This window comes from Amaranthus tricolor, chromosome 1, assembly GCF_026212465.1.
Source record: "Amaranthus tricolor cultivar Red isolate AtriRed21 chromosome 1, ASM2621246v1, whole genome shotgun sequence".
NCBI lineage: Eukaryota > Viridiplantae > Streptophyta > Magnoliopsida > Caryophyllales > Amaranthaceae > Amaranthus > Amaranthus tricolor.
The window spans coordinates 29,601,181-29,672,942 of record NC_080047.1 but is presented as its reverse complement, the minus strand read 5'-3'; the positions used below and the strand labels follow the sequence as shown (position 1 = coordinate 29,672,942).

The 71,762-nt window shown below is 34.1% G+C and overlaps 5 protein-coding genes across 9 annotated transcripts in view; 3 read left to right on the top strand and 2 right to left on the bottom strand.

Moving 5' to 3' along the window:
• The first annotated feature begins 2,774 nt into the window (after positions 1-2,774).
• LOC130821215 (uncharacterized) lies at positions 2,775-11,473 on the top strand. Its single transcript, XM_057686897.1, has 3 exons — positions 2,775-3,450; positions 4,651-5,642; positions 9,303-11,473. The coding sequence occupies exons 1-3, from the start codon at positions 3,266-3,268 to the stop codon at positions 10,472-10,474; spliced, it is 2,349 nt and encodes a 782-aa protein (XP_057542880.1). The 5' UTR covers positions 2,775-3,265; the 3' UTR covers positions 10,475-11,473.
• Positions 11,474-28,340: 16,867 nt separating this feature from the next.
• On the top strand, positions 28,341-49,141 carry LOC130819723 (DNA (cytosine-5)-methyltransferase CMT3-like). Of its 3 annotated transcripts, XM_057685358.1 has the most exons (22): positions 28,341-28,849; positions 33,391-33,425; positions 33,565-33,667; positions 34,550-34,657; positions 35,053-35,172; positions 35,375-35,468; positions 35,816-36,009; positions 36,109-36,174; positions 36,261-36,524; positions 36,710-36,768; positions 36,887-36,953; positions 37,066-37,395; positions 39,270-39,338; positions 39,448-39,534; positions 39,614-39,701; positions 41,819-41,937; positions 42,027-42,128; positions 46,382-46,425; positions 46,524-46,593; positions 46,685-46,788; positions 47,218-48,637; positions 48,830-49,141. In XM_057685358.1, exons 1-22 carry the CDS (start codon positions 28,580-28,582, stop codon positions 49,139-49,141), a joined length of 4,125 nt encoding a protein of 1,374 aa, XP_057541341.1. In that variant the 5' UTR covers positions 28,341-28,579. The 3 variants fall into 3 exon arrangements, with proteins under 3 accessions (XP_057541341.1, XP_057541333.1, XP_057541324.1); XM_057685341.1 differs by having other exon boundaries at positions 28,342-28,849; positions 47,218-49,141; XM_057685350.1 differs by lacking the exon at positions 39,614-39,701 and having other exon boundaries at positions 39,448-39,562; positions 47,218-49,141.
• A 3,642-nt stretch (positions 49,142-52,783) lies between these two features.
• On the top strand, positions 52,784-58,228 carry LOC130823920 (gluconokinase). 3 transcript variants are annotated; one of them, XM_057688765.1, is made up of 6 exons: positions 52,819-52,944; positions 55,887-56,088; positions 56,208-56,257; positions 56,334-56,376; positions 56,794-56,873; positions 56,990-58,225. In XM_057688765.1, exons 3-6 carry the CDS (start codon positions 56,239-56,241, stop codon positions 57,406-57,408), a joined length of 561 nt encoding a protein of 186 aa, XP_057544748.1. In that variant the 5' UTR covers positions 52,819-52,944; positions 55,887-56,088; positions 56,208-56,238; the 3' UTR covers positions 57,409-58,225. The 3 variants fall into 3 exon arrangements, with proteins under 3 accessions (XP_057544733.1, XP_057544748.1, XP_057544742.1); XM_057688750.1 differs by lacking the exon at positions 55,887-56,088 and having other exon boundaries at positions 52,784-52,944; positions 56,208-56,247; positions 56,990-58,228; XM_057688759.1 differs by lacking the exon at positions 55,887-56,088 and having other exon boundaries at positions 52,836-52,944; positions 56,990-58,224.
• A 1,289-nt stretch (positions 58,229-59,517) lies between these two features.
• LOC130826656 (serine/threonine-protein kinase BLUS1) lies at positions 59,518-61,429 on the bottom strand. Its single transcript, XM_057692228.1, has one exon. It carries the CDS (start codon positions 61,265-61,267, stop codon positions 59,618-59,620), a length of 1,650 nt encoding a protein of 549 aa, XP_057548211.1. The 5' UTR covers positions 61,268-61,429; the 3' UTR covers positions 59,518-59,617.
• A 9,041-nt stretch (positions 61,430-70,470) lies between these two features.
• Positions 70,471-71,762, bottom strand: part of LOC130827142 (GDSL esterase/lipase At1g71691) — a 7,567-nt gene continuing 6,275 nt past the window's right edge. Inside the window, exons 3-5 of the mRNA XM_057692786.1 lie at positions 71,550-71,762; positions 71,198-71,447; positions 70,471-70,868 (exon numbers count right to left, since the gene is read on the bottom strand). The exon at positions 71,550-71,762 is cut by the window's right edge and continues 27 nt beyond it. Coding sequence (XP_057548769.1) covers positions 70,630-70,868; positions 71,198-71,447; positions 71,550-71,762 — 702 coding nt within the window. The 3' untranslated portion in view covers positions 70,471-70,629. The remainder of the gene's footprint in view (positions 70,869-71,197; positions 71,448-71,549) is intronic.

The following is a 71,762-nucleotide window of genomic DNA, read 5'->3' as shown; positions in this document are numbered from 1 at the left end:
AAATGATGAAGTGTGATGGAGTTAGGAATGTGAATTAGGAGGAATTTTGAAAGGAAGTCAATATGAAAATAATTTAGGAATTAAGAAGGGTTAATTATATGGGATTAATGCCTTGATCCTTCATTACCCTAAGGGAGTTACAAGCTCCACCAAGAGTCCCTCTTATTTTCTTTTTTTTTTTTTTTGAAAAGAAAAGATGGGTTAAGGAAAAGTTTGGGGCCCAAATAATTCTAATTGCCAAAAAGGATTGCAAATCTCATGACCAAGCCCAATAATAAATAAAATATATATAGAAATAATATTACTAGTGAATTATTAAATATATCGGGAAGAAAATATCGGGAAAATATCGGGGTGTTACAGATCTGTTCTCTTGCTCGGTGGATCTGTTCTCTTGCTCGGTGGTTCGAATGTGTTCTGATGGCTCTTGCTCGAGTGTTCTGTCTTGCTCGATGGTTCGGATGCATGCTGAAGGCTTTTGCTCGGATGTTCTGTCTTGCTCGATGGCTCGGATGCATTCTGCTGTCTTTTGCTCGAGTGATGTTCTGGCTTGCTTGATGACTCAAATGCCTCTAGTTCCATCATTCCTTGTTCTTGGTCAGGAAGTGTACCCATAGGAACATCAAGATGAAGATTTGAGTTGCTTGAACCATGTTTTGACCTTGATGTACATGGTTCAAAAGTATCACATTACATTACTCGAGAATAAGTTGGCTCAGTATGAGTTCAAAAAGTACTTGCACATTTTTTTAAAAGCAAGAATCACATATATATTAAGACAACATCGCATTTGATCAGAATTTTCTTCATAGATTGTTGTTTATGTTGCGTAATATTTAAATCTCATAGTATCCTTTTTTTTTATTAAACAGTGACTAAAACTCCGAGAATTGTAGCACATGTTAGTCCTAACGGTTCTACTGAGTGGTTTCCTTATTGTGAAGATGATAAGTTGCCATTTGTTGGTTTGGTTTTTGAAAATTTAGAAAATGCATTTTATTTTTATATGGGACCGAATGTTGGCCTGTAAAGAAGATTTTCGAACATAAGATGGTAGTTACAGAAATGCGTATGCTGAAGTGGATGTGTGGGCACACATTGATGGATCGAATTAAGGATCAAGAGTTTAGGGACAAACTAGGGGTAACCCCTATATCTTGAAAAATGCGCGAAAATAGATTGAGGTGGTTTGGTCATGTGCAGAGAAAGACTTTTGATGCCCCTGTGAGGAGGGTAGAAAGCATTATAGTAGAGGGTAAGAGGAGTCGAGAAAGACCCAGGAGAACTTGGGATGAGCAAATAAGAGTTGACTTGCATGAGTTAAACCTCTCTGCAGACCTGACTAGGGATACAATCAGTAGGAGACGTCATATCCATGTCTTAGATTACTGATGTCCTCTTAGTCTACCTTTTAGTGTCCTTAACCTCTTACTGTTATCGTTTCCTTTCTATTAGTTCTTTGTTTTCTTTTGTAGTGGTTCTAATTTTTATAGGCCTTTAAGTTATCTTGCACGTGTAATCACGTCTTTTTATCTTCCTCAAGCCAGGGAACTCCTTTGGTCGTGCTCTCCTTTTTGGGTATGAGTTGCCGCCGTCTTTCCCTCCCCAGACCCTGGCCTTAGTTTTCCTATGAGTGAGATATGCTGGGTAGGATGACGATGATGATTTGATTTTTATACTAGGTATGCAAAAATTTGTGGTTTTGATATACGTTCGACTACTACTTGTAAATGCAAAGGTGTTATTGTTTTGAAGTACTTTGTTTGTAGTAGGGAGGGATTTATGGTATCTAGAGTTAAGAAAAATAAGGGTGATGTTGTACGGTATAAGAGATCAACCAAAAGAGTTGGTTGCAAGGCGAAGTTGATATTGAAAATTGATAAAAAGAAAGGAACGTATTTTGTTTTCAAGTTTGTTAAGGGGCATAGTCATTGTCTTATTAGCCCTACATCACGACACTATTTAAGGGGTAATAGGAAATTGACTATTTTACACAAGAATTTCATATCAAAAAATGCACGAATTAATGTAGGACTAGTCAAATCATTTAGACTTTTCAAGGAAAATGTAGGGAGTTATGAAAATGTGGGAGCTAATATGCAAGATTTCAAAATTTTTCATAGAGATTTCAAAAATTACATCAAAGGTGATGACGGAAAGATGTTGATTGAGAATTTCATTAAGAAAAGAGATATTTTCTCGGGGTTTTTATTTTGACTATGCACTAGATAAGGATAACCACATTTCATGTCTTTTTTGGGCAGATGCAATAAGCAAGAAGAATTACGCCCTATTTGGAGAGATGGTCATTTTTGATTGTACTTATGATACTAATAAATATAGTATGGTTTTAGCTCCTTTTACCGGTGTAGATCATCATAGGTCTTGCATTACTGATTTTCGATTTCTAGCACGTCGTTAATAACAACAATGGTGTTTGAGAGAGAAAGATGGAGATTGAAAACCACAAATAGAGTTTGAGAGAGGACCATGAGTGGTTTATATTAGGAAAGAGTGAAATGAAAACTGAAAATGGAAGTTGAAAAGTTAAGAGCAGCGCGTGTAACAGTTTAGTCATTTTATTTTAATTTAAAAATTGGATTAGCCCAAACTTAAGACGTCTCTTGCAATAGGCGGTCTCAAGTAAGAATTTGGGAAAATTAAAAGTTTATGAAAAATGGTAAAAACAGAGTGGAAAAGGTTGAACAAATAGTAAATGGAAAAATAAGTTTATAAGCGCACGTGTAAAAATCGTCCGAATCAAAGTGAGTTAAGTCAGTGAGTGAGAACTGAGAAAGTCTTTCTTCCATTCCCACCACCATTCCAACACCAAAAAACCTTCAAGAAGAGGGAGAAACAACAAACATTACAATTTCTAATTTTCCCTACAATTATCGATCAAACAACTCAATTCACTCCAACTACAAAATTCCATAATTTAAATTTCTATGAAATAATTTTAAAAAATCTTCCTTTTCCATCAGAATGACATTCCCCCTATTTTGAATGGAACCCTAACTATTATCTTCTTTCAACATTAATGGCGTCTTCTTCTATTGGCCTTACTGCTTTTTGCTTCTCTCTTTTCTTTGCTGCTGATTGATCGTCCTTTGATCAACTACTTCGTTTATTTTTTCTCAATTAAAACTGTAAAAAAATATTGTAAAATCCGCCACTATTTATTTCCTGCTGTTATTTTCTCTGTAAAGTTCAATTATCAAACCCTGTTTTTCTTTTATTGATTGTCTATGTGATTGAAAGAGAAATGGGAACTTCAGAGAGTGTAGGGGTGAGAGAATCCGGGGCGGGTTCAATTGTTTGGGTTCGGAGACGAAACGGGTCGTGGTGGCCGGGTAAAATATTGGGTCAAATTGACCTTTCTACTTCTCATCTTATGTCTCCTCGATCTGGTACTCCTGTTAAGCTTCTGGGTAGAGAAGATGCTAGTGTGTAAGTTTTTTTTTTTTTTCTTTTTCTTCCTTTAATTGTTATTTTGTGTTAATTTGTATGAATTTCAGCTTGAATGAATGGAAGTTGTGGGATTTTTGTTTGTGTGTTGAGTTTTGATTAAGTTTTGTTTTAAGAAAAGTTTTGGAATGTCAATGACGAGCTGGATTAATTTGTTTACTGTCTATTATAGTTTGTTGGATCATGAGTGTGGGTGCTTTGAATAACTATGGTTACAAGTTTTTCTGTAAGAATTCTTTATCACCAATATAGGCAAAGCCGGGACTTAAAGTGTCAGATATAATAAGATATTTAGGTGAGAGGGTCGAATTAGGTAGGAGTATAAGGTATTTGAGCAGCTTCATTACGTTGACAGCAAGGCCAACGAGTTCTATGACTTAAGCCGGCCTTTGGCCTTCGCCGTTCGCCCTCCGCCGTTCGCCCTCCGCCATTTATTTGTAAGGATCATCAGTCACTTAATGCTAGTTTGATTTGATCATCTGTAGCCCTGATGTCAACTATTTGAGAGTGATCAAACTCTCACAATTCTTATTCACATCTTACTGGAGCCTGATTTTTGCTAGTCTCTTTAAAATTATGCAGACGAGTTCTTTGTAGTTAACCACTTATGAGTTGCAAGTGGTATTGGAGCAGATGTTGCATTTGTTGGACTGTGTTAATATGCACTTATCTGCATCCGTTAATGCTTATGTTTTTGAAAAGTGTTCACTTCAAATTTTTTTTTTACCATGTTTGATGAAATGGTTAATGTTTTATGTTCCTTGTATGCATCATTATATTTTCCCATCAGTGTCTTACAGATCTTGCTAGCTCTATGCATTTACTACTTGATGCCCTGTTTTTTGTTGCTATTTAATTGATTACTTGAGTGTTTTGGGTTTAGTTTGGTGTGTGGTGAAAAACTGATATTGCCATTAGCTGATAGACTGATACTTGAATATGTAGTCAGTTTTTTGCTTTTATTTATATCTTTTTCTGCTCTTTTTTTTTTTTTTTAAAATTCAGGCATGCATCTTATCAGATAAATGCGAAGATCTGTTGTTTGAACACACATGGTCTCTCTTTCATTCATCATGTATTTTATGTGGTCTATAAGAATGGAATAACTGTGTTGAACAAGAATCACCGCCATGCAATTATTTATCTTGTTTTTTTCAGTTAACTTTTCTGTATATTTTTCAGGGATTGGTACAATCTTGAAAAATCAAAGCGTGTGAAAGCATTTCGGTGTGGTGAGTTTGATGATTGTATTGAGAGAGCTGAAGCCTCCTTGGGGCTTCCCGCTAAAAAACGTGATAAGTATGCACGTCGAGAAGATGCAATCCTTCATGCTCTTGAACTTGAAAAACAATTTTCCGAAAGGAAATATGGAAAGTTGGTTGGGGGTAACTCTGCGAGAGAAAATTCATCAGACTCAGATATAAACAACTTAGTTGAAGCATCTGGGGTTTTGGAAAATAGAAATGAGAAAATTGAAAATCTTGATTTATGTCAACTTGACAAAACAATCACTATTTCTGATTTGATTGATCGAAAAAGCATTCCACAGCACATACATGAAGTGAAAGTTGGAGCTCAACCTAGTGTAAAAGGATGTGGAACTGATTTGAGTTGTCCGATACAAGAGTTAACTGCAGTTGGGCTTAAGGCGGTACCTATAAATGGAAGATTTTCTGCTTCCGCTGCTTTCGAAGATTCTAAAAAACTTATCGTGGATGGTCATACATGGGTTTCAACTGCAGAATCTTGCTTTGAGAATTCCAGTGATTCTGATTCTGGGGTTTCCCTTGGCAAACGGAAGCGGTCACTTGAAGGGTTTGTTGAGGAGTCTCTTTCTAAAAGATGTGATAGTTTTCATTCTTTTGTTAACATCAAGCAAAATAATGCTGAATTACATGATAGTTCTTTGCGTCCTGGTGTTCACAGAAAGTGGCATCCCATAGATGGTGTTCATCATTCCATGTATTTGCCATCTGATTTGCAGGAGACATTTGTTACCACGCAAGATGGCTTAATGGAAGTTTCAGCTTCCCATCTTGAGGAGTGCACTGATCGTTCTCAGCATGGTACTTTTGAGGAAGAGACTACTTCTAGATCATCCGAAGAAACTGAATCTGATTCATCTGAGACTCATTCTCTAGAAGCACATGTGGAGGCAAGGGAAATGCTTTCAGGTATTTGAACAGTCCGATTCTTCTAGAGTACTTCTTGCAATGTGCTATGATGAATTGGGTTAAAGGGTCCAAGGGCTATATCGGCATCTCACATTTAATTAGTCTTGTGTTTTGTTAGCTAGATTAGTTGTTATTTTGTAGTTGTCTCTTGGGGCTTAGGCTATATATAGAGCCACCCTTGTAATAAATAATTAGCTTTAAAATAGTGAATAATAAAGGAAAAGTTCTTTTAGGAGTCATTGGGCCATAGTGTAAAAATGCGGTAATGGAACGCTGTCCGTTATTGTGTGTTTCGGTAACGGGTCGGGGTCGATCTATTTCAAAATAACAACTAATCTAGCTAACAAAACATAAGACTAATTAAATGTGAAATGCCAATAATGCCCTTAGACCCTTTGACCCAATTCATCACATGTGCTTGCTACATTTTTGCATATTTGATTTGTAATTGGGATTTACTTGTTACAATTGTGTGATAATCAGCGTTTATGTTATCTGCATCTTTGACTCATAAAGAGATGTATGCCTATAGATTTACTTGTCAAAGATCCTTCATTTTGCGTGACTACCCGACCTAAATTTGTTTCTTTACAGGCCAGATTCTTGTTCAAATCCATGTAATAAAATGAGGTTATTTGGGTACATAATGCCTGTTTTATTACAAATTTAGAGCTTACTATTCCACAAAACCACATTACCTAACCTGTGATTTTGAAATTAAAGAGTTATAGGCATTAAAAGCCGTTATTCTAACATATCACTATGATCCCTTTTTACCATGTATTAGATTTTGATAATCTAGGGAGTGAAACTTGGTGAGTGCAAGCCAATTGATTCAAAAATCATTAGATCTTTAGGTGAGTGGAACCAGAGCAATGTTGTTCAAGTACTTATGTCCGAGTAGTCAATTGGAAGTGAGTTGAAGATAGCTCAAGTAAGGAAAGTAAATCTTACAAAAGCAAATTGTTATCCTTTGAATTTAGTAAAAATTCCTCACCAGTCGTCAATGAAACCTTGGTTTCATATATTTAGAGTTAATAATCATTGGTCAATGTTTATTTAACTACTTTTAATCAAATTAGATGAAAATTGATAAAACTTTATAATTTTAATTTCCGGTCAAACAAGTAAAAGTAACAATGTAATAATGATCATTGATTGATTTGTATTTTAACTATTTTGCTTTAAGTAAATTGAACCTTATCATCAATTAAAAAATGACTAACTACTTAATCTGATACTGACTCGATCGATAGTAATTAGTAGTTCGTAGTTGAATTCTACTTGAAAAATACCCGAACTTGATCTGTACGCGGTAAAACCGAACTAATTATTAACCAATGACAACCCGAGACTGATTGAAACTCGACACGAACTTCAAACAACACCGAACTTATTCTAACCCGATAGCTCGAATAAACCGATCTTCAAGCGAACCGTGACTAACCGACCCGACATAAGTGTGACCTGTTGTAACATGCATCCGAAATATAAACGATCCGAAATACAACTGAACCGAATGACACCCATCCGAAACCGACCCGATCTCCCGAATGAACACCTCTAGTCGAGTGTTCCTTAAAGGTTTAGACTTCAATTCCACTTCCTTTAAACTTCTTCATTTACTCTAGTCCTAAATCCCAAACTTATGTAATTATTTATCCTACCATTAAATTTGAATGAATATTTTCAATTTTTCTCAAAAGCTTTAACATTTAGCAATTGTAATCTACATTTTTAATTTCATCAAAAATGAACATTTACCTCAAAGGATCGCCAATCCATTGAATCACTTTTCCTTAAAAGAATGCATTAATAAACTTTATTCTTCTAGTCAAAGAGTTTCACAAATTTAATTGGAAAAAATTCATCTACTTCACGCTTCAAATACTACGCTCATTGGTAATGTTTTTCATTATACTCAACATGATGATTCATTTGGGTATGACTGGTTTTTTTTTTGTTTTTTTTTTTTAACATATCATAATTGCTTCTGATTAGCTATATAATCCCTTTATTTGTTTTTGTTTTATCGTTTAGAATATTTAAATATAAGAGCCAAACTGTGACCATGAATTCTTCCTAATCTATATGAAAAGAAATATAATCACGTGGAATCTTGTTAAATTCATCTTATTATAAAATTTCTAAATATCAACATTTTATAATTTTTATGAACACACGACTAAAGTTATTTGAATTATTTCCTCCGGTTTTTAATAGTTGCTACACTTCTGTTTTTCACGCTATCCAATGCACAATTTTAATCTTTAATATCTTTAATTTCATATGATATGATAAAAAATTCTAAAAAGTTAATATTATAAAAATACGCATTAAGACGAATCAAACAAGATCCCACTTAACTTTGTTTTACATTATACATGGAGAAATATATACCAAATAAGATCGGTAGATGAATAGTAGTTGCTACAAAAACTGTAGCAACTATTTAAATCTAGAGGAAGTATATTTTTGCATTGGGATTTGCAAAAAAACAAATAGGAAGAACTAAAAGAAACACAGGTAGAGTAGTTAAAAAGCTCATAGAAGCCACTTTTTATGATTTTTTGTTTTTTTGTAAGTTTTTCATATTTTTCCGAATGCCTTAGTTTGTTGTATCTTTTTACTCCCTGAATATTTGTTGGGTACGATATTTTATTTTTGTTTACATCGTAATTTGCCTAAATCAAATTTTAAATTATAAGATGCTCATAGAAGCTAATTTTTATGATGTTATTTTGGTTTATTCCATAAATGATAAAGGGCCTTATAAAAGGAAGAGGTTTTTAGATGTTTGTAATTGTGATGGGTTTTGAAGAAAAAAGTATTTTTTGTCTGTATGAATTCCTATTTCTGTAGATGTTATTGACGTAATATATAATAAAAATACTAAGAAGTTTTTTTTTTTCTTTATGAAATTTATTTTAGAAATTTTTGTATCTAGGGCTTCATTTTTTTATTTCCCCTGGGCCTCTGAAATGTCTGTTATATACATGATAGAGATGGCTTTAAATATTGGAACATATATCATTCCACAAGAAACATAGAAATATATAATAACTATTTGCTGCTTCTGGCAAGTAAATGCTTCTGTTGAGTTTAAACAGGTAGTGTGAAGAACAACTACTGGACCTGACGCCATCGTACTGATGTCCTTTGGTCCTGATTTTTTGGAGGACACATAAAAAGTCATATTTTTGTTTTTTTTCCTTGTATGGTTTTTCGGGGTGGGGGTTATAATAGCTTGAAATAGGATACTTTTCTCTGATTGGGGTCCTTGCCTGCAGTTTGGCTCCCCAATAAGTAATGTTTTGTGTGACTTGATTTCCGCCAGTGTAATGAATAGTGTTGACTGCAATTTGGCTCCGCCACAAGTAATGAATGTATGAACTGTGCATGGCTAAATTATGTCTTAGGTATAGATTATGACACAATGTGTTGCTTGTTTAAATAATCTGTTAATACTCTGCTTTGTCTTAGTTTTGTGCATTTTTTGACATGCATGTGGAATTATATTTGTTGAACAAATTGTTGCAGGGTGAGCTCAAGAATATGAGAACTTGGGGACACTTATTTTTCGTCGTATTCACAATTATCCACAAACTTTGTGTTCATACGGTATATCATGATTCAACTTAGTTTTGCTGCTTTTTTCAGATGCTGAGACATGCACTAGAGCACATCCAAGAATACATGATAGCATAATACAAATGCAAGTGAGTCATGAAAGTACAAGCAGTGATGAGTTTGATGAACGGTCACTTGATGATCGATCTCAATGTTATTTGCATGATCCAAGTCCTGCTGCGGCAGTCTCCAAGTGGCAGTTGAAAGGTAAAAGAAATGTTCGCAATATCAACAGGACACCTATAGACAGATTTGCAAACAGAACTCATCTTCAAATAAGGGGTAGGTCAATGTCCATGAGGGTACCAAGCTCTAGCTTGAGTTACTATCATGACAATGGCTACCCCAATGATGGTGATTTTAAGGAGGACAAGTTTGACCCTCAATCACCGGGATTTTACTTGCCATCACTAGACATAACCAGAAAACAAAATTTCATTGGCCAGAATATGGTTTATTTGGAAGAGTTTACGGGGAGGCCATTGAGAGCATACTGGGATGACAGAGGTTCCTACTTCAATCCCATATTTGATGGCCAAGATGGGTATGATTTATTGATAGATGTTGACCTGAATGTCCAAGCAAATCACCGAGGTAACAAGCATGTGCCTTGGGTATCTCTAATGAGCTGGTTAAATGGGAAGGCAATAATAGGCCATCCTATCCAAATAGAAACCCTTGTTGATGGGTCTACAGATATTTTTGTAACCACAAGTTATGCATGTTGTAATGTAAGATACGACTTCGATAGAAGAAAAGTTCCCCAAGTTTGGAGGACTGCCAAGAGGACAGCCAATTTTCGAGTGCCCCGTCCTCACTCGTCTTCATCTCAATTGGACGACGCTGAAGATGATCAGAATACTAGTCAATCTGGAAAAGTACGTTGTAAGAAGTCACTTGTTTCAAATTCTGTTAGCAAAGGCAAACTGATGAAAAGGAATACCCATTCCTCTAAGCCGTGGTTGAAAGTGAATCTATCTTACAACCAGAAGACGAAAACTCTGTCTTCCATAGGCTTTAATCAGAAGTTCCCTATAAAGAGGAAAGGGGAGGATACTAGCAATCACATAAATGGTGTGATGAAATCTGTGGTTTCAAGGCCTCCAACAGTGGCCTGTATTCCTGTCAAGCTTGTTTTCAGTAGATTGCTCGAGGCCGTGGGTAGGTCGCCTTCTGCACCCAGTAAGCATGGGTTTCAGTGAACAGCAAGAAGCAGAAAAGTCCCTTCAGGTATCATGTAAAATGTAATGTGGGGATGAAATAGTCTTTATACCATTAATCGGTCGATATCTTGCTAATTCTTTTATGATAGAAAATGCATCCAAATACATCTTGTGCATCTGAAGCCTAAAGGAGTCTTCCCTGTCTTTTAGAAAAATGGGATGGAATTGATCACTTATTGGTATATGTATGCTTGAGATGCTTGTCTGATAATGATAGTTTAATAGAGATTTAACCAGTTTGGCTTCTTTGTTCAGTAGGAAGAAGATATACTAACACTCAGTAATCAGTGTTTAAAGTAGATCTTTTATATTGAAATAAATGTAAAGTTTAATGTAATAGATTTCATGTTTTGAAGCATGCATACCTGCTTTTTATAGGGTGGTAGCTATTTGTTTGTGTAACATTTTGTTGATATTGATTGATTGATAATCACAGATTTTTTGCGTCATAATCACCTATCTTGCCCTTTTTTCTATTTTTGTGTGTCAATGGTACCACCAAGCCCTGAACTTTCGGTGGTCCAGGGGTAAAATTAGAAATAGGGGCCCTTATCAACATCGTTAAAAATTTTTCATTACTATCCTCGTGATATTTTTCATCGGATCCACGAAAAGCTAAATTACTTTGTGATTCTTTTATTTATTGAATTCTTTTTTTTTTCTTTTTTCACTACAAGATGTATATTTTCGTGGCAACATTATTATAATATGTTTATCACAAATTCTTAAATGAGACGATTTCACCGAGAGACATGCCTCATAATTGGGTTAAATAGTCCAATAATAGAAAATTTTAGCTTATAGGCTTTTAGTTTTGAGGTCGTCTCACCGTGAGACGGTCTCATACTAGACAGATTGGTATTAATATAAGTAAAATTAAGATGGAGCAATATAACCTGATTCTTAAATACTGAATACCATGATCTCCCAAATTGTAATCCCTCTAATTCAATGAATTGTGAATATTACATGTTAATAATATTCCACCATCACTCTTAATTCTTTAATTTTTTTTTATTTTTTAATATTTAAATATAAATTTAAACCTATCGAATTTTTGAAATATGGGGCCTTGGGCCTTTGCCCCACGTGCCCCGGGTCAAATACAGCTCTAGTTACCACACAACCTTTAAAATTTTAAAATGTTGATTTTAGCCCAAATTCCAAAGATTTAAACAAATAAGACAGAGGCCTAAATTTGAAAATAAGAGTCTAAGAGTTGTCATTTGAAAATACAAAACACAAAAAATCAGTTCATATTCTGAAATATCAAATTTCTTCCCATCTTCGAAACCCTAATTTTTGCAAGTTTTCCGAACATTGAATTTGAATTTGAAAGTCATAGTTTAAAAACTCAAATTTGAAATTTCAATATTCAATTGAAATCATTATTGCCAACACTACTTTAATTCATCCACTTGTTCCATTGATTGGGCCATAAGAGTGAAACATGCTTCAAGCAACTTTGAAATCATTTTCTTTATTGTCTCCATTTTCTTACTCAATGCTTTCACTTGGGTAACTTCTTCTTTGATCTTACTTTTATTCTCCCCTCTTGATATCCATGAAAGGTTGTTCATATAAACTGCTTCACTTTGGTTCTCACAAGATTTTTATTTTTGAAGCATTATATACATACGTCCTCCAACACTTGAGTTCAAGTATTTTTGGTTTGCTCATTGAGTCCATTGTGTAAAAAAGTAAAACTATTGAGGTGATTCTCTCAACCTCATGAATCATGATAGAGACATAACCTAAAATTTTCTTAAATAGACTTCATGCCTCCTGTAGACTTTCCGTCATCAAGCTTGGTAAAAATGGCTATGTCCTTCGTAAACTCTTAGGTTCTCATAAAGAGGTGAAATATATATCTCAAGAAAATCTCTTTTAACTTCGTCCCAAGTAACTTAAAGACTTCGGCTTAAGGCACTTGTACCAACCTCTAGGCTACTGGAACAAGTGAAGATAAGGTCACAAGTTTTCTTGAACCTCTCAAGATGTTTAAGTGGACACTTATTTTCTAATCCTCCAAACACATCTTCCTTCTCCATCCTCATGTGATCAAGATCAATTTGAAAATTGGTCTCCGTATGAAAAATTTTACCCGTCACGTGCTTTGTAGGAGCTTGGTGAACAAAATCTCCAAAATGAAGCGACCCATGATTTTCCACGATGAGAACGATATGAAAAACAACACAACTAAAGTGAATGTATCAAATGTGACTAGACTAAAAAAACAAGCAAGATATGAACAAACTATACAATCCATACAAATATCACAAGAACTAATTCAAATAGACAAACATCCCCGGCAACGAGTCCATTTTGATAGATGGTTGCTAAGTCGTTATATGGGTATCTAGGTTCATTCCATGCAAACAAATTTATGAACACCTTACTTCATAATTGGTAGCATTATTGGTAATGAGATAGTATCCCCAGCCACATGGATGATATTCTTGATATTTTTCAATGGTGCATAGGTATGAATACTTATGAGTTAAAGCAAAAGAAGACAATCAAAAAGGAAGAAACAACAAAATCAAGAAGAGAAAACATAGGGTCTTATTAAAAAGGCATATCTCTTGAAGGATTTCTCTGAAAATTCAATTGATGATTATTATTCAGGATCTTACGATCAAACGGTATATTACACGCCAAAAAATGATAACCGAGCAAAGAGATATGGTCCTTTAAATTTCAGTGCGATGTGCAAGTTTACACGTGTGCTCATCCATACGGTTGCGAGGGCGCGCATCAGCTAGGCCCAATTTCTCCCACACACCTCAAATAGTGCGACCACACACCATTTCAGCCCATAGTTGAATCATTCTTTGCCACGTTCTCAATCCATACACTGTATGCCACTACAAAAATATATCAATTTGGAGACAAAACCTAAATCTAAGGAAAGAGGTATAGCTATAAAGGAGGCGACAAAAGGCTTTGCCACAGGCTGGCGACATAACAGTTGTGTTGCTATTTTTGTCCCCAAAATACTCTTTGTTGCTAAATGTGTCTCTAACATCCATGGGCAGGAAAAAAAAAGTTCAAATTCTAGATATGTTATTTGTGTCACCTAATATGTCGCTATAATGATGAAATGCGGGAATTTTCATTTTTAAATATAGATGAATGTTTAGTTTGTAACCAATTGAGCAAAAATACTTTCTTTCATTCTAGTATATTCTGAAAATTTAGTTCTCAGAAGGTATTTATTTGCTAAAGGAGATTAACTGTGTGTGAGAGATATTTGTATGATTATTATAATTAATTTATTTTTTTATGTAATATTTGTATGGTTATTATTTGATTGTGTTTTAAAATTTAATATAGGTTTGCGCAATGACTGATGATGGTAGTTATTATTTGTATAATAGAAATTGCATGTACCAAAAAGAATTTGATGACGGGGCATTTAATATAGAATTCATAAGGGGGTTAGAAGAATTTTTAAAATTCACAATTTCAAAAAGTCGTTCATTGAAAATTAGATGTCCTTGTACAAAGTGCAAAATTGTTGTTTTTAAAAAAACCAAATGATGTGAGGGATCATATCATTTACTACGGAAAAGATTTGTGGAAGATTTTTACGATTGGAGGTATCATTATGATATCATCGCTGGTGAAAGTAGCAGCGCTAGTTATGCGTTTCTCTGGGAAGAAGTATATATTCCTTCTCAAACACACAACCCTGAGGAAAATAATTACATTCGTATGGTTCATAATGCTGCTGCGGATACATTTTGGACACGTACCAAAACTTCTTTCCACAAAATGAGTACGGTAACGTGGAGGAATAGTCACTTGATGATTTAATACCTGAAGAGCCAAATCCTGAGGCCAAAAAATTTATCGAAGTGCTAACAATTCGTTGTATGATGGGGCTGAAAATTACTCTCAGATGTCGGTTATAGGGAGAATGACGAATCTAAAGACATATTATAAATGTTCAGAGAGGATGTATGACGATATGTGCACTTTGATGCGAGAGGCTTTACCCTAACCGAACTCGATGACATCTAGGTTTTACGACGCAAAGAAGCAATTAGCAGGGCTTGGGTTGCTATCGAAGAGGATTGATTGTTGCATTAATGGGTGTATGATCTACAAGGGTCGTACTACGAATGTCAGACACTGTCGTACATGCTCGACAACAAGGTGGGTTAGAGACGATGTTGCAAATAGATGCATCCTGAAGAAACAATTTATATATCTTCTGATAGGTCCATGATTACAACGGTTGTATGCGTCTCAAGTTACTTCCGGTGAAATAAGATGGCACCGTGCCCATCACATAAAATAGGGGGAAATGTGTCACCTGTCAGACTCAGAGACCTGGTTACATTTTAACGCAACACATCCAGATTTTGCCGCTGAGATTAGAAATGTTAGGCTTTGTTTGTGTACAAACGGATTCAACCCTTTTGGAAGCTCGAGAAGACAATATTCATCATGGCCATTGATTCTGACACCTTACAATCTCCCTCCATGAATGTGCATAAAGACACTATATGTGATACCTCTAGTTTAGTTTTAGAAAAGGATTGATAGATTACTTATATCAACAAGGTTCATCTTCTTTTCTAAGAAGCTCATTTGTTAAGAACTCCACAGTTAAGTGTGCTTGGTGGGGAGCAATCTTAGGATGAGAGCAATCTGGGAAGTTTTTTGGGCGCGCACGAGTGAGGCCAAAGTGCGCTGAAATGTCTTGTGTTGTTCTGTGAGTCCAGTCTACAGTCTCCATGGGTAAACACCGGCGGTTTGAGGGGCGGGGGTGTTACAAATAGTATCAGATCAACCCTGTGACTGTGGCTGATCATATGTTCAGTGCATCTAGCAGGGGGAAAGATCCTGAAACTATGGTCCAACAAGGACATTGTATTCTTAAGTGGGGGTGAGTGTGATACTCATATAAACAAGTTGCATCTTCTTTTCTAGGGAGCTCATCTGCTAAAAACTCCACAGTTAAGCATGGTTGGTGGGGAGCAATCTACAGTCTCCATGGGTAGACACTGGAGGTCCTAGAGGCCTGGGTGTTACACCATACATGTTCTTGATAGTTATTGAGCTAGGGCCTAACAATCCAAAGCAAAACATCGAAATTTACCTGCAATCTTTAATTAAAGAACTTAAGATGTTGTGGAACGACGACTTCTTGACCTATGATGTGTACACAGGACATAACTTTTGTCTTAGAGCAACATTGATGTGGATAATTAGTGATTTTTCAGTATATTTGATGTTATCTGGATGGAGTACCCATGGTAAAAATGCATGTCCTCATTGCATGTCTGATTCAAAGGCTTTTTATCTGAGAAATTGTCGAAAGATGTGTTGGTTTGACTGTCATCGAATGTTTTTGCATGATCGTCATCCGTTCAGAAGGGGTAGGCTTAATTTTATGGTGAGGGTTCAAGAGGAGGATCATGCCCGACATACTCACATCGGTGTTGAGTTACTTGCGGAGCTTAACATGTATGGATGAAGAAAGTGTATGAGGATGGTGTACGCGAATATAACGACTATTACGCTCAGTGGACTAAAGGGTGGAAAAAGAGAAGTGTGTTTTAGGACCTACTATACTGGGAAACTAATATGATTAGACACTGTCTTGATGTGATGCCAGTGAAAAGAACTTTTTCAATAATATATTTAATACAGTGATGCGTGTTGAAAAGGAAACCAATGATCATATTGGTGCACGTAGAGACTTGCTAGACCTTGGCATTAGAAGCTTCACATTTTGTATCTCATTACTTCGAGCAGAGGTACGTTGTAGATATAGAGACCTCCCTATGCATGATGACGACAGTGAGTCAGTGACAATAATGTTAGATCATGTGTTCTTTCAATTTTCACTCACCTTTCAGATTTCATGGGAGGGGTAAAACTAAATTGTTAGATCCCAATGATCTTAAAATTGCACACCAGTATGTTTTAATGAATTGCTCTGAAGTTGACACTATCTGAGAAGGTTCACAAGCCAACTCAATTCAAATGTTCCTTCAATGCCACATCAACAGTTTGATGCTTTACTCGAAGAGCAATTTCCATTATTCTTCAAAGAATATGTAAGTTTAATTTGTTTTAAATAATCACATTATTGCATTAATTTCATCTAACTCAGTTATCTTTTTTACAGGCTACAGTCGGTCATCTTGATTATGCTCCGAATGGTCAAATACTGAACGACATGGCACAAGGACTTTTGACATATGCTAAAAGTTTTAATATATGTTATGTTAATGGATATAAGTTTCACATTAACAAACGTGCTACGAGAAAAACTGCAGACATTAGCGGAGTGTGCGTCAAAGCAGGTGATGGCAGTCAAGACGGAGATGACTTTTATGGTCGGCTTGAAGAGATTATAGAGCTTGAATATTCTGTAATGCCAATCAAGATAGTGACCTTATCCAAATGCCACTGGTATGATCCGACTCGTCGTGGACATGGAAACGACACACGTATTCACGAATGCTTTCAGATAGTAGACATTCACATTAATCGGTTGTATGGAAAGTATAATCCATTTGTACTTGCTAGTCAAGTTACTCAAGTATATTACATGTCGCATCCAATTTTAAGATGAGATTTACGAGATTGGCGAGCTGTGTGCAAATTCAAGCTAAAGAAATATCAAGTTAGTGTTGCACAAGCCAATGACATTGATGATAGCGTGTTTCAAAAGGAACAAAGCATACAATTTCAGGTCTCTTAAGAAGACAATATTGAGTCATTACTCCGCGATCCTTCTGGACAATTTATTGAGTGTGATGACGAACTAGAACCATCTACAACAATTCCCGAGGAGATCATGATGTTGATCTGATATTGTCTGGTGATGAGCAAAACGATGAAGTCGAATATTTTATTTTTTTTATGTTTTGTGAAATTATTGTATATCTACTGATCGATGTCCAATTCTTGTATGAATATATATTTTCATATATGGAGTATTTTCTTTTTGGACACCAAAAATGTTTCATTTAATTTCGTAATATTAGTTTTTTGAATTTTGCATATATATTTAAATTGAATAATATTTTTAAATATATTAAATAGTTTTGTTAATTAAATTCTTAGAATAATCATAAAAGAATGGGCTTTAAATATCATGCTAATTTAATGTTAAACTAATTTTATTAATATTTAAATAATTTTATTATCAGGATTTATAAGATTTAAATATTATTGCTAATTTTATAAATATTTAGATTAAAATCAAAAAAAGAAACCGGCTAATAAATGTGATGAACAGGAATTCCACTTGACGGACAAAACCCATTGTTGCTATCTTTATCGCTAAATGTTACATCATAAATGCATCGTACAATTTACTGAAAACTCTACATAGTAGGATGTGACGTTACACTGAAAAGCCTTCAAAAAATCAGCCCCCTCTGAAAAAGCACACTAACAAGGACGTACGTACACATTTTAGCGACAAAGTTGGCGACAATGTCTTTGTCGCTAAAGCTGATTTATTGTTTAGTTTTATTGAACGTACACGTTTTGTCAGATTAGGGTGAAAAGTAATTTTGACCAGTCCTTTAGTGACGAAATAGGCGATAAAGGGCTTTGTCTCTAAGCAATTTAACTGGGCTTTTTAATTTCGTGGCTTATTTTAAACATTTTCAAATTCATTCAATCCTTTTAAATTCCTCTTTAATTCAACTAGTTGGGGGGCTGCGTTTAGACAACACTAATGAGTTTGCAATGTTGAAGAAGCTACCTGAAAATTAGAAATTAGATATTTGGTGTTATTTTGTTTAGAGTTGGTAGAGGTGTTCATTCGGGTAATCAGGTCGGTTTCAGATGGGTGTCATTCGATTCGGTTGTATTTCGAATCGGTTATATTTCGGATGCGTGTTGCGACGGGTCATACTCGGGTCGGGTCGGTTAGTCACGGTTCGGTTGAAGATCAGTTATTCGAGCTATCAGGTTAGCATAAGTTCAGTGTCGGTTGAAGTATGTGTCGAGTTTCAATAGGTCTCGGGTTGTCATCTGTTAATAATTGGTTCGGTTTTACCGGGTACAGATCGGGTTCGGGTATTTTTCAAGTAGAATTCGGCTACGAATTGCGAATTACTAATTACTATTGATCGAGTCAGTATCAGATTAAGTTGTTAGTCATTTTTTAATTGATGATAAGGTTCCTTTACTTAAAGCAAAACAGTGAAAATGCAAATCAATTAGTATCATTATTATATTGTTACTTTTACTTGTTTGACCGGAAATTAAAATTATAAAGTTCTATCAATTTTCATATAATTCGATTAAAAGTAGTTAAATAAACATCGACCATTGATTATTAACTCTAAATATATGAAACCATGTATTTATAAAATTTATTTTATTAAAATATTTATGACTTTATTAGAATAACTAATAAGATGATTGAATATGAGTCAATCATACTTCTATGTAAAAAATTGGTTCAGGTTTACAGCAATTCGATATAAATTTCGTTCGGGTTAAGTCGATTTTAACCGGATTGAGTTCGGTTTTGGGCATGATTCGGGTTGGATATGACTCGGGTCGGTCATTATTAAGTTCGGGTAATTTCGGTTAACAGTTACGTGTCAGTTAGAATAATCGGTTACAACTCGGGTTCAGTTTTTCCATTTTCGGTTGTCAACTGGTTCGGGTAATGTCGATTCAATAAACCTAAAAAGAAACACATTTTCGGGTCGGGTCACTTTTGAACAGCTCTAAGAGTTAGCAACGGGTCGGATCTGAATCGGGTCCAGGTGGACCCGGATCCAGATCCGTTTTCAAGAACATGATCCAGATCCGGATCCGCGAGTTCAGTTTTGCAAGACCCATATCTGGATCCGTGGATACTGCGGATCCAGTACCGGATCCGGGTCCAAAACGGGTCTGACTTGTTTTTGCTTTTCTTTTTGTATTTTTGAATGGTGTTGAGATTGCAAATTTGCAATAAAGCTATATTTATAATCTAATGATAATAAATTATTATCATTAGTCTATAAATATAGCTTTTATTGCAAATTAGAATTAGAAAATTAGAATTAGAATCAGAAAATATAGCAAGTGCACTTCATTCGCGAGTGTCTGGGCTTACAGGGGAGTATTGGGGTCTGGGAGGAAAAATTAGAATTAGAAAATTATATATATATAATAAAATTAATATATAAAAAAATAAAACGGGCCCTCTAGATCCGTGGGTCCGGGTCTGGGTATTTTTCTTAGATCCGGATCCGAGCCCGTGAAATTTAAACGTATTCAGATCCGATGGGTTCATTTTTTAGGATTTAGATCCATGAAAACGGATACGAATCCACGGATCCGAGTCGGGTCCATTATCCATTGCTATCCCTAGGAAATCCGGGTACCTGCTTTTTCGGGTACTTAAAATAGTGACCCGAATCCGACTCGATTAAATCGGGTATCCGGATACCCGATTTAAACCGGGTCGGAAACCGGATACGCGGTTTTGATTGTTTCCTAAAAATTGTATTTTTCTCCTTATTTCTTTTAAAAAATTTTTTATATAAAATTCAAATTCTAAATCTTTAGAAATACTTAACTATTAAAATACAAATTTAAAATACAACACACATCAAAGATCTGAATATTTGAAATACTGAAACTGAAAGATGTTTGAATTTTGTTTAGAAATGAAATTGAGCAATTGAACCGTTTTAGTGTGATGGAGAACATCTAGGTTTGATCGATTCGTTTGGAATTGTTGTGATTAGATGCTGAAATAGATCTGTTAAGCTTGCATTTGGGCATTTTAGCAACATCATGTTCATGGGCTGTTTGTTTTGTAAAAATTGAATAGATGCATTTCAGTTTGGTGGGCTTTTTGAAATTTGATTCATTGAATCGTCCTAAATTATGCAATGGGAATTGAAGAATGTGAAAACGGGGTCTTCATTTGGATTGTATGAATCCCGAGAATCCAATTGATTTTACTGTTTATACACCTTTTTATATGAATTTGGCGTGAAGAAGAAGATGGGAGTCATGGGACACAGTTGACGGCTGCACCGTGAAGAAGAAGCTGAAGAATGAAGTCTGGACAAATTGAAGATAATGAAGATGCAAGATGGGAGAAAAAACGGGTTTTCAAAAGGCCCAAGGTAGATTTAGAGTTTTGAAAACAAATTTTAAAAAATAATAATAATAATAATAATAATCGGATATCGGGTATCTAGTTCCCCAAAATTTTCGATCCGTATCCGACCTGAATACCCGGTTTTAAAACCGGGTACCCGACCTGGATTATCCGAATTTAGTAAACCGGGTAATTTACGCGGTTTAAAAAATCGAATACCGGGTAATTCGGATCGGGTTTTTCAAACCGGATATTTTTGAACACCTCTACTAGTCTTAGTAATGCTCTTTAGTATTTATTATTTCATCTAAAATGCACTAGTAACTAGTTTAAATAACTTGTGTGGTTGCATGTTTTCCTCAAACATATAGGTAGATAATTTTTGTATGTTGGATATGTGGTTTTATTTCTTCATCAATTTCTCCTTCTAGCCTTGTACATTCTATATGCTCAGTTTCACTATTATCAACAATTACTCCTTGTAAACTAAAAAATACATGTTTAGAGGCGAATACAAAGTGCAGTTAAGAATGTCAATTGACATCACTTAGATTTCGATGAGATGGTAGTGCCATTAGAATTTCACGGTTTAATATAGAAGTATGGAGACGATTAATAAAGTAAACCATAGTGGTAAAAGCAAGAGGCCAAAAAAAATATGTGGTACGTTGGCATTAGAAAGAATAGTGAGTCCTATTTCAACCGTATGTCGATGTTGACACCCTACATATCCATTATGTTGGGAATGCAATGGTAGGAAATTAAGACATTGACAGAGATCAGAATGACAATGGTGTGGTAAGAAGGTGTTGGGTGTTACCTTGATGAAGTTTATAGAGCTGGTGCCTGGTGGGATAAGATAAGGTAACATGAACCCTCACTCCATGGCTTAAACCAATATCTATAGGAAGTAATCTTAAAAAAGAAAATATAATCAAAATATACAGGATTTTATACAAATGATAATGATATGCTTATATTTACTTAACAACCTAAACTTCAAATTTTGATTTAATAAAGCATATTCTGAATAAAAATTCCATAAATCTGAAACTTTGGTTACAATTTTTACATTATTTACAATAAATTTTCATAAATAGAGAATTTTGGTCAAATTTTAGTTATTAGTTTGAGCTTAATTTCTAAATGTTAAAAGAATATAATCATACTCTTAAGTCAGGATTAGATAAATGTCTTTTAACAAGGAGCCTACATTCTTATTTTCCCGTGTATTGATTGGGCTATTTAGCCCATATATATAGTACGTCTTTCGGAAAGACCGTCTCTCACAACAATCTGTGTTAAATTTAATATGAGCTTTACTAATTGATGTAAATGCTAACTCAAGACTTCCTAAATGATTAAGGAAGGAGAAGGACAAAAGAAAAGAAAGAAGAAGTAATTTGGGCAGAATGTATATTTGAATGAAAATAGGACAACCAAAGCACAAGAACAAACTCAATGCAATAGTATTTAGGCTAGAGACAAGACAAACTCAATCTCCCCTAGTTTAATACTCAAGAACACACTCAAAGTATTAAAGAACTCTTGTTAACCTTGGACAAACACAAAGATAGGCAAGAAGAAAACACAAAGGTTGATTCATAAAACAAGTCTGAACTTTCATTCATGAATAGCTCTCTTTAAATAGAGTTACAACAGCAAAAGGAAGCTAAAAAAAGCAAGAGAAATTAAGGTGGGACGTCCAAGCATGGGGAACAAGCATTGGAACTCACAAAACAGCATTAAATAGCCTCCAAAGCATGCATTAGGCTGATTTAAGTTGTTCCCCAAGCATGCAGTAGCTAATTAATCAGATTTAAGTGGTAAAAGACTTTAAAAAAAACATAACTAAACTTGGACCTATCAAAGTGACGTCCAACCAATATATAGGTAGCTTTACTTAATCTTCAACCCAAGTTAGACATGTAACAAATTCAGATTTAAAAGGATTAAAACCAAGTACTTCAAGAACTAAAGCAATCGGCTCATGAGATAACGTATTTGATCTTGGATCATTCTCTCCTTCTTTTGAAGAGTTTGTCCTCAAACTTGAATCATCCAAGTACGGTGACAAATCGCCCACATTAAAAGTAGCACTAACACCCATCAACTCATCAGGAAGTTCAATCTTGTATGCATTATCATTTACCCTCTCAAGTACTTTAAACGGACCATCAGAACGAGGCATGAGCTTGTTTTTGCGAAGCTTCGGAAATCTCTCTTTTCTCAAATGAAGCCAAACCAAATCCCCAGGGTTAAATATGGGTTGTTTCCTTTTTTTGTTTGCTCTCTCTTGGTATTTTTTATTCATCTCCTCAATTCTTTTCTTTACTTGCTCACAGGTTTTTTGAAAGGTTTCCACCCTCTTTTTTGCATCTTTTTCTACCATATTAGTTTTCAGCAAGGGAATCAAATCAACAGGCACAAATGGATTCACTCCATACACTACTTCAAAAGGAGAACGAGAAGTAGTTAAAGAATGAGCCCTATTGTAAGCAAACTCCGCATGGGCTAGTTTCATGTCCCAATCTTTCTGCGTTTTGCTCACAAGACCACGTAACAAAGCACCCAAAGTTCTATTTGTCACCTCTGTTTGTCCATCAGTTTGGGGATGATGAGAGGTGCTAAATAGTAACTTGGTACCAACCAACTTCCATAGGGTCCTCCAAAAGTGACTTAAAAACTTGGAGTCCCTATCCGAAACTATACTTCGAGGAATGCCATGTAGTTTGACAATTTCCTTGAAGTACAATTCAGCCACTTTTACTGCATCATCTGTTTTATTACAAGCTACAAAATGAGCCATTTTGGAAAATCTATCTACCACCACCATAATGCTATCTCTACCCCTTTGAGTCCGTGGTAGCCCAACAATGAAATCCATGCTAACACTTTCCCAAGGAGAATCTGGAACAGGTAATGGAGTATAAAGCCCTTTTGTGAAATGCCCTTTTGACTTTTGACATGTAGCACATCTCTCCACAACTAAAGTAACATCCCTGATCATCCTTGGCCAATAGAAATGCTCACCAAGAATATCAAGAGTCTTTTGAATGCCAAAATGACCAGCCAATCCACCACTATGAACTTCTCTTACCAATAATTCACGAATGCCACTTTTAGGAACACACAACTTGTTACCTTTAAAAAGATAACCATCTTGATCAACGTAATCTTTCGATGGCTTTGGAAATTCATTAGCAAAATCAGGATCATCTTTGTAATACTCCTTGAGTTGTTCAAAACCCAAAACCTTAGCATCCACCATAGAAAGCAAGTATGCTCTTCGAGATAAAGCATCAGCTACAATATTACTTTTTCCATCTTTATATTTGGAGCTAAAGGTAAATGATTGAAGAAATTCTACCCACTTTGCATGTCTTTTATTAAGTTTTTGTTGCCCATTTATGAATTTTAAAGCTTCATGATCAGAATGAAGAACAAAGGGTTTTGGTCTAAGGTAATGAGACCAATGATCAAGAGCTCTAACGATGGCATAAAATTCACGATCATAAGTAGAGTAATTCAATTTAGCCTCACTTAACTTCTCACTAAAGAAACTTACTGGCTTCTTTTCTTGAATAAGGACAGCCCCTATTCCAACTCCACTTGCATCACACTCTACTTCAAACACGTTGTTAAAATCAGGGAGAACAAGTATAGGTGCATTGCAAAGCATGTATTTGACTTTATCAAAAGCCCTTTGAGCATTTTCAGTCCATTCAAATTCACCCTTTTTTGTTAACTCGGTAATGGGAGCCATAATAGAAGAGAAGTTTCTAATGAACCGCCTATAGAAAGAAGCAAGCCCATGAAAACTCCTTACCTCATGCACATTGGTTGGAGCCAACCAAGACTTAACTGCCTTAACCTTTTCTGGATCTACTTGCACTCCTTCTCTAGTCACAATGTATCCCAAAAATGACACACTAGGGGTCATAAAAAAACACTTCTCAAGCTTTCCATACAACTTTACTTCCCTCAATTTTTCAAACAACCTCTTCAAATGCACCATATGGTCTTCATTGTTTTTACTATACACTAGAATATCATCCAAGTAAACAACAACAAAATTATTAAGAAAAGGACGGAGAACCTCATTCATTAACCTCATGAAAGAACTTGGAGCATTGCAAAGCCCAAATGGCATCACTAACCACTCATATAACCCTTGTTTTGTTTTAAAAGCAGTTTTCCATTCATCCCCTTCCCTTATTCTCATTTGATGATAACCACTCCTTAAATCTATTTTTGAAAAGACTAAGGCTCCACTTAATTCATCAAGCATATCTTGCAACCTAGGCATAGGAAAACGGTATTTGATGGTTATGTTATTTATGGATCTACTATCTACACACATTCTCCAAGTGCCATCTTTCTTAGGCACTAAAAGGGCAGGGACAGCACAAGGACTAAGACTTTCTCTCACGTAGCCCCTTTCAATCAACTCACTCACTTGCCTCTCAAGCTCTTTACTTTCCTCGGGGTTACATCTATAAGCAGCTTTATTTGGCAAAGGTGCTCCAGGAATCAAGTCAATGGCGTGCTCAATGCCTCTTATTGGTGGGAGGCCCTTGGGCAAGTCATTTGGAAATACATCTTTGTACTCTTCTAATAACTCATTTAAGGAAGATGAGTTATCACAAGAAGTACTAATCTGATCTTTGGTCCTTAGAACCAAAGCATAACCACCACCATATTCATCCACTATTTTTTCAAACTCATTACATGTTACAAGATAGTTGCTTTTGTCTTTTTCTTTCTTAGCAACTTTAGGGGGTAAGGGAATTAATTTGACTTTTCTACCATCTTTTTTTGTTACAATATACTCATTACTTTTTCCTCTATGCTCCGAATTGTGATCAAATTGCCATGGTCTTCCAAGCAGCAAGTGACAAGCATCCATGGGAATTACATCGCACCATCTTTCATCTTCAAAGCCTCCAATAGAATAAGAAACCAAAGCTTGCTTCCTCACCCTTATTCCAGTGCTATCATTCAACCAATTCAACTTGTAAGGTTCTTCATGATCTCTAGTAGCTAACTTCAGCTTACTCACAACTTCAGATGATACTATATCAGTTTGTGCACCACTATCAACTATAACATTGCAAGTATTCTCTCCAATTTTGCATCTAGTATGAAACAAATTGTGGCGTTGCTTCAAATCAGCTTGTGGCTCACTAAATAGCACTTTTCGAACCACCATCATATTGTACTCATCTTCTGGTTGTATTTCCTCCTCATAATCATCCTCCAAATCTTCCACTTCATTTGCCACAAAATTATACATTTTTTCCTCTTCATCCATAATAGCACACTGAGTAGATGTTAAAACAGCCTTGCTAGGACATTCACTAGCAATATGTCCTCTTCCATGACATTTAAAACATTTCCTCCTTGTTGCAAGTTCACTAGGCGACACAACAGCCTTTTCTTTTGATTTTTCGCTTATAAAACTAGATGGGAAAGCCTTACTTTGAAAAGTACTCCCTTTTGAGTTGGAAGGAGTAAACTTCGAAGTACCTTTGTAAGGAAACTTAGGCTTTTCCTTCTCTTTCTCTTCCTTGGATTGTGCTTCATATTTCAAAGCCAATTTGCAAACATCACTAAAAGAAGCATAATGAGTAACTTCCACTTTTCTACAAATATTTTTGGACAGCCCTTTAATGAAACGAGCAATTTTAAAGGCTTCCTTCTCTCGCAAATCACAAATCAAACATAGTTTTTCAAACTCTCTAATGTATTCTTCCACACTCATCTCATTTTCTTGTGAAAGATGTGTAAGTTTCAAGTATTGCTCCTGCTCATACTCCTTACTCACCCATTTATCCCTCATCTTTTTTTTAAATTTTTCCCAAGAGTCCATTTTATTTTTTCCTTCTCTTCTTCTATTTGCTTTAACATTTTCGTACCATAAGGCAGCAAGTTTAGTGAGTTTAAGAACAGCAAGCTTAAACTTCTTTTTATCATCATACTCCTTATATTCAAACACGGTTTCAATTTGCCTTAGCCAATCAAGAAATGATTCGCTATCATGACCTCCATCAAATTCTGGAAGATCAATTCTAAGCCCCCTATCTTCATCAAAAGATTTATAATTATTTCCACTACTAGAATCCTCATTTTCAATCTCACCAATTTTTCTTGTAGCTTTTAAAAGTATATCAGCCATAGCATCCATTCTTGTATCTTGCTTTTGTTTTTCAATCTCACGCTCTTCATTTTTTTTCTCCATTCTTTCTAACCTCAAATTGATTGATCTCAATAGCTCAGCGAGGTTTTCTTCAGCCATAGTTTTTTTTTTTTTTTTGTGTTTATTTTGAATGAATTAACACTTTGAAACACTCTTTAAAATACCAAAGCTCTGATACCAAATGATGTAAATGCTAACTCAAGACTTCCTAAATGATTAAGGAAGGAGAAGGACAAAAGAAAAGAAAGAAGAAGTAATTTGGGCAGAATGTATATTTGAATGAAAATAGGACAACCGAAGCACAAGAACAAACTCAATGCAATAGTATTTAGGCTAGAGACAAGACAAACTCAATCTCCCCTAGTTTAATACTCAAGAACACACTCAAAGTATTAAAGAACTCTTGTTAACCTTGGACAAACACAAAGATAGGCAAGAAGAAAACACAAAGGTTGATTCATAAAACAAGTCTGAACTTTCATTCATGAATAGCTCTCTTTAAATAGAGTTACAACAGCAAAAGGAAGCTAAAAAAAGCAAGAGAAATTAAGGTGGGACGTCCAAGCATGGGGAACAAGCATTGGAACTCACAAAACAGCATTAAATAGCCTCCAAAGCATGCATTAGGCTGATTTAAGTTGTTCCCCAAGCATGCAGTAGCTAATTAATCAGATTTAAGTGGTAAAAGACTTTAAAAAAAACATAACTAAACTTGGACCTATCAAAGTGACGTCCAACCAATATATAGGTAGCTTTACTTAATCTTCAACCCAAGTTAGACATGTAACAAATTCAGATTTAAAAGGATTAAAACCAAGTACTTCAAGAACTAAAGCAATCGGCTCATGAGATAACGTATTTGATCTTGGATCACTAATTATCTCTATCGATCCTTAATAAACCCTTTTTGTAGCCCTTTTTGGCCTGACCCAATTTGAACTCGATCCTTATAAATCATTTTAAAAACGAAAATTTGAATCAAATAAGCAAAATTATATAAGAAATTCTTAAACTAGGCTTGTGGGAAACTTATTACTCAAAATAAGCATGGAATTACCAAAGCTGTGATTTGATTATGTTCGCTGTTAGTAACAACGAACAAAAATGCTGGTTAATAAAAGTCAACGCCTTTGTTCTCACTTAGTAAGTTTTAAAAAAGATGTTTGACCTTTTTTGACCCGCATCTTTGTTCGCTGTCCTGTTACTAATAGCGAACTGTGCGTTTTATAAATTGTTTAAGAATCATTTTAATTCATTTCCCCTAAGGTTAAACAAGGTTTTACTTTTTATTCAGTGCTATTATTAGCGAACAAAGGACCCTGTTTGACAAGGGCTTTTGTAGTTCTTTGTTACTAACAACAAACAAAGAACTTGACATTTTTTGACCAAGTCTCCTTTATTCACTATTACTAACAGTCAACAGATCCAAATCGCATCTTTAAAAATTTCGTATTTATTTTGAAAATTAAATGTCGCTCATATCTTGTTTAAGAAATTTTTTTTTATATAATTTTACTTATTTGGTTCAAATTTTCTTAAAAACATAAATGAGCGCAATCCCTTGTACGCTACTCTCAAGTCTCATCTCTTAAAAGAACTACACATCATTAATCAAAGTTTGAGGGTGGTAAGAAAATAATCGTAACCTTCTCCGATAATTTTTTTTGTTTGGTCGGGAAATAATCCCAACCATCCCCATTGGCCATTCCCCAATACAAATTGAGTCACTTTTCCTTTTATACCCCACTTTCTCTCTCTAACGTCAGACAAAAGCAGAGTTTAAATTAGAGTGACAATGGCCGCTGAAGCTGCTAATTCCGATCTGACAATGTCCGATGATCTAAACATTCGTCGGAGATCTCCGAGGTTGTCTGTTGGAGGAGATAAGGGAGATGTTAACATTAAAGATTGTCAGTCTTCCGGTGAGAAACAGACCAATAATAATAGTCCGAAGACTAAGAATAAGAGAGGTAATTATAAAGGTGGCTGTGTTTCTTTCTTAATTGGTGACCCAATTTCCAACGACGAAGCTCGCCGTAGGTGGCCTTACAGGTACCAGAATAAGGTACATTGTCTTCATTTTGCCTTTTTTTTAATTGTAAATTAAAATAATTTTTTTGCTCAAGTTTTTAATGCATTTAAGTAAAATCAAGAAATGAAGAATTACTCTATTAAATTCAAAATATGATTTAGTTTTGGGGTTATTGTAAGGAACTGTTGTTGGACCCGGCAGGAAAAGAGAAGGTGGAAAAAATTGGAACTTATCAAGGACAAAACGCACACAAAACGATATAAATGGTATTTGGACACCCCAATTCAAATAGTATTATACTCCCTTTACCAATGAGATTGAATCAATGAGAAAGAGAGGGATTTATAAGGAAAGTATGAGATTAAAAAAGACGGTGATGTCCATTTCCAAATACGAAAATGCTCCAAAAAGAAAGGGATTGTTGCAAATTGGCCGGAACAAAGGGAGTATTGCACCAAGGATTTAACATTACATTGATGAAATGCCACTCACAAAGTAAAGACTCACTTAAATCTCAAAGTACAAATAGATATTTCACACCGATACAAAGGGCTACCTTAGGCTCTCAAACTCTATTTTTCTCTTTGTAATAGTCATCACACTTAACCCTAACATGATTTTTAAGCTGTTATGTGGCCTGTAAAATCACTATAAGGAATCTTACAAAAGGACATTACGTGTCCCAAAACAACACCAATTGGAAAAATGCATCAGAAAGTTTATGAACAAAGATGCTTACTCGAGGACTATGGTGCCTTGTTTGAGCATCTTGTGTCAGGCCGCTATTTGGCTTCTTTTGATGCTGGATTCCCTATGCATCTTATCTTGTTCATCGGCGATACATGCTTAGGAATGAGCTATAGCGTGACTAATTTCACCTCCATCAAGATGTAATTTGGCTCTTGCACCGACAATCTCTCGCTCAAGGCCAAATGTCCCTTTATCATCAAACATCACCTTCCTTTGTGATCCACATTCAACATTAAAACATGATGTGGTTCTTGGCTCCTCCTCAAGACCAAAACCATCCTCACATTTCTTTATGCACAACCCAACGTGGTAGTCACCATCAACAAATGCCACCCTTTCAATTTACTTGAGCCTTGCACCAGCCTCAACATGATGCAAGTCTTAATTCCTTAGAAACATATGGCCATTGTTGTCTATCACTCCTTTCAAGTGCACGCTCCCCTTTTCCATCTTTAAGACTGCATCACTTTGAGCCTTTATGGTGTACTCCTTCATCTCCGATCTCCTCAATTAAAAATAAATTCCTTATCTTAGATATGTATCTCAAACCTCTAAGCAGTCATAGTGCCATTGTGCATCTTCAAATGCACCTCTCCAATTGCTTTAGTTTCAACTTCCTCACCACTAGCCCATGTCACCCTCTCATGCTCACAAGTCGTCAATCTTGTAAACAAACTCTTGTCTCTACAAATATGATATGAGTGTACGGAATCAAATACCCAATTACCCTCACCATCACAATTGACCTTAGCACATGACCATCATCATCATCATCGTCATCACATTTGACCTTCATCGATTGGACCTCATCACAATTGTTTGGGAGCTCAATCTTCTAGCAATCCCTTTCATCAAAGGTATTACCTTTTCACTTTCTCAAATAGAATTTTTCCTCTTTTCCCCTTTGTACTTCTCTCTTTCACAGATATCCTTGATTTCCTTTTTGATCTCCTTTAAAAGCTTTAAGTTTCAAATGTCTTTCTTCAACTTGTTGCCATTATATTGAATAGGGCTTCACTTGTGGTAATGATAGCACACTTAATCCCCATATTCTACTCTTGCCCTCTTGACTTTGATTTCCTCTCTAACCACTCTTAGATGGATTTTCTTCAATGATTTTTCCATCTTCCATAGTTGGCTTCTCATCAACAATCTTACCAGTCTTCATAGATGGTATTTCATCCCCATTGCTACTTAATTTTGTAGCTTCTTCAAGATTTTCAACTGTCAACAACAAATATTCTATCACTAGTCTTTGTTCTTCACCGTTGTTGATAAGCTCTCCTTCTCCCTTGGGACTCTTCATTTCTTGTTTACTACAATTTTTCTCTCCAAAGGTTTTAACAAACTCCAATGACTTAAAAAAATCCCTTAAACACATATACACTTCTATCATCTTTCCTATACCGTATGCCAAGCTTTTCCTCACTCAATACCCCTAGGAAACAACCAAAATTATGACATTAGTTGAAAGGAACAATTATTGAACACCCAAATGGTGAGAAAAGATGTAAAAGAAGGTAGAAAAACGGAGTATAAACAAGCAACGATGAAAAAAATTGAAACTTCGTAAAAATAAGGCATACAACAATATAATTGGTGTCTTGAACACCTCCTACTCAAATAGTAGTATATTTCATTAAAATTCAACAATATATTACATAAATACCACTCACAAACTCGAAGTAACTAGCTTGAGCTCACAGTTCAATCCTTTAATGGAGATTTCACTCTAATACAAAGGAGATTACCTTAGGCTCTTAAACCCTATTGGTCTCTTTGTAAAAGCCATCATACTTTACCCTAATATGATTTTTAGGCCCTTATATATAGCCTACAAAACCAGCAAAAGGAATCTCACAAAAGGAACATGTCCCAAAACAACACCAATAGCAAAAATGCATTACCATAGATGCTTGTTCAAGCACTATGGTGCCTTGTTCGAGCAGCCTAGGCCACTATTTGGCGATGTGGATGCCGTTTGCATCACATCTTGTTCACTAAGAACACATGCTAAGGAATAGACTATAATGTGACCAATGTCACCTCCATCAAGGGGTGATTTATCTCTTGCACTAACAGTCATCTGATCAAACAAGGTATGAAAATGAGGCTTCAAATTCAGCTAATTAAATGAGATTTAGCTTATAGTTGTGCAAGATTGGTTGGATTTTTTTTTGAATAATTATATGTTCTTGTTGACTACTGATGTGGTGCATACTCGTCTGTCCCTCTGGGATTTAGCACAAAAATTACTACTCCTATGTAATTTAAATATTTTTCAAAAATAGTAAAAAAAAAATTAAATTGTGTGGATGGTATTGAGAGAGAATAAATGTGAGGATGACAATTAAAGAAGGTGTTTGGCAGTATTTCAATAAATGGAAAAATACCAAAACAAGTAGGATAGACAAATACAAAAGTACAACAAACTCTTATACAAAAACTATGTGAAATTTAATGTTGGTATGAATATATAATTTAATCTTTTTAAAATATTTATTAAATTTTTGTTAGACTTATTAAATGTTTGATAGACTCACTATGAAATTTCTTTTAAATACTCTACGGAATTTATTTATTTATTTTTTATTTAAATTTTTTTTTCAGGTATGGTAAAGTTTTTATAATATGCATGCTATTTTCAAAATGGACTATCAAGGATGATAGAATGTAGGAGCATTCACTTTTTGCATATAGGAAATAATATGGCAAAATTTGTGTTGTTTAAGTGTTTCTTAATTGTTTTATGTACTCTTTCTTCCTTACAGTTCTTACATTTTTAACTTTTGTCATTTTTCCAAATCCAAACCAAAACTTTACATTTATGTTCCTTAGAATTTGTTGCAGTTAAACAAATTTTCCTTTACTTTTTGATTTGTTTTTACGAATAATAAAACAGAAGAATTGAGATGTGTGAATGGGTGAAAATAGATTAAAAATGCAAATGAGATTTGGTCAAAAGACGTGAGCCATTTCTAAAAGAGATTTTAAACCAAATTCAGTAGGAGTGTGGGATAAACAATGACAAATTTAGTGGAGGAAACAATCAATGTAATGTAGCAAATTTGTTAGCAGAGGGAGAAATAACCATAGGTACTTGTAGAAAACTCTAAGGTACCAAGTAATATATTTTACGCCACCCTATACATGGATAAGACAATGCCCCATTTGGTTGTGACTACTGATTAATAAATGATAGGAATGGTGATAGAATTTATATGTAAATTTGTAAGAAATGTTTGTTCCAATGTCCTTAGAAATGTAGATACGTTGTCAAACATGTGATTTTTTGGCTGAAGTAGTAATGAAAACTTATGAACAATACTACCTTCTTTACTACAGTTTGAATTTTATAATATTCATAATTTTTGCTTTGATCTTCGTTAGTGAACTATTTTCAAACAAAAAATGTAGTTGTGTGGGACCTTATTAGATTTTTCTCAATATATGCTTTCTATAAATTCACTTTTTATAATTTTTACTTATGTATAAGTGAGATATTAAAGTAAATATGCATTTGCATGATTAAATCCAGAATTATAATCATTTAAAAAACGGAGGATTGTATTCATGAGATAAATTCACATTATAAACTATCATGGGCCCTGCTTTGTGACCCTTATAACAAAATCACATATAACTTCACTTTTGTTTACAACAAACATGTTTCCTTGTGTATGTGGGAGAGATTACTTGATGTCATTAGATCATTCCTCTAGAATATCATCAACAAGCTTTATTTTACTTTGTTTTTTTAATTCATATACGTCATATGGAAATTTAAATGATTCAACAAGTGACTCTAGTGTATATTTTTGCAGCGCCAAAGAAATAATCGAGTAAACTCAAAAACAGTGTAAGTCAACAATCATTGGTTGATTGACAATTGTATTTTTGATTTGAATTCTTTTGTATAGGCCATGAAAGGTAAATGGTTCTTTTTTCTTCATTATATGATCAAATTAACATATATATTTTTGTTGTCTTGTTTACAGTGATGCTGATGAAGATGAGTTGATTTTGGATGTAAAATGTCATTATTCACAAGCTAAAATATCAAAGCTCGTTTTTAACCTTGGAGATTGTGCATATGTGAAAGTAAAGTTTAAATTTCTCCCTTTTGTTCTTCAATATCAATTTGTTATCATGTCTTGGGATAATTTACTTATTGTGCCTTTGAGATGCTGCAATAATTGTTTTATTTGTCTCATTTTACATAGCATTCATGTAAATGTGAATGTATTTTGGCCCCGGATGGAATGGAGGCATAGAGTAAGAGGATTCAAATAGTGAACTCAAATTGATTCTTGAGCCATGAAACATATGGATAGATTTGACATTTATGGCAAATATTGGCAAGCTTACCCTTGATTGGTGATATAATCACATTAAATCTCAAGCTTGTTTGATTAAGTTTCATAAACAAATAGTCTAATCTATATAGTTTATCTACACTTAACTAATGTTGAACTGTTTGGATTTTGTTTAAATTTATAAGACCTTATCTAAACTTATTTGTTTAAAAATAAGTGAAATATGTGAGAAAATTTTACCTTGTTGACTCTTACATAAACTTATTTTCCCTTTAAATGAACTTTGTGGTTTTTCTTGAACTGTATATAGGATACTATTAGTCTGCACCCAAGAAGTTTTTCTAGGAAAAAAAAACTAGAGATACGAAGTGATTTAGAAACTAAGGGACACTGTATGTGCAGTTTGAAATTCTAATGTACTTTCAAGGAGATGGGACAGAGAAATTGGGTAAACTCCCACGATGTTTTGTTGTAGTAATGAGAACCTTTGTGAAATTGTGGACCAAAGGTTGTACATTCTAGGATGAGCCTTTTTCAACTATCCATTATTTTCTATTTTCACAGTAGATAGATATCATATAATCAATTTTGATTTACTGCTACTTTTTCATAACCTCTTATTTTTCTTGCAACTTATCCACTTAACGTGGTTTTCTATGTTTTGTAGGGTCTAAAAGGGAAGAAGAACTTTATTGGTAGGATTGTTGAATTCTTCAAAACCATGGACGACGAGGACTATTTTCGAGTTCAATGGTTCTTTAGGGCTGAAGATACGGTAAATACTTGAGCTCATTCTTGATTAATTTAGTTACTTTGGTCATTTATTAATCATAAACAATGTTTTTGTTATTTAAAAGGTAAGGTTGCATACATTTGATTACCGAACCTAGGTGTGAGTCATTTAGTACCATTGAGGTAATGGAATGTTGTTGTCATACATCAGTTCCCTTCTCTTCTTGCCCCTCTTTTCAGCTAGATAAAAGAACAATTATTTTTGATAGATAATTACAAGGTCGAACTTTGTTACACAGCAATTGCTCATATTTTTGGGATGATCTGCTGTCAAATTGACTTTTGATAAGATTGGACTGTTCTCTCTTATTGTCACAACAGAGAGTTTAAAAAGGCAAGGATCACCCCACTTTGTGACCTCTTTTACATTTTTGTCAGGTCATAGAAGACGAGTCAAAATCTCATGATGCAAAGCGGTTGTTTCTTTCAGATCTAATGAATGATAACCCATTAGATTGCATTGTTTCAAAAGTCAAGATTTTACAAGTACCATCAAATGTAAGTTGAAGTACTTCTACTTGACATTCTTATTTGTGTATTTTTCACAAGGTTGTATCTCCATTCTCAATTAAACTGTTGTTTGCCATCACAATAGTTTCATTTTAATAGCACAATACCAAACTTTCTCTGTTAGTTTATAATATTTTTTTTCACATATAAATTACTTTTGTGGTTTGTTGCTGCCTTCAATTTTTGGCAGGTGGACATAAAACTGAAATCTCTTTCTGCATTTGACTTCTATTATGATATGAAATACTTCATCGACTATACTACATTTGCTACAGTAGTTGATGGTAAGTTGGAGATCTTGACTGTTGGGTAAAATAAGTTTGGATCGTTTTTTTTTGAGTCACTTGTACTTTTTTCAGGTTGGTGTGTTAAGTGCAATTTATTTTGTAGCCATAAATTCAATTTTTAACATAAGGTCATGAATTATGCCAGATTTATGTAAGTAATGATGTAGTTTAAGTATCATATTGTATGAACACCATCTTCTTTTAGAATTTAGTCTACCTCCACTTAGATACTCTCTACCTAGCCTATGTCATTCCTATTTTTCTGCTGTATTTTTAAGAAAATGCTCAATTCTGTAATTCAGTTGTTTCTTTTATTTGGGAGTTTTGATGCTGGTTCTTTGCAGATGAACCTGGCTTGTCATCATGTGATAACATGAAGAAGATTCAAGCAAATGGGCTCTGTCCGAATCACTGGAATTTTCCTGGGCATAGGCCACATAAGTCTGACATGGCATTGTTAGATTTGTACTCTGGCTGTGGCGGAATGTCAACTGGATTATGCCTAGGGGCTAAACTTGCTGGTGTAAATCTAAAGACAGTAAGTTCTTTTCTTTTACTTATAGTAAGCAAAAAGATTCTTACTACTATTGTTTAATGACTTCCTTTTGTGTTGTTGAACATATTTGTTTATTTCTAGAGATGGGCTCTTGACATTAATCAACCAGCTTGTGAAAGCTTGATATTAAATCATCCCAAAGTGCAAGTTAGTATGACCTTCCTTATTATGTTTACAAAGCCATAGTTCTATTCATTGGAACGTTTATTTCATAGTGTTTCCCCATTTTACAGATAAGAAATGAACCAGCAGAGGAATTCCTTGGCTTGTTGAAAGAGTGGGATAAACTTTGTAAACATTATGTTGATGATGCTCAAAATAAAACCTTTTCTTCTCCAAGTATTCAGAGACGATCACGATTTAGCTCTCGAAAAAGTATGGTGTCTAGGAACAAGAACAAGAACAAGAATTCATCTGATGAGTATGAGGTTGCTAGCCTTGTTGATATCTGCTATGGTGATCCCAACAAAAATGGAAAGATTGGACTTCATTTTAAGGTTGGTTTGATAACTATAATCTATTTTAGATTTAAACCTTGACTTGTCTACCCTCGTTGGAGTGTTGTTCATTTTCTTGTTGGGGGTTGGGGGGGGGGGGGGGGGGGGGGGGGGGGTGGGGTGGGGAGTGGGATAGTTGGTTACTTGGTTAATAACAATGTATTGATTCTATACTTGTTACTTAGGTTCGTTGGGCTGGTTATGGCTCGAGTGACGACACATGGGAGCCAATCGAGGGACTAAGGTATGCAAGTTTAATTGTTACATTCAAATTATTATTATTATTATTATTATTATTATTATTATTATTTATTTTTTTTTTCTGATTTATGGATAATTGCTTATTGATTCATGCAATTTAGTAATTGTCAGGACCGGATACAAGAATTTGTGTTGAAAGGTTATAAACTTACAATGTTGCCTCGACCGGTATTAATCTTAGCATATGTTATTAATCCACGAATTAACTTTTACTTTGACAAAGTTTTATTAAATTGCTTTTCTAATTGGTTACTCCTTTATATTGCATTTGGGTGTGTAGGGGGATGTTGATGTAATTTGTGGAGGTCCTCCATGTCAGGGAATTAGTGGGTATAACCGTCACAGGAATGTAGATAACCCTTTGGATGATGATAGGAATCGCCAAATTGTGGTATTCATGGACATTGTGGCATTTCTTAAGCCAATATACATTTTAATGGAAAATGTGGTTGACATATTGAGGCTTGCCAATGGTCATCTTGGAAAATATGCAATTAGTAGATTGGTTCAATTGAAGTATCAAGCAAGTCTTGGTATCATGGCAGCTGGTTGTTATGGACTTCCACAATTTCGTCTACGAGTTTTCTTATGGGGAGCTCATCCCAATGAGGTTAGAAATGTCATCCCTTAATACCATTGTTTAATTTATTGCGCAAAAGTGGCGATAATTTTCAGTGAAGCATGATAGGTGCTTTTAAGGTCACTCAATTTTGAAAGGCCTAAGCAAATAAAAAAATCATGGATGTTGTCGCAGTCACAGATGTGGTAGCAGTCACAATGTCATGGACGTGGCACCTCGCAGTGTTACGGCGTGTTTCCTTGACATCGTAATGTGAATTGTTAACTTGAAAGTTATTTTTTTTCATAGTAATTCGAGTTTATTAGAACTATTTTGATTAAAGATTATAATAGACGTCTTAGAACCAAATGTATATCAAAAAAGATCATAATGGCTAGAAGTTAAAATAAAAGCTTATGATGGTTGTTACTCCATGATTTTATGTTATGACTATGTGTAACCATAAACTCAAAATCCGTTATTAAATGGCCGTTATGTAATGTAATTGCCTTATTTTTATTCCATGGGCCTAGTCTGGTTAGAATAAGTGAAGAAACAATGAAGGTGTAATTGGGCGTGTGAATGTCAAATGGAAAAGGAACATTTTTGTTTTTTTGTTGTATTTTTGAATAGAAATTTAAAGTGGGATAAAATGGCTAAACTCTAAACTCACTAAAAATTGATTTAGTAAATTAAGAGGCTCTTGAGACACAACTGTAAGCACCAATTACAATAAGCATAACAACTTTTGCAAATGAAATTCTAATCTAAGAATAGCTTAAAACAACAAGGATTTGAAACATAAATGCTTCGGGATTTTTTTTATCATAAATTCAACAACCTAGTAATGAACTACAAATGAGCTATTTGTAGAAAAACAAAGCAAGAAATTAAACTACTAAAATAGCCTAAAATGCAAGGTTTTGGCTCTCCAAAAACCGGTTGCATTTGACTAGAATAACTTCTCTTCTCCATGATGCGAGTAACTCCTAGGCATGCTCCCCTCTGCTTATCTTGATGACAAAATTACATCCCAGCATGTCTTTCACTTCTAGATAGTTGGAGGTTTATAGTGAGTGGATGGTTACTTGAAGGAGTGGAGTAAATGCCGGTTACATGGAAGGTGGCTGGTACCTTTGACCGGTTCTAGAATAGTTCTAGAACAAATTCTAGTTGGTTGTTAAATGTTCCATGATCCTATGATTCACAACTAGCTTTTTCTTTGACTTTTCTTCTTGGTCATAAGCAAATGGCTCCATCCTTGAAATGTCTGGCATGGATTAATTCTTGCAGCTCCTTGCTTTGACTCCTTTTACTAGACATGCACCATGCGCCTGTATTACAAAAGCGTGTACAAAAAGCACACAATTGTATTACAACATACTTAACTAAAATTAAACTAAATTAAACTAACATACTTAACTAGAATTAAAACACACAACTTGAATCTAAATACCACAAGTTAAATAAATGAAATTAAATAAAACTAAAACATCCTAAATAAACTAAGGCTTCGAAAAATAAAGTATAATTAAACCAATGGGAAATGAACTTGTTTAGTTGCTGATAATTGTTTAGGATGAACTAGCATTGCAAAAGCTGCCCTTGAATGATGTTGTTGATGTCTTTGGATAAACCAAAGTTACCAAACCATGAATAAAAATTCCTCCCAATTTTGAAATATAGATGGACCTTGATTTGCAACATTAGTGTGCGTCGATTATGAATTTCCTACACTACTTTTGTATCAATCAAAGGATTTAGTTGGATTGTATTGATTTTTTCATTAAATGCAATATCTTTGCAACCTAGAAAAATATGTGAACTTATGTTGTATTGCATAGGGTTTTAGATAAAATAATTCATCTGAAAATTGGAAAATATTGATTATGGTGTTTAATTAAATATTATTCTTATTATTACAGAGGTTACCACAATTTCCCCTTCCAACCCATGATGTGGTACTAAAATATGGTGCACCATATAAATTTGAGGTATAAATTTTGTTTGTTCATTAACCTAGCAAGGTTTTTCAATTTATTTCATTTTTTAAAATAATATATCTAATTATCCTTTATTCTACTATGATTTTCATGCTTAAAGCGCAACATTGTTGCATATGATGAAGATCAATCTCCAAATCTTGAGAAAGCTCTTATTTTAAAAGATGCTATATCTGATCTTCCTCCGGTATACCTTTACACATCTATCTTGTTAGGTAATTCTCTAGTTGCTTGAGTTTCTGTTTTGCTAATTTTTCTCTTCATAGGTGACAAACAATGAAGTTCGAGAGGAGATGGCCTATCGAAAGCCTCCAGAAACCGAATTTCAAAAGTATATAAGAGCAAGTGAATTTGGTTAGTTTATTCATGAGGGATGTTAATTTGGTAATTTTTGAGGTGCTTATTAGTCTTTAGGATTCTCTTTTGTGCTTTACGTGTCACATACGGTTTATGGTCTGGTCTGGTCTGAGAAATAAAAAACCGAGACCAGACCGTTTACACCATAGACCAAACCAAGTATTAAAATTACGGTTTGATCCGGTTTGGCTTGCGGTTTAGAACAAACTCTGTTCAGCCGTAAGAATAATCGTAGATGTTGTAACGATTGCGTTAACAGTTGGGATGTCACGGTCTTAGATTTAAAAAGCTCGAGTCGCACCGAGGCGCAAAAGGTCCTTAGAGCCTAGGCACACAGCGCAAGCTTTTTGTATGTGAGGCACACTTTTTTGCTATAGTAGTTGATGCAGTTTTAAAACATATATAATACTTAAAACACTATGACAATCATATCACAATATCAAAAACCTTGAAAATATTCATTATCATATGGTAAACATTAATTTAGGACAAGACTATTACAATGAGAATATGAAGAATTCTTAAAGTTATTTTCTTCTTCTTCACTTGCTTCTCTTCTCTTTTCTTTTTACGCAATAGTTTCTCGAACCTAAATGAAAGTGAATTTGGGTTTTGAGTTTTATTTATTTATCGAAAATACAAGCTTTGAAGTTAATTACCCATCCCAATTAGGAGGTGCAATAAACGCACAAGGCGCGAGGCACATCGAGGCGCACAAGGCGCACACCTCTTGTAGTGGGCTTCGTCTCGCCCTACTGAGGTGTTATCGGTCGAGCTTGAGCTCGAGGCGCATAAGGCTAGGGCTACAAAAAATTTGGTCTAAACCGTAAACGAAATCGGACTAAACCGTATAAGTATTTGGTCTGGTCTACGGTCTAAATGGTCTAGTCTAGTTTCCTTTTTAAAAAATTATAGTTTCCGTTACGGTCTAGGTTTTAAAACTTTCAGACCAAGCCAGACCGGAAACCCGTAATATATTCTGGTCTGGTGTAAATCGTAAGTCATAGACCATTAATTGTAATAATATGGGTCATAAACTGGTAGGCCCAACTCTAAATATTACTGCCTAGCCCATTATTTTGGGTTGAAAACCTAATTTCTCATTCCTTAACCATTATCCTTCAGAGAGTTCAACTCCATTTCATTCTTCCAAACTTTAGTTACGCCTCCTCTCACTTTTATTCTAATCTCAACTCTCATGTGCTAATTTTTTTTACTTTTTGTCCCTTATCAATTTTTTTTCATTAACTTTCTCAAGTGCGTATAGATGAGTACATATCAATATATATACTAATATTTATGTACATATAGATGAATATATTATCTTAGATTCTTAGTTAAAAAAATGCATTAAAAAGAAAAAATTGGGGACCAAACCGTTGTAGAACGGTCTGGTTCGGTCCGGTCTGAAAAATTTTTAGACCAGAATTTCTGATTTTTGTGTCAAACCAAACCACACCGGATCGTGTGCAGCCCTAATATTATAAAGCGCAAACGCGACACCTCATGTTGTAACATCACAATTTTAATTGTTAATATGAAAAATATTCATTTTATCCTAATAATCCAAATTTTGTAGAACATGAACATGTATATAAATTAAAGCTTATTATAGACTTTTAGAACCTAATGCATATCAAGAAAATGATGACAATGACTATTATTACTTTATTATTTTAATACACAGGTTGTGTAACAAGACTATGCAGAATGCTAAGCTAAAATCCTCTATAACGAAATGACCTCATAAAATTCCTTGATGTGTTATAAAAATCAAAAGCAGAGATGGCTTTCAGCAAACTACTAATGTCCTTAAAGTTAAATTGAGATAACTATATCATGGATTTTGAAAGGGATTATGCCTGAAAATGATGGGCAAAATAATCTGACAGAAGGTGCTACCCCTTAGAAAATGATAGAAAAAATCATGAGGGGGAAAAAATTCATCCGTGGGAACAATATGGAAAAGTAGACTCTTAATTATGAAAACTTAGTACGTCTAATACAGTAACACCTTAATGTGTAGCATTTATAATCCATTCCATACAAGACTTGGTCTTCTATGTAGGAGTGCATATATATATTCATACTTTTATACTTATTAATTGATGTAGATATGTTGGGTTCTGCGGACATTAAAGCTCACAAAAAAAGATGTATTCTCTATGATCATCGACCACTTAAATTATTCGAGGATGATTACTTGCGGGTTTCTAAAATCCCTCAAAAAAAGGTTTGAATCAAATAGTAGATCATTCATTCAATTCTTCCATTTTATCACCACTTATTCCTTAATGTTTTCTCGAATTGAACATTTAACAGGGAGCAAATTTTCGTGACCTACCAGGTTTAATTATTGGAAAAGACAACATTGTTAGGAGAGATCCCGATTCAAATATAAGACTACCATCTGGGAAGCAATTGGTAATTGTACTCAAAATTCCTTGCCTTTAACTACCCTATCTCTATTTATTGACTCCCAAATGTTGTATTGTGTATATGTGATAGTGAATTATGGCTCTCATGTTGTTATCAATAACATATATGAAATTTTGTATACAAAGTTGTCAAATTCACATTGATTTCATAGGTAAAAGTTTAAGTGAGAACCATCCCTATATAAGAAGCATGAGAGACATGTTACTTTTTGGTGAAATGTGTTAATTTTCAAATAAAATGTTTATTTTTTCAATAAAAAATGCAAAAAACCCGGAAAAAAAGTGTTAGTTTTAATGTAAAAAGGTGTTACTTTTCAGGAAAAATGTTTCTACCAAAAAATTCTAGATAAAAATTAATGAAAAATCTAAAAACTTTAAAAATTAATGAAACTGACAAAAAATATAACTCTTTTGCAAAATTTTAAGACGTTTTTTTATTCTAAAACAAAATTCCAGAAAAAAATAAAACTGACAAAAAATGTTACGTATAAGGAGAGGTATGTCCATATCAAAGAACGAATTTGGATTTATGCTAGGGAGATCTAGAATATAAACAATCTATCATATAAGACAAATGATGGAGTATTATAGGTTAGAAAAAGAGACTTGCACATGGTTTTTATTGACTATAAAAAAGTATACAAGGTACCAAGAGAAGTAATGTGGTGTACAATGACAAAGAACATTCCCAAGAAATACATTAACATACTGCCAGATATGTATTGAGAAGTAAAGACATATGTTAAGACATGTGGTGGGGCAAAATCATGATTTTCCAATCACAATTGGCTTTCATCAGGGCTTGATTCTATGCCCTTTTCTTTTGTCGTGGTCCTATATGAGATAACTCTTTTGATACAAGGAAACGTGCATTGGTGCTTGTTGTTTGCTAATTGTTTTGGTAGATGGGACTGAAGAGGTTGTAAATGCTAAGTCATGGAGACAAGATTTGGAGTCTTGAGGTTTTAAATTAAGTTGGAGGAAAACAAAGTAATGAAGTGTAATTTTAGCTCAAACGAGATAAAAGAGGCACTAAAAAGCCAAAAGAGAAAGCAATTGATTCAAGTGGATGCTTCGAATACCTTGGGTCTATATTTTAGAGTAGTGGAGATATCTAACAAGATGTGACCCTTAAAATTAAGCGGCAAAAATGGAGATCGACTATTGGAATATCATGTGATCGAGGTGTGTTCATAAAGTTAAAGGGTAAGTTTTATTGAACGAAGATTACACTGATGCTACTATATGGATCAAAATGTTGGGCTTTTAGAAAGTATTTTAGTAGAAATATGGAATTTGCAGAAACGTAAATGCTTCGATGGATGATTGGGTATACTTTAAGTGATAGATTTTGAAACGAAGATATAATAAAGGATTTAAGAGTTGCAAATATTGAGAAAAAGATAAAAGAAAATCGTTTAAAATGGTTTTGGCATGTGCGAAGGAAGATGGTTGTATTATGCCTGGTTTGAGCATTTCCTGGACGAAACGTTCAATTTCTGCCTTCTGGACATGAGGGTATCGATATGGATGTACACTGATGGGGTTAGTACCTTCTTTAAGCACTATGGCATGGCCATGTGTTCAGTTAGGTGGAAGGTTATCAAGGGGGTGAAAGATGTGGGGGTAAAGGCTCAAGGTATGAGAAAGGAAAGAGGGGACAACCATGGTGGATTGTTCTTCTAGACTGCTCAAACCCATGGTTTCAATCAAAATCCCCTATCCCTCATGGTGCAAAATTTTGAGAAGAGTTTTCAAAGATATTTTAGAGTGGCGGAGTGAGGGTCACCTTGCAACACAAATGTCTGTTCACCGACTTGAAAACACATTTCCTGTGTTTTCCAATTGATAGTGATTATCCCAAGTTTTTCAAGCCACTGAACTCCCAAAATAACATCCAAATTCCCTAGTTCTAACCAAAAGAAATCCTCCACAATTTCTACCCCTTGTATGGACAATCGAACCTGCTTACGTATTCCCTCACCATAGACTTTTGCGCTCCTGTTCCCAACGTTACCCCAAAAGGTTTACAGAGTGAATATTTCAATAGCGTGCTTCGAGCTACGGAGGTTGAGATAAAGTTGCTAGTGGCTCCAAAATCGATTAAAACGAGTACTGAGATTGTCCTCCAATACGCCCCTCCATTTTCATGGTTTTCGGATTCGTGAATCCGATGAGGGATTGTAATGACATCCCTTGAAGAGGATCCTCGTCTGCCGCCACTTCGTTTATCACTTCCCATTCTTATGATATCTCTGGGCCTTCTCGACCTTCTTCTGTCAAAATCGAACGCAGCTCCTTGTTGCGACATATATGAGTCAACGACCATTTCTCATCACACTTGAAACAGAGCCCTATGGAGCGTTTATCACGGAATTCTTCATCACTTAGACGAATGGTGCACCGTCTGTCATCTGGCTGTTTTGGTTTTGGGTTTTGGGTTGTGTTTGGGAGAGAGAGGTTAGGTTTGTTTTGGATATATGTGGGGTTCAGGGTATTTATGGAAACATTTGGGTAGGGGATTTTTTTGTAATTTAAACGGGTGGCCCACTTTTGTCTCCCATAGTTTACCTCATCTATAACCTTCTGTCCGATTTTAACAGCTTAATCCATCGCAATTTTTAATGTGGGTGGGTTCATTAATTCACACTTGATGTCTTCTTGCAGCCCATTAATGAAGGCCCCTAAAGCGATATTTCTGGCCACTCTGCCTATAGGAGACGCCTTCTCCACGTATTCTCGGCAGTAATCAGCCACTTCCCCTGTCTGCCGGACCACCAACCACTGTTCTACCAACCCTCCTTCATTAGCCGGTTGGAATTTACTGAGAATGAGGAATTTTAGATCCGCCCATCGAGTGATTGGATCTTTTTGATCCTCCCGATGATACTAAGCCAGGGCATCACCATCCATACTGATGACGGCTGCCACCATATATTCTTCCTCCGACAAATTGTAGAAGGTAAAGTACCTGTCTGCCTTTAAAATCCACCAGTCTGGGTTCTCTTCGATAAACATAGGAATGCCAACCTTCTTTGACTTCCATTGGCCACTTCCTTGAGAATTCTGGAATGGTGTAAAACCGAGGTTTTCATCTATCAAATTCTCCGAACTTTCTTGCTGGTTTGAGTTCTGTTGATTTTGATTATTAGCTATCATCATTGGACTTAGCCTCTGTTAGTTTTGTGGGCTTCCAAGAATACTCGCCATGGGCTATACCCTTGAGCTACTGGCCATGAACAACGTGAGGGTCTCTTGCATTTTCACTTGACCATCAGCCATAGCTGTGATAGATTTCTCCAGGTCACCATATTTAGTTTTTAACACCGCCTGATTCAATGACATTCTCTCCTCTAGTTGCGATATTTCAGAGTGTAACTGAGAAGTCAATTGCTGGGTGAGGTTATCAATTTCGCGCTCAAGTTGCTCTTTTCTCTGCTGGTTTGTTGGATTTCCCATGGAAGAAAATATTGCTTTGATACCAGTTTGTTATGAACCGGTAATACAGCACCTATTAGGAGTACGAAGAAAGTAAGAACTAAGAGAGAGAGAGGGAGATAGAGAATAAAAGAGAGTCAGAGAAGGAGAACAAAGAAGGGAATAGAGAGAAGGGGGAATGTATTAGTATTTCATTGCCTGCTCAATCATTATTACATAATCATATCTATAGAGCTATACAAGGCCTAACAACCTGCTGCCCATTTAGATTTGGTTACAAGATTCCCTTCTAGAAGGTTTCCCATAATACCCTTACTAACAGAATTCTGTTATTCAGCTGCCATCTCATCATTCTTCCCATTTTTCTTCCTCCTTTGATACACCTTCAGCCCCTTGGTGTGCTGTGTAGGTATGACATGATCCCATCAAAAGACGTCATCTCAAAGCAACAACAAAATTAGCAGCGAAACTTGAGACAAAAGTTTAGGGGGCCAAAAATTTGGATTTTGGACTTTAAAATTGGGTAAAAAAATTGAGAGGGGGCAAAGGATTAACTCATGCCTCTTTAGCTACAATAAAAGTATTAATTACTTCTAATTCAATCATTATTTAGTGATATTTAATGATGGCATCGTACATATTATTATACTCCGGAAAAAGTAACCTTGTTTCGCCACTGAACACAATGAAAATAATCAAAACGAGCAAGGTAATGAAACAAGAAGATTTGGGAATCAACCTAAAAACTCTGAATACGAACCATCTCTTCTAATTTTAGCTGCAATGTTTGACCTTGAACAGGTTCCTGATTATGCAATAAACTTCTCTGATGGTAAATCAAAGAGGTATCTGCTCTCATAAAGCTTAAATATTTGGATTTATATGAATTTAATATTTGATCACTTCTGAAATGTTTTATGTTTTTACTTTTTGTCCTATAAAGACCATTTGCTAGACTATGGTGGGATGAGACAATCCCCACACTATTGACGACCCCAGATCCTCACTGCCAGGTATGATGTTTTCTCCATTTGATTAGAGTGTGGAATAAGAACTTTGATCAATGTTCGAAGTAGAAGATAAAATTTAATTGTATCCTTGTAGGCAATTTTACATCCAAACCAAGACAGAGTTCTCACTGTCCGTGAGTATGCTAGATTACAAGGCTTTCCAGATTATTATAGATTCTGTGGGACTGTGAAGGAAAGGTCAGTGCAACATGGATTCGTTGTAATGTTCTATAAGCATTAGTTTGTCTCAATAGTAATTCATTTGATTTAGTTATTTAAAAAGTACAACTTCCTTGGATGTGAAGAAACGCAAGTTTGGTTGACAAAAACAGGTTTTTGGGGAAGTTTAAGTTTTCAAAATATAAATCATTGGCCCCTAAGTTGAAATTTCCGTATACGCTTCCTTACTCAACCAAATTGTTTTTCAAGTAGCTGTTTGAACTTTTTGCAGAGCAATTCCTAATCAACTTTGTTTAGTTAACCAATTATGGCATAAACTTTCCAGGGAAACTAATTTTCCTACATTCAACCACGTGCAATATTTAGTTTCATTTGAGTATTAAAAATCCAATTACACTTTCATGTTCTGGGTACATTAGCTAATTAATTACTTTTTATATTGAGTAGATACCGTCAAATTGGAAATGCTGTAGCAGTTTCAGTTGCTAAAGCTTTAGGATATAGTCTGGGCAAGGCAGTGCAAAAGCTGAGTGGAAATGGTCCTCTTATGGAACTCCCTCACAAATTTTCTCACATGACAGCAGTAGAATGTCAAGAGTCTGCAATAAAAGTGCAAGAGTCTGCAATAACAATTAAAGTTGAGGAGTCTGCAATGGAAGTGCAGGATTCTGCACTAAAAAGTCAGGAGTCTGCAATCAGTGTGCAGGAGTCTGCGAAAACAATCCGCTTTCAGGAGTCAGGCATGGAAGTGCAGGATTCTGCAATCAATCTGCAGGAGTCTGCCAGAACAATTGATGTTCTGGAGTCTGCAATAACAATTGATGTTCAGGAGTCTTCCTTAACAATCGATGTTCAGGAGTCTGCAATAACAATTGATGTTCAGGAGTCTGCAATGAAAGAGCAGTATTCTGCAACAAAAAATCAGGATTCCACAATCAATGTGCTGAAGTCTACAATAACAATTGATGATCAGGATTCTGCAATAAAAATTCAGGAGTCTGCAATCAATGAGCAGGAGTCTGCAAAGACAATTGCTGTTCAGGAGTCAGCTATGGAAGTGCAGGATTCTGCAATCAATGTGCAGGAGTCCGCAAAGACAGTTAGTGTTCAGGAGTCAGCTATGGAAGTGCAGCATTCCGCAATCAATGTGCTGGAGCCTACAATAACAATTGATGATCAGGAGTCTGCAATGCAAGTGCAGAATTCTGCAATAAAAAATCAGGAATCTGTAATCAATGTGCAGGAGTCAGCAAAGAGAATTAGTGTTCACGAGTCTGCTATGGAAGTGCAGGATTCTGCAATCAATGTGTCAGAGTCTACAATAACAATTGATGTTCAGGAGTCTGCAATGGAAGTGCATGATTCTGCAATAAAAAATCAGGAGTCTGCATTCAATGAGCAGGAGTCTGCAAAGACAATTACTGTTCAAGAGTCAGCTATGGAAGTGCAGGATTCTGCAATCAATGTGCAGGAGTCCGCAAAGACAATTAGTGTTCAGGAGTCAGCTATGGAAGTGCAGCATTCCGCAATCAATGTGCTGGAGCCTACAATAACAATTGATGTTCAGGAGTCTGCAATGCAAGTGCAGAATTATGCAATAAAAAATCAGGAGTCTGTAATCAATGTGCAGGAGTCCGCAGAGACAATTAGTGTTCACGAGTCTGCTATGGAAGAGTCTGCTATGGAAGTGCAGGATTCTGCAATAAAAAATCAGGATTCCGCAATCAATGTACCGAAGTCTACAATAACAATTGATGTTCAGGAGTCTGCAATGCAAGTGCAGAATTCTGCAATAAAAAATCAGGAGTCTGTAATCAATGTGCAGGAGTCAGCAAAGAGAATTAGTGTTCACGAGTCTGCTATGGAAGTGCAGGATTCTGCAATCAATGTGTCAGAGTCTACAATAACAATTGATGTTCAGGAGTCTGCAATGGAAGTGCATGATTCTGCAATAAAAAATCAGGAGTCTGCAAAGACAATTATTGTTAAGGAGTCTACTATGGAAGTACAGGATTCCACAATCAATGTGTCAGAGTCTACAATAACAATTGATGTTCAGGAGTCTGCTATGGAAGTGCAGGATTCTGCAATAAAAAATCAGGATTCCGCAATCAATGTACCGAAGTCTACAATAACAATTGATGTTCAGGAGTCTGCAATGCAAGTGCAGAATTCTGCAATAAAAAATCAGGAGTCTGTAATCAATGTGCAGGAGTCAGCAAAGAGAATTAGTGTTCACGAGTCTGCTATGGAAGTGCAGGATTCTGCAATCAATGTGTCAGAGTCTACAATAACAATTGATGTTCAGGAGTCTGCAATGGAAGTGCATGATTATGCAATAAAAAATCAGGATTCTGCAATCAATGAGTAGGAGTCTGCAAAGACAATTATTGTTAAGGAGTCTACTATGGAAGTGCAGGATTCTGCAATCAATAAGCTGGAGTCTGCTATTAATGTTCAGGAGTCTACAATAACAATTGATGTTCGGGAGTTTGCAATGGAAGTGCTGGATTCCGCAATCAATGTGTCGGAGTCTACAATCAATGTTCAAGAGTTTACAATAACTATTGATGTTCAGGAGCCTAAAGTAAAAAATCAGGAGTCTTTGAAATCAACTATTGTTCAGGAGTCTACTGTGGAAGTGCAGGATCCTGCAATAAAAAATCAAGAGTCTGCAATCAATGTTCAGGACTCTGCAATCATTGGTCAAGAGTTTGCAATTAATCTTCAGGAATCTGCAATCATAGATCATGAGTCTATATCTAAAGATCATGATTCTGCAATTGAAGTTCAAGAGTCTGCAATTGAAGTGCAGGATTCTGTTTAGGAGTCTGCAATAAAAGAATAGCCCTACTAATTTTCAATTTAGATTCTGATACCCCCAATGTAAAACATAATACTGAGCTGTACAATATGATTGTTTTCTGATGTAAGAAGCTTTGGCTAAGTCCTGCCCTTCTGTATTAATTTGAACATTCTCAAGCCCCAAAATAAATTTAAGAGAAAATATGATAAACTGCATGGTATGTGTTACATGTGTTCAAAAAAGACATTTTTTTTTTGAGCTTTTAACCGAATTCGACTTTGACTGACTTCAAAATGAATTTAAAATTATGTTAAAACAAATATTGACAAGTTTCGATTTCGAATTGATCCGAAATACCCAACCTGAAATTGTTCTGTTCACCTGAATGAACACATTTAGTATTTGTACATTCTTTAATGGACTTCTATTGATTTATGGAACCTTCCCCTTTGAATAAGCTATGTTACACAATTGAAGTACTCCTAATTTTATGAGTAAGCAGCTTTTGATATTGTTTTATTAATTGCGTCCGTTTGAGCACGAGTGTGCTCTAACGAGCATCTTTGATCGATGCGTATCTTTTCATAGTAATGCTCTGTTTCATAAATGCATGTTCTTTCATATTAAAGCACGCATAATATCCACTAATAGGAGGGAATAAACATATTAATCAATTCAATAATCATATCTCATGTCTCTAAACACATAAACATATCAAGAACACGATCTTAATCTGATTATAAATACGTAATCATTTAGACAACGTACTTTGTACTGATTTTGTAATGAGATTGTATTTCTTTGTGAATTTCAACTAATTTTTCCAAGCTACGTTGTATTCAGTTTTCGAGTGACTTAAGTGTCACAAACTAATTTTTAAAATTATTGTCCGCATTATGATCAAGCAAAGAATCTGTTGTCATATTAATACAAAACCGTACTAGTATTATGCTCTCGTATGTAAAGATTTGCGCTTTTATAAATTTGCGCCAACAGTGATATTATGAGATTTTGAATTTAGCTTTTTGAATGGAAGTGATGGATCTTTTTGTGATGTGAATTATGAGGAAAGTCAAGGTGGGTAGAAAACGATTTGATCTTGCAAAGATTAATGCTTCTAAATTTGCTTCTCATTTGCGTCACTTAAGGTATACTAGAGTTTTTCGAAAATTTTGTTCTATGATTCCCGAGCGAGTCTTTTTGGATTGAGGATTTAAGGACAAATATTTATGAGGATGTCAAAGGTGGATGGAAAAACAAACATTGTTTGGATTAAGTTTCCGTTGTTGGGCTTAAGTATTGAGAAAATTTGAAAAAAATAAGTCTTTTTAATAATTTTAGTCAAAAAAAAAGCTTCGTTTAAACTTATTTTTCAAAATAAGTGTCCTTGGCTCCAAAGCTAGGCTTGGTGTATACTCGCTGTTACTAACAGCGAATTAAAGGAAATGGTCAAAAATTTAGTCAAGTGTGAAGTCGTTGTTACTAACAGCGAACAACAACGAACCTGGTCAAACCAGGTCAAACATTTGTTCGCTGTTAGTAACAGCAAACAAAGGCTTGACCTGGTTTAACCAGGTTTGCTTCTGTTCGCTGTTACTAACAGCGAACAAATATTTGACTTTTATTGACTTTTTTGCATGATTTAAACTAGCCATTGTAAAATTGAAAAATAGTCGTTATGAAGTTGAAAATAGCCATTGTTATTATGTTCTATAAATAACTTCATCATTTCCCTGCTTCATTGTATCCAAACTTCATCATTCTTATTCTAGTTAATCGATTTTGAAGGTAACATAAACTATTATGTTAGTATTATTCTCAATTTATAAATGTTAATATTATTTTTGAATGTTTACTTATGTTACTATATCATATGTGTTCCGTAGATGTTACAGGAGCATTATATTGAAGAGCTTTGTGATTGTGGTTATGAAGTTGAGATTAATACAGATTGGAGCGACATCGATCCTAGCCGTGATTTTGTTGCTTGTCCTTTTTACTTGGTTGAAGGATTAGGTTGCACATACTTTAGATGGATTGCTCCAAGGGTACCAAATGGCATTATTATTATTATTATTATTATTATTATTATTATTATTATTTATTATTATTATTATTATTATTATTATTATTATTATTATTATTATTATTATTAAGTTTTTTATATTCTTCTTTAAATTTAATTTTTTTAAAATGATAATTGTTTTATTGAGAGCGATTGGCTCGCGGTTTTTCCTGCGACTGCCTTATTTATTTATTTTTGATTTGAATTTCGAATTATAAAATTTCTTTTATTAATTAATTTATTTTTTAAGTTATTGTTATTTAATAAATGTTGTAATAAATTATTTTATTTTAATATATTATTATATTATGATATTGTTATTATAATAATTAATTTTGAATTTAAATGATTTATTTGAATGTAATGTTTAATTATTTTTTAATATAATAATAATATATTAATTAAAATTTAGTTGTTAATTAGTTTTTAATTTTTTATTGATAATTTAAACAAAAAAAATAATAATAACAATCACAATAATAATAATAATAATAATAATAATTTTAACAACAACAACAACAACAACAATAACAATAATAATATAAATAAAATTAATAATAACTTAAAAAAAAACCCAATCGCAGGAAAAACCGCGAGCCAACCTCGGTTCAGTCGCGGAAAAAATCGCGGCAGGACCCCGGTTCAGTCGCACAAAAACCGGGGTCCAGCCGAGGTTTTTTCCGCGACTGAACCGAAGTTGGCTCGCGGTTTTTCCTGCGACTGGGTTTTTTCTTAAACTTTTATTAATTTTATTTATATTATTATTGTTATTATTATTATTGTTGTTGTTGTTGTTATTATTATTATTATTATTATTATTATTATTATTATTATTATTATTATTATTATTGTGATTGTTATTATTATTATTATTATTATTATTATTATTATTATTATTATTGTTAAATTATCATTTTTGTTTTAATTATTATATTTAATTTAATTTTTTAAATATTTATTATTATTATTATTATTATTATTATTATTAGTATAAATATGAAATTTTAAGAGGTGGTAAAATTGTAATTTTTTAAAGTAGGGCAAATTCATAATTTTATTTGAAGGGGTGACGATAAAATAAAAAGGGTGGCGATGTTTAAGTATCGGGTAAAAATAAAAGGTGACTAGGAGACTCTTGAAATGGACAATTGAGTACTCTTACCAAGTATGCTAAGTAAGCGCATTATCGAAATTGGAGAGCGCCATTCGTTGAATGTTAGATAGCAGTAATAATCAGATAAACGAAGAACTCTTACCGAATCAATTTCTCAATCTTGAAGATTTTAGTTTGCTTCATATCCTGGTAAAAGAATTCTTCTTTTTTTTTTCTTTTTTTTTTTTGCTTTAATTCCACTAGGTGTACATTTTCAATTTGTTGTTGTTTGTGAGCATCAATTTGTTGAGTTGGTCTTTCTGTTTAATATTTGAGTGCATTTCCAATCTGGGATTTTGATTTTTGAGCTACAGAAAATCAACTATTAAATATATTTGTATAAATTTCCAATATAATTATATTTAATTAATGTTTATTATGATCCCAAATTCCCAATATTTCAAAATTGGGATAATGAATATAATATTGATTATTTGTTAATAGATGTCCACTTAAATTTTGATGTAAAATTCCGAGTTTAATAGAATTAGGACGAACGATTCTTGATTTAGTTTGAAGTCAATACAAGATTTTACATTACCCAGGAAGGAATGGGATCTAATGTTTTCTTGTCTGTTGATCAGATCAAAATTCAAATGATCCTTGGTAGAAATTTAAAGGTGTGAATATTTTCCGAGTTACTTGTAGCATTGGAATTTGAAACTTGTAAGTTTATCCAACTGTAAGATAGTAAATGAAGTTGAAAAGATGGTATGCCTGTAAGGTAGTGCTTGTACATTTTTGCAGTAGAACTAGTGGAAATGAATCTAGTCGAAAAAGAGAAACTTGTGGACTTAGTGCACACTAACATAGTCTGTACCAACCTCAGCGTGTTACTGAGCCAGTGGAGTGGAGAGTAAGGATTGCGGCCTTGTAGACTGGAGAGTAACGAGTGCGCATTCGTTGAGTGGAGAGTGAGGGGTGGTGCACAATACGAAGCCTATATTAGACATTATTGTTGAGGAAAGTCTGAAAAATTCTTTTCGGGTTTGGCTTGAACATCTGTATAGTGTACGGACCTCAATATTCCCACTCTGAAGATTATGACAAGTATAGAGGCTTTGTTGTTTCTAAGTTCGCACTTGGCTGAGTCATATGAGTACGTTTATGAGAAAATCAGTGTAGAGTGTGGATAGAAGGATTAGCCAAATGCGAGGGTCAATTTTAAACCTTTGTTTTCTTTGTTTCTTTTTAAAGATGGGATAGTGTTTCACTATTTACTGCATTGATAAGTAGCCATGGTTTTGAGTGTGATGTCATTGTAACCCTTGAATGAGATTATGTGGGTCACTAGTTCATAGCAAACTTTTTGTAGCTAGCTATTTAACACTGAATTTTAAGTCATTAGTTAGAGGTTGTTTATTAGTGGTGTAGGAATTACCGCTTCGAAGAAACTAGTAGTTATGGTGACATTCTTTTAAATTCTACATAGAAGTATCTCAAAGGAGCAACTGATCAACATTTAACACCCTCACTTTGGTCGCAAGTTTTCTTTTATATGCGATTGTCAACCAAAAAAAAATTCTTGAGCTTCAGCAACATTGGAAGTTGATTTATGTTGAGTGACTCTCTCTATGTTATATTTTTGGCCCTTGGATGCTTTGCGATTTGCAATTGAAAGGATCACTGTGAGAATCCTAAGTAATTATATTCTCAAAGGGGATTTAAATAGAGTATAAAAGATTTTTGCAAATTGTTTTTCAGGATCCTTGACAAAATTCTTTAGGTATCTCGAGTAGACACTTAACAACAATCTTTTGAGGTTTTTGAGATTTTCTTTAAGAACCTAATAAACTAGTTAATGTGGAAACTAAATACAAACATAAATTGGGAGAAAACAAATTATGTAAGGAGTTCAATAATGAAAATGATCTACGTTCACTTTACCTTCGGTTTTCTTTCCAACCATTAGGATTTTTAATGCTCTAATCTTTTTAGTGCTTTTTGGCTTTCTTGTAGGTCACTCACTAGCCAGAAGAAGTTCCCTTATCCTCTACGCTAAACACCTTAGCAATACCTCGCCACTACTACCTACGCGCTCTCCAAGTCACTAAAAAGAATAACTCTAAAAACACTAAAACTATCACCTATACAATACTCAACAAAGTATAAACGAGGCAAACTTCACCCCCAAGCTCTCAAGCTAACACTTTAAAAGCTTAGTATTTTGGCTTTTACAATATTCTCACTCGAAGATAAAATGTAAAAATTGACTTAAGAAGACTAGAACTGAAACCTTATGTTTTTCTTTTCTCAAGTAAGTATAAAACCCTTATATGTTGCTGCGTAAAGTTGTCTCTCTCTTGAAGAATAGTTTCTCTTTATATGTAGGCTTCAAAACTTGGCTTTTAAAATTTTGAACTCCAAACGTTGAATTTGACAAACAACTTTATTCCTTATCCTCATAAGTCTTGATTAGCAAGTCCTCCGAATCCTCAGGAGTATTATTGCGTTAAATTTGAAATTCAATTTCAAATTTTTGTACACTTGTTTCATGATCTAGCAATCTGGTTTTCAAATTCAATACCATTGAAAATATATCTTTCACATCGTGTGGTTTATTTTAAATAAGATAGGCTAAGTTTGAATAAAATCAAACATTAACTACTACTATTCAAAAATACTATCTTATAATTTTGGATTGAGACTTTTGATTTAGTTATACAAATATATAAAATCTATTTAACAATGTAAAGCAATATAAAATATTATCTAACAATATAAACCAATGTTAAATAACATAGTTAATACGTCTGAGTTCATTAAGGTTCTTAACAATCAAAATATATCTTTCATAATCAAAGTTCCTAATAGCAATGTTCTAGACTTCTCCCACTTTCCTTCCTGGTATTATGTACATGTGCCACTATCGGTCTTACCTTTATCGTGTCTCTTGTATTTGTCAGCTTATAATATAGACTATGCGAAAATCATCGTACCTCCTCCATGCTGCTTCCTGGCAGGAGCGATGGTGAACCTCTCGAATAGAACTAAAGGCTTATGTATCAACATTCAAGGAGCACCTGCTGAAGCATTAATCTGTGAATTCTGTTTTTCTAGCATTAATATGTGAAATCTGTTTTCGCTTGTAGGAAATGCACGCTTTAGCTGACAGATCATTTAAAGTTCCAGGGGCTGAACTTATGTTGGCTTCTTTCAATAAATATTTTGTGTCCCTATCAAATGCCAAACAAATTCCTTATTGAACATCTATTTTCCATGCTGCACTTAGATTTCTGTAGTTGCCTACATGTTTCAGTAGAGCTGCTCCCTGTGTGAACTATACTCATTTAGGTTTGTGAATACTTGCATCTATGATCATCATCACCCCTCCCTCTCATGCTTTAAAGTCATTATATCTTAATCTCTGATCAGAAAACTCAGACGCTAAAATTTATGGTGTCATTTTGCAGGGTACAGTCGACTTCAAAATCCTTTTCATAAATGGAACCGGTAGTTCAAGGTGTTTTTCAGTGTTGATGTTTTCCTCTTTTTGTCATGAATCCTTATTTGACATTATCAATTTGCTGGAAATACAGGAAGAGTTATTGTGATGATGGGTGTTAGTGGTGCTGGAAAAACGTAAGTCTCAAGAACAATATCTTGTGTGAGATTTGGGTGTGTACTTTGCCTATTGAAGCACTATTAGTAATCACGAGCGTTCACCTACTTGGATTTGGCAACATAGATTCCACACAATGGCACAATCACGTTATAACAGAAACAAAAATTCTCAAGAATGGATTAAACTAATGACAATTATGTAGCAAGTGCCAAGTGGAAGTTGTGATTTATGTGTTAAAGTAGTCTATTATCTCTGATTGGTTTTTGAAAATTCCAAAGGAAGTGTATTGTTCCGAAGTGTCCTCTAACAACAATCATGTATCTATCGTGAGGACCATGGTGGCATTGTATTGTGGATCAACTTCATCATCCCTGATTAATGTCAAAGTTTATGCATCTATGCTGCTAATAATGTTTTGTACATATGATATGTAGGACTATAGGTAATTTTTTAGCTGAAGCTGCAAGTTGTGCTTTTCTTGACGCGGATGATTTCCATTCAGATACAAACAGAGGTAGATACACAATATTATATAAATTGGTGCATCACAACATTAAATCTTCAATTTATGTTATCCATTCGAGAAAATGGTCGAGTTGATTGTTATGACATATTTTTGTTCATTAATAGAGAAGATGAGAAAAGGGATTCCACTCTCTGACGAAGATAGGAAGCCTTGGCTTGAAATGCTATGCAATTCATTGAAAGAGCGCATTACTTCTGGGAAAGTTACAATTCTTGCATGTTCTGCTCTGAAAAAAAAGTACAGAGAGATTCTTAGGTTAGCTGATCCACATTATTTTCCGGGGAAGCTTGATTGTGCAGTGAAGTTTGTTCTTCTTAATGTTCCCGTTCAAGTACTGGCTGATCGGCTTAACAAAAGGCTTTCAAATGGGGAACACTTTATGCCACCTTCTTTGTTGCAATCACAGTTAGAGCTACTTGAGATTGATGCCTCTGAAGGAATCATTGAAGTGGATGCTACACAGAATCCTACTATTATTGTCGAAACTGTTCGAGCTTCACTTATCCAAAGGAAGATTTTTTAATCTATTAGAACTGTTTTTACATGTACATTAACATATGGAATTTCATTATATGTACATGGTCATAATTTTGATCTCACATTAGGTTGCACAACATATGAATTTGATGAGAGGGACATAGGAGTATAAAGAAAAATTACAAGATATTTGATTTAGATAACATTAAGAACTTGATAGAATGGTGCTTACTTCATGTAATCCTGGATACATCTACTTTGTATTTAAGCCTTTTCAGTGTTTATAAACAGGGGTGAATCTAAGATACTAGTATAGGATCGGGTAAACAAAGTTTTCCCTTTAGGGTTTCTCCTTGGTAAGGTTATCGTCTAGTCGTCTAAACTATGGGTTGAATGTGTCTTCTTTGTTCTAAGCCTTACTCCTCTCTTTCTCTTTGGTTCTTTTTTTCTTTCTTTTTCTATTTGCCTCTTTCTTTCTTTGCATTCTTGTCTTTCTTGTTTCTTTGTGGATATGGATTCTTAGTTAAAAATGTTAAAACTGCATACTTCAGCAGGGCTTTGCATTTAGGTTTAGATAAAGATCAAACCCATATTCATGAATATGATGGTTCCTCGATGGTTCATGAGGAGGATTAGGATTCCCGGGTAAAAGTAACGTTCAACAAACAAAATAATAATTATGATGATTAAGATGATATTAGAATTCTGATACGACTCCTGTGAAAATTAATCTGTACTAAATTAAAAGACCTTTCTTCCCTCAAAGTAGTGACATGCTGATAGATGATAGAGAGAATCAAAATAAGAGAATACTCCCTATTCCCTATGGAGCGATATTGTGGATGATGATTGTGCTGAAAACAAACTGGCATGAGGCCCACGGGGGTCAATCAATAAAATGATCTTTTGGTACTATCGTGATCTTGTTGTGTACAAAACCAATTACATATTTATCATTGGAAAAACAATCAGCATGTGATTCTACATCGAAAAAATTAGAGAGAGGTACTCTTATCACCAATTGGTTTAAGGATGAAACTTCGTCGGGCTTATTTGCAGCCAACTCTCTTTTTATGCGGGTATTATTATGTACAACCCAAATAACAAATTTAACATGGTATTCAAGCCGATGGTTTGATCAAAAATTGAAATGGTAGGTCCGAAAAAAATGTTGTTCCTACCTAATTGATAACTCTCACATGCAAACCATGTGAGTGGGGGTATTAGAATGGTTTATCCCACATCGATTAATTAAAGATGGTGTGTACACTTTATAATTTATTGGAGTTATTCCTCCCGTTGCCACATGTTTTAGGATGGTTATCTCCATGGCTTATTCCACCCTCATGTTCCTTTCTTGTGAATGGAAGACCCACTGATGCAACCTCAAAGGGGTCTCCATCACGGAGATCCCTTTTCCCCTTGATTGTTTTATGTGCAGAAGGTCTAGAGGCGATGATCACTAAACCCTACTATTCCAATAAGATTCATGGTTTAAGTATAGCAAGAGGAGACCCTATCATCTCCCACCTTTTTTCCGCGGATGATAGCTTGATATTTGCTAGGGCTAATGTTCGAGAAGCTGGTGTTATTAGAGACATCCTTCAAAGATATGATCTCATATCTCACGGGGAAAATGATCAATGGTGATAGAAGTGAAGTCTAGTCGCGCAACAAGGTGACAAATATCTTGGACTTCCCTTTTTATTTGAGAGATCAACAGAACTTTCTTTCATAGTCAAGTATTGAATGGAAAGAAAAATTATTGTCTAAAGCTACAACATAAGAGTTTTTGATTGACGTAGTTGCTCAAGACCTGTTACTTCCCTATACATTCTATAGTTGGAGGGCTCCCTAGCCTCGCTTGGTGGAGCATTTTGCGTGCAAGATCCTTATTTGAGAAGGGTGTTCGATGGAGAGTGGATTAATGACTTCATATTTTCTAGAACATTTTCAGTATTATATTTTATCTCACCTTTATTTTTTCGAAAAAGTATAGAATGGGCCAACCACTCACATATATGTGTGCTGAACCAACTTGACTACTATTTTTCTATTTATTATATTATAGAATTCAATATTAATAAGCTATAAATCAAATAACCTGGGTCAAATCAAATAATAGTAGGCCCCTATTTAGATTCTGCTAAAGATGTACATAACAATCACAAATTTTTTTTGTTTGTTGTGTTTTTCACGAGTACTATAAACAAATGACATAATATATTTCTAGAAATGCCTACAAGTTTTGGCTTTTAATCTTGTTGAGATCCACCAGAGACAATGGCTTTAAGAAATTCCAATTCCATTAGCAACTCCTTGTTTTTCTGGCGCTCTTGCTCCAACTCCCTCCTCAACCTCTCCATCACATTTACCATTTGTTCTTCCTTGTTTTTCTGGTCTGATTCCCTCTTCAACCTATCTATGACATCAACCATGTCGTCCTTGTTTTTCTCTCCGCTTCCAGTTTGATCTCCGCCAAGAAAAGTTATCAAGTCCTTCACATTATTTCTCTGCTCATCTAAGCTGCCCCGTAAAGCCACCAGTCCAGCCATCATACTATCTCTATCAAGCGCACCGTCCTCTCCTTCATCCACATTTGCCCGAGTCGTCTCTTGATGTACTTCCTCACTTCGATCAATTGGAGTCACCTCCTCCATATTAGGAGTGCTAATACTAAAAGCAGGTGACGTTGAGCTAGAGCAGAACACATCCAAATCAAGTTGCTTATTCGGGATCACCAATTCACCACAGAAACTGACCCTCCTTGATCGACTTGAACCACAAATCTCTTCAATTTCAGACTCCTTATCTTTACCTTGACCTGGATAAACTGGATCCAGCTCAAACCCTTCAACATTAAAGTTCCACCCACTAATCCTCCTCTGCTTCTCCAACTCCCCCGAATCCTCCTCGTCAGTAGTAGTAGTTGTAGCAGTACTACCACTCCCTAAAGACGAAATCCTCGTCATCTTACTCATCCTAAACCTATCTTCTACACTAGGCAACCCAGCCAACACATTCTTCACTAAAAAATCACAACTTCTACAGTTTTTAAAGAAGGCATGCCTTAGCAGCTTCTCAGCAGTAGGGCGTTTTGTAGGATCTTGATGGAGACATAACCCTACCATATCCTTAAATGCTTTGGAGAATTTCTTTTCGTTTCCTTTGCCGTGGAACCCTTTCTCAGACTTATCATAGTCGGAGAAGTGGAACCTCTTTGTTATCTTAAACAACAAAGACTTGGAAGGTGGTAGATGAGACAAAGGAGGCCTACCATGAGCGAGTTCGAGAGCAGTAATTCCGAAGGACCAGATATCAGCCTTAAACCCATATCCATTATGAGAATGTATTACTTCTGGAGCCATCCAATAAGGAGTTCCAGCGATGTCCTTCAACCTCGATTCAAAGTTAGTGTCATACACAGGTGCAGAGACACCGAAATCAGCTAACTTGATAATACCATCATAACCAACTAATATGTTACCAGCCTTAACATCTCGATGAACATGACCTTGATCATGAAGGTAGCTTAAGGCCTTGAGGGTTTCCTTTAAGACAACAGCAATGCAGGTTTCAGGCAAACCAGAGCAGAATTTTGAAGAGATAATGGATTGTAGAGAACCAGCAGACATGAATGGCATTACTACCCATAGACGTGGGCCCACAGTGAATGAACAGTGGGCTCGGAGGATGTTTGGATGATACAAAAGGGACATTGTTTTGGTCTCAAGGCGGATGCTTTCAAGATCAGTTCTAGATTGATCGAGATCGATGGACTTTATTGCAACTATGGAGGAAGGTTCAGGTATTGTTAGGCAGCTAGCTTTGTATACAATTGCACTTACTCCCCTTCCTATTTCTGCTATTATTTGGTAGGATTTAGGGTCTAATGGGTACTCCATTGTCACTGGAAACCTTTTCAGAATGTTTTATTTTTCCTTGGCGAAAATCATATTCATTTTTTTGATTGATTTATTTTATAGAAGAAGCAGGGTACTTGTGAACTTGAAGGGCATGAGTTGATGCTTGTGAACACTCAACACCTTATTGCTTTATTTTGTGCAACCATTAATTACTGTCACATGCTGCATGGAGGAAGGATTGGACATTAAAAGGGAACTTACATATTTTTTTTTTTTTTGTTAAATTCATTCTCATCTACTATTATTTAAAACTACAGTATTAGATAGTAATGAAAAAAGAGTGAATTAGTTGCATCTTCTAGTGGTAATATGTCATCGAGTACATAAAATGAAGGGAAAATTAGAATTAAAAATTTCAACTTTTGGTATTTTAATTTTAAGTATTTCAACTTTTAGATGTTATATAAAAAGCTTACCTTTTGAATGTATCGTCTTATCCTAAAATTTCTGATTTGAAATATTAAAATCAAAAATTTTAAAAATTTTAAAAGAAAAATATATATGGGCAACCAAAATGATGCCATATGCAAGATTGTTAAAATCACAATTCAGATTGTAAAATTGTATGATTTAATAATCTAAATACACACTAACGATTTAAATACTCAATAAAAACAACTGTTTTTGTGAAAGACAGTCTTTTGAGAGACATCTCACAAGGCACAACTCGTATTAATTTAAAAAACTAAATAGAGATCTAATGGTTGAAATTACCCGGTGGAATAATGGCAAGAGCTAAGGCATTGCTCTCTAATTCTGCTGCTCTTGGATTTAATGTTGTCATTTAAACCGTATAATGGTTATTGAAAATAATAAATTAATTAAATTAAATAAAAATATTAAATAATTAATTAATTAAAATATCCCAAAATTAAAAAAATTTTATGTTTTGGAATGTGCACAGGTCGTGGCTCGCGACTTTCGCGCTGATTTTTTTAAAGTTCGTTTTATTCAGTTTTGTTAGTTATGCTATAACTACCTACGGTTAATATAGTTATATCAACTGACTATATTGGGATGGATTGATTTATGATCGACATTTATTCGTGAATCCATGTTGCGGTTCATGAAGCGACGTATTACTTCATGAATAGTTGTATGCTCTTCTACAAATATAGAAGGCATGTGTAAGTTATTTAGAAACATACATGAAAAACACATGCATTTTCAGAATTCTTCTCTCTAGCACTTTACATAGAGAACTTGCAATTCTCGATTGTAAATTTTCGTTTCCTCTTCCATTTAAGTTTTCTCATGTTGTTCTAATTTCCTTATGCTAGGAATTTAGTGTAATTTTTTCTATCTCAAAATTATTTTCGGTATACATTCCCAAACACCGTAGTAGGGAGGAAATGATGTTTTAGGATAGAGCATCCGTAACAGGAGCGGTAATCTCGATACATAATTAACATATAATAATAATACAAAAATATTGCGGAAGTCTCAAAATGTTGAACTGTTAAAAACTTTAAATCATAAAAATTAAAATTGTTTAAAATAAAGTAAAATATTACATCTGATAAGAAATATTGGTTGCTCAAAATGTAAAAAAAAAGAAAAACATCATCATCAAGTCATCAATAAAAATACAAAAAGCAACTAAGTTCTCGATAAATAGTAATTGTTGCGATCTGGATCGGAACCTGAACTAAATCTTGCAAAATGCTGCCATCCATGATACGGATGACAACCAATTCAATCGGTCAGCACTTAACGCCGAGCATAACTTCCTATCCAGTTCAAACTACGGAAATTATACGCTACGTTTACAAAATAATAATTTAAGTACGAACTTATAATTAATTGACACCATCGCATACTTTTACCATATTCTTCTTCTATTAAATACTTTTAAGTCATTAAGATACCATTCTCGATCTTGACATAAGTACGTTACTGCCACTTATACATTTCGGTAATCTTAGCACTTAAATAAGTTCATTTGGTTAATACTCATAATCACCATGCATCATAGCATCAACACTAATCAAGTTTATCACCGATCAACAAGCACATCAATATGACACCTGATATATGTAAGGGTATGGTTAGGTGAAGACCGTAGTCTTAAACCCGAACTGTTGTGGGAGTCGTCACCCCTCCAATACAATTTATGCTCGAGCTCAAAAGAATTGGTAGCTAACCCCCTATCTTACACTGCATTTTACGTGTCAGCCAACACGGGTACCGAGATTTTACATGCCGGTCCATAGTTCAACATTACCTTACTATCAGAGTCATTCGATCAATATTCATTCACAGGAGTACATCACATTTTTATTACTATAACTAGACTTTGACTTTGACTTTGATCAACTTAGGTTATAACCTCTTTTATTTAATAAAATTCTTAATCATAACGTAAAATTAACCTTTATGTCTTTATACATTCATTATTAAATTTTTATGCATTAAATTTTATTTATAACTTTATTTTTAATAGTTCGCTAAATTAACACTAATAACTTAATATTCTATTAATAGTCTCCAAATTAATAATTTCCACAAGTAGTTACTAAAATCTATTTCTCTTTAAATAAGTTCCTAAAATCAACATTTTCAACTTTGCAAAAAAAAAAACATTATTATTCTCTTAAAAAAATCAAATATTCTAATTAAAATTCAAGTTAAAATGCATTCTTTGGATAAGTTTCCAAAATTCAACAAGTTCGCCAAACATCAATATTTCAAGTTTAGAAAAAAAAAAAGTAAGCTTATTAGGCTTGCAAAAATCAACATTCTAGTTATAAAACAAATAATACTTATAATTTCATTAAAATCAATATTTCTAGTTTGAAAACAAGTCAAACTTATAATTTTCACAAAAGTTAATCTTTCTAATTATAAAACAAGTAAAACTTTTAATCCCACAAAATCAATATTTCACCCATAGTTTGAGTGGCTAGTATACTAAAAATATTTTTACATCATTTTACATAAATTTTGGTCAAATAGTTAGCAAATAAAATATTTTGTACTAAATAGTGATTAAAAGTTATTTTTATTATGAAATCTCATATATTCAAGAAAAACACTTCAATATTTAATAACTTATAAAAATTTCTCAAAAATATCTTTTTAAATTGTTATTTTATTATTATCACAAAAAATAGTTGTAATAATTTAAAATAGTAAATCAAACTCTTTTTTTTTATATGATAGTGGTCGAATGGCCTATGAGTGTTTTGGGCCGTTTTTCACATAAAAAGAATGACTTAATTTAATATTTCATACTAAATCCTAGATTTAAATAATTAACATAACCACTTAAAAAAATAAAAACTTTATGCAATAACTTAGAAATTTACTATAACTTTAAGGATAAACTTAAAATCTCAAAATAAAGTATAATAACAATATTCTTAATATAATCATACTAAGTAAAATACGTTTATAAAATAACTTACTACCTTATAAACTAGTTTGAAGGCTAATATAAGCATATTAATAAAAATTCTAACATAAAAAAATTCTTAAATATAATAACATTTCTAATGTAACACATAACTCATAAACATACTAGCACTAGTTTATAACATAAATTATACTTAATATCACTAGAGTATAATTTTGCACCCAATTTCCTAAACTTGTTCAAAGATTAAACTAACATACTAAAAATTTTTTTAGCATACACATACTTAATATAATCTTGATCATAATTTCATTAAACTAACTTCCACTAAAACATATCAACATATTTCTTACTTTGCATATTATAAAGTAAACATGATGTAAAATTCCACGAAAAGAGTAGGGTAAGAAATTATACCATACTAACACCAAGGATTAGTACTAAGTACTAGTTAGGAAAATAATAAGAAATAAGGTCCTCCAAAGATAGATAATAATGATCCAAAGTTAATTAATCCAAACTCCCAAAATAATGATGATCTTCTAAGCTCCCAAAATCATTAAATCCAAACTCCAAATATATTGATACATTAAGTATCCAAAGTAATCACCCAATAATGCTCCATAATGATGATGATTTAAGCTAAATAAAGAGTGTTTTAAGCTCCATCTTCTTGAGTTTCTTCAACTAGTAATAAAGGTATTAAGGTAGTAAGATTTTAATGAAGTGAAAATATAAGAAAGAATGTTAGAAAGATTTGATGATGGTGGTGTAAGTGATCTCATGGCTAAAGGGGGTATTTATAATGGGTTTGGGCAACTTTGTAATTCATTAGATTGTATGAAAAAGAGTTTTATGAGTATAGAAGAAGGGTAACTTGTGTAAGTGATTTAGAATGTGTAAGTAAATGTGTAAGAGTTGTAGTGTGTAAGTGAATGTGTAAGAGTTTGGAGTGTAGAAGAAAGTTAGCTTGTGTAAGGAAATGGTGATAGCTTGTGTAAGTGATGAATATCATGGGTTACTTATAGACAGGATTTTGGTTCATCAATTTTTTTTCTAGCATATACAAGTGAATATACTTTAAAATAATGGGTAAATTTAATCATGAAAATATGTAGTTTACTTAGAAAATTTTGCTTAAACTATACTTAATGTTAATAATAAAAATACGACTCATTTTTATGTATAAAATAATTAAATCAAAATTATAAGGTTAAAATAATAAGTAGTAATGTTAGTTTAAGGAAGAAAGTTAAAACGTAATGTTTTACAAAACTGTGAATATAATAATATAATTTAACTTTTCTTACTATAAAATAATAAAATAATATTTGAGTGCTTATAAAACGATTTTAAACAAAATATTATATTAAAGTTTAATATTTGAAAGAAATTACAAAATCGGAAAAGCTTTAGGAATTAAAGATGGTTTGAAAGGGATAATCAAAGGATTAGAGATTTGAATTGAAAATTCGGAATAACCAATCGGAAGATTAAAATTAAAAATTTTGAGTCTGTTACAACATCTCTCCTAGAATTAATATCAAGTCCAATTCAAAATCTTTTTGTTACTATGTTCGACATATGGTGATTCCTAAAGATGAAGTTCACATTTGGTGTATGTTAAGCAGAGGTTTGAACTTGTCATATGTTTTTGTAACCTACTCAATTTATGTAACTTTATTTTATATGTTTGATTGATAATTAAAGTCACAAAATACAACAATCTAAAACATCATTTTTCTAAACTAAGTATGGTAAGTCTTTTTTACCACAAACTTTTGTCAAAGTTGACAAATTTGTTGGGAAAGATTTATAAGTTTACTTATATGAAAAGCAAACCATGGTTGGGTGATAAGATGCTCGTAGAGTTTCTTGAAAGGGTGGTTCGATAAAAGGACATGTTGGTTCATGCAAGGATGCGTTGGTTCATGAAGAGTTGCGTTGTTTCTTGTTTTGATCAAGTTATGTAAGAAAAATGGACAAACATGATAGAGATGGTATTTCTCAAGAATGTAATTGTTGGTAAATCTACAAGTCAAATAAGATCTTTTCTACTATTTACATTAAGTAAAAAGTTATTAAAAGTTCTAAAGGGTAATTTCGTATGTTTATTATTTTTATGTTTTTTTAGATGATGGAAAAGTTTAATATTTACATGTTTAAGTTTTATATCCATGAAATTTGGTAAAGTAAGTGATCATCGTTATTTGGTCATGTTTATCATTTGGTCTTAATGATTATACTCCATTTTATTTATCAAAGAAATTTGATGGTTGGAAGTATAAGTAATTTACCATGATTCTAACATGATTAATATTATCATCAAAGATGGATAAAGTTTTATAAGTTTTATTTTTACAAGTTTTATTTAATGCATGATAAGATCATATAAATTTCATTGTTATATATTAACATGTTTTATCTTGTATAACTTTATGTCATTTTTTATTTATAGAAAGATAATAAGTGTTATCATCAAAGTTAATTATTTTACACAAATTCTTCTGAAAACGATCTTTTTGAGAGACCATCTCTAATTGATTTGACCCAAAAAAGAAAATATAGAGTAAGTTTCTCTGTAGGCATTAAAAATATTATAAGTAGACATTTAGGATAAGTTTCATAATGTTAGTAAGTAAAATGAGTTTAATGATTTTATAAGTAATTTTATTTATCAAATAAATGATAAAGACAAGTTTGTCAAGTTTTATATTGATGTGGAATAAATGTTGATTTGCTAAGTAAAGCAAGAAATGAGTTCTTTTATTATTACATTGTTTAATGTATTAATTGAAATTCATATGTTGCTCTTGATCTAGAGTATAAGTCTTTTTTTGAAATTTTATTATGGTGATTGAAATTTCATAATATGTTATTATTATGATTTTCAAGATGTGCATTATTTGCATGAGTATATGTAAAGTTTTATACTAATATAAAGTTTTTGAGGAAAGTATTAAATAAAGATTATTTCGTATAATGGGTATGTTAAGGTTTTTTATATTGTGGGATAAACGCCTAATAAAAATGTTGTGGGAGAAAAACAATGGTGAAATAGCAACAGCAGTTTTTCATGGGTTTTGAAGAACATCAAGATGAACAACAGCAGTTTTGAAGAATTCGAAAAAGGAAGATGAACAAGAAGAACTAAGAATTTTTGTGGTTTTGTTTACAGTAAGATAAATGAAACAGTAACAAGAGGAAGAGTATACTATAAGGTGCGTTTTTTTTTTTTTTAAAAAGGATGGGTATATGTTGTGTTTCCTGGAAAACCGCTGCATATAATATGTTATATGCTGCGGTTTTTCAAGAAACAACAGCATGTATTTCGTAGCAGATGAACTTTTTTCCACTTGTGAAACTAAGTAGATTTACATGCAACCCGAATTCCCATTATTGGATGGCGATAAGGAGAGTATTAAGATATTTATTGCATACCAAGGATTATGGTATTGCATATAGTGCAGAACCTCCAATTTTGAAAGTGCATTCCGATGCTAGTTGGATCACTAATGAAGATGATAATTCTTCCACTAGTGGCGGGGTGTTTATTTATAGGGGAGGTACCATATCATGGTCCTCTATGAAACAAAAATGTATAGCTGATTCCACTATGTCAGCGGAATTCATAGCTCTTGCCTCTACATCAAGTGAAGCAGAGTGGTTAAGGAATCTCATGTTTGAGATACCTTTGTTACCTAAGCTAATTTCGCCGGTGGTAATTCATGCGAATTGCATGACAGATTTAGGTAGGGCTTATACTCAAGTATATAATGGTAAGTCTCATCATATTGCACTTAGGCACAACCTAGTGCAAGGACTTATCACTAATGGGGTCATAACTTTTGACTATTGAACTCTAAGTTCAATGTAGCTGATTCTATTACAAAAGCCATGAGTAGGGATTCAATTGAACAAGCGTCAATTGCAATCAGATTATGTCAATAAAAGTCATTTGGAAAAGCCCAATTCACACATGAGTAATATCATGTCTTGAATTCAATGAGGTAAAACTCCTTTTAATTTTTGTAAAGCAAGAAGTTCTAATGACCCATTGTTGCTTTGGACTGTGATGAACGAGGTAGTCGTCCATTTAAAGTTCTAAAGATCAAGAGTTGAAGAGCTCTTGTTGTTGTATCCGTTTCACAGGTAAGTGTTTTATACGTTATGAGAACCTACCTATATAAGTTTGAAGTGGGGTCGCTTCAAGTAGTCAAGATTGGCATACCGACTATGATAAACTTATGAATAAGATACAGACACGACCTTATAATGTGTCAGGTAATGACTTTGTGTTATTGCTTTTGTGTGTACTTCATCTTCGAGTGGTTGGAAGGGTCATATAATTTAAATCCAAATGGATATCAATTTTGGCTTGATCACTTGTTAAGTGTGTTGTACTAGGCGTTAATTCAATTCGTAGAGACATAATGTTAGATGCATGAAATGAAATTATAAAATTTTCTTTGTAATTGAGAAAGAGGTTTTAATATACTCTAAATGGTGAAGGATTTTTGACATTTAGTGTATATTAATCCTAAGTAAATATATATCACCAAGTACTAAAAATAGTAGTTGAACACAATGTATTAAAAATACAAGATCCAAATGGGGTTCAAAGGATAGAACAAAAAGCAAATTGGAAACCGAGTCAGCAAGAAAAGTCGTCTTGGCTTTCCTGGTTATGGGCCTAAAGCCGACTCGGCTTTAGGCACTGGGAAATAATTTTGTCCAACAGGAAAAGTCGAGTCGGCTTTTCTGGGAATGGACCTAGAGATGACTCGGCTTTATGCTATGATCAGACTGTTGTGATTTTACGTTTTCTTTGAATTAAGTGCATTGGATTCTTTCTCTTATTATATAAATTATGATATTCCCATGCTTAATGAGGAAGAATAATTCTCATGGATACGAGAATTTTAATGGTATTGATTGATGGTCATTATGTTTGATCATCAATGGGTGATTGAATGTGCCATGACCCTTTGATATACTTGAACTAGTATAAATAGGGGCTTGGGAAGGATGTCAAATATATATAATTTATGAATTCTCTTATCCTTGCTTTCTCTTCCACTCGTGTTCTTTCAAAAATAGCTATAAACTTCTTGATATAATTTCCAAAGTTTATAGTTCACCAAACACTTTGTCATTAAGTGACATACTCTTAAAGGGTGTGTTGTGTTGTTTATATCTCTTTGTGAATTTCCAATTCAAAACCCAAGTAACTTTGTGGGGGTAATATCACAAAAGAAAAGTGATTATATGCCTACAACAAGTATCAAGTTTTCGGGTTACGATTGTCGTTACAAAGATCATCTTCAAGTTATCTCTTATTGCTTTTTGTGTAAGTATATTTTAGCCATCAACAAAGGAAAATACAAATTCCCATATTGTAATTTGTATTTGCATTATTATTTGTAATATCATCGCATTGGATTGACACAACATCAATAAAGTAAATTACCAATTCAAAAAAGAAAATTATATGTGATGGGAGTATATGTGAAAAGAGAATCACAACTTACTCAATTCATTCTAAATTTGCTTAACCCATATTTAATTAGGTCTTTTTCGACTTCTCTTACCTTTCATTATGATGCTATCTAACCCTTTAACGATGGGAGTATATGTGAAAAGAGAAATGAAAAGCCACAAACTATAGCGAAGAAAAATTGGATGATTCCGAAAAAAAATTCTTAATCAACAATTTGTAGTGTAATCTGTTTTTAATGTCAAATCACTTCAAGCTGAACTCAACGTAGCTTCAATGCCAAAACTATTAAAAACGTTGTGATATGAAATTTAAATGTGACGCAGGGTGTAATATCCAAAGAAAATATTAACTTAGATAAAATGAGAATTGAGTACTCTAGCTAATTAGTGAAAACTTACAAGACACATAGTGAATTCTTAAACATAAGATATATTATAAGTGCCAAAGTTAGACAGTTTTAACAGCATAAGCAATGATCGGACTTGTTTAGCTATCTGGTTCAAGATCAAGAGCAGCAAGCTGCTGAATGTTCATAGGGTATGCCACATCTGGTCCGCCATTAAAGGCCCTCTGCCCTAAGATAACATTAACGTGCGATGTTGGATGAAATGCATCCCAGAAAACATACTCTTCTCTGTTCATGCATGGTGTTTCAAATGGTAGGCATGTTATTTGCCCTTGGTTTCTCCCTATTCCGCAACATCCTCGATCAATTACTCTAAATCCTGCAAACCAATGAACGAACCCCTTGTTATATTCCGCATTTTTACAAGTATGAGTTCCTACAGCAGGTTACCTGTATTTCTGATAATTTTTAGTTCTTTTTTCTACAACTATACATCATATAATTTTTTTTTCCATTACATTAATGTCAAATAAATATAAAAATTTTACATCGTATAATAATATAATACTTATGCATAAAGTAATTTTTAATAATAAGGATTAACTCAATCATATAGACCCCTTTATAAGTTGGACCTTAGGCGGTTGCAAATCAAAACTACTCTAAGGAACAGCCCTGAGCAAGTATTAGATAATAAATGAATGATACCGTAAGAGGCAGGATGAGTGAGGATGTCTCGGAACATATTCGCAATGTCAATGTAAATGAATTTAGCACCAGGTAGTTTGGTGTTGAGATTGTTGATCATGGTCTTGACATTAGCATTAAAAGGTTGTACAAGGGCGTTGACAGAATCCGAACATTTTCCTGTAGGGCTTTGTGCCAATATACTTGGGATGCAACCCATTGCTCCTAATCCCGCTATTGCAAATTTTCGTGCACCCAGATTATACAATTTCTGCATCCATTTTGATCATCAGATTATAAATTAATTGTATTAATTTGCAAAATATGCAATTATTTAGATGCATAATTGACAAGCTGAGGAAAGAAGACGTACAGTAAGCTGAATGGTATACTGTTGAACCAAGAGGTTGGCAAATTGCTGGGCATTATATTGGTTACGAGTAGGATAATTAGGCATAAGATAATTGTTAAGGTAATCATTACTGCCCATTCCCACAAAGAACAAGCATTGTGCGATGCTTCTACTCACATCATCTGCCCCACGACTGGCTGTTATTGTGTCCAGTGTCGTCTCAAAGTTGCTCAT

What these genes read in the sequence shown, in the direction of transcription:
- LOC130821215 (XM_057686897.1), top strand. Translation starts at nt 3,266, where the DNA reads ATGGGAACTTCAGAGAGTGTAGGGGTGAGAGAATCCGGGGCGGGTTCA. An exon ending in GGTAGAGAAGATGCTAGTGT is followed by an intron (nt 3,451 to 4,650) that starts GTAAGTTTTTTT and finishes TATATTTTTCAG; the next exon opens with GGATTGGTACAATCTTGAAA. An exon ending in GGCAAGGGAAATGCTTTCAG is followed by an intron (nt 5,643 to 9,302) that starts GTATTTGAACAG and finishes TGCTTTTTTCAG; the next exon opens with ATGCTGAGACATGCACTAGA.
- LOC130819723 (XM_057685341.1), top strand. Translation starts at nt 28,580, where the DNA reads ATGGCCGCTGAAGCTGCTAATTCCGATCTGACAATGTCCGATGATCTA. An exon ending in CTATATCTGATCTTCCTCCG is followed by an intron (nt 39,535 to 39,613) that starts GTATACCTTTAC and finishes TTCTCTTCATAG; the next exon opens with GTGACAAACAATGAAGTTCG. An exon ending in TCTGATGGTAAATCAAAGAG is followed by an intron (nt 46,426 to 46,523) that starts GTATCTGCTCTC and finishes TGTCCTATAAAG; the next exon opens with ACCATTTGCTAGACTATGGT.
- LOC130823920 (XM_057688750.1), top strand. Translation starts at nt 52,855, where the DNA reads ATGTTAGATAGCAGTAATAATCAGATAAACGAAGAACTCTTACCGAAT. An exon ending in CCTTTTCATAAATGGAACCG is followed by an intron (nt 56,248 to 56,333) that starts GTAGTTCAAGGT and finishes CTGGAAATACAG; the next exon opens with GAAGAGTTATTGTGATGATG. An exon ending in GTTAGTGGTGCTGGAAAAAC is followed by an intron (nt 56,377 to 56,793) that starts GTAAGTCTCAAG and finishes TATGATATGTAG; the next exon opens with GACTATAGGTAATTTTTTAG.
- LOC130826656 (XM_057692228.1), bottom strand. Translation starts at nt 61,267, where the DNA reads ATGGAGTACCCATTAGACCCTAAATCCTACCAAATAATAGCAGAAATA.